Raw genomic sequence first — 72,089 nt, forward strand, 5'->3', positions numbered from 1 at the left:
CAGGATGTCAAGACTTCTGAGAAGAATGAAGTTAACAGTTAGCAATTTTCATTAAAGATGGTCATAGCTTTGCTGTTCCTTTCTTCTCCTCCATATCCTTGGTGCGCTTCATAGGGAATTCCTAATTGTTCTCTTGGATCAAATCTTTTATCTGAATGCAACTGAAAACTCAGCTTCAAGACCCAGTGCCATTAAGGATAAAAAGGCTGTTAGCTGTATAATGTGCTTCCAACTGCTTAGTGCATGTTGAGGGGGAGTACCTGTGCACTTGAAAGAAAATGAAATTCAAATAAATAATCAGTTAAGCTAATAGAAACCAATGCAGCCTAGAATGCTTGGCCTTTGCCCTTTTTGCTGCTTTGGTTAAAACAGAGCCCACTTATGGGGGGGGGAATACAATTCAAAGACTTTCTTCCTCTCTTCTTCCTGCTGTGCTGTGACCAGATTCAATCCAATTCATCTTCCATCCACAAAGCTACTTTTAACACCTCTGTGCTAAGTAGTATCATCTCTCCAGGGCATTCAGCCAGCAGGGTTTCCTCTCTCACTCCTTTAAAAAGGAAACAAATGCTGAGCTGACAGAGTAGGAGGGACACTGATCTAGTTACACAGGGTAAATTCCTCTGCAGGAATTGTTTCCAAACAGCCACAATGATACTGGAAGGTATTTAGCGCCTTCAGTTACTACACTTACAGATGCTTTAGTTTTTCAGGAAAGCATGTCTAGGAGTCCTGGAAGAAAACATTGTGGAGTTCAATGTATATAACTGTAAAGTGATGCATATTTCTTACCACAAATATGAAGAAGGGCTGATTTTTATACCTCACTTTCTCTGCCTTAAGAGGTTTCAAAGCAGCTTACAATTTTCTTCCCTTCTCCCCACAATAGGCACCTTGAAGTAGGTGGGACTGAGAGAGTTTTGAGAGAACTGTGACTGACCCAAGGTCATCCAGCAGGCTTCATGTGGAAGAGTGGGGAATCAAACCAGTATCCTCACATTAGAGTCTGTGGCTCTTGAACACTACACCATGCTTTCTAGTATATGCTGATGTGGCCAAAACTCAGAGAAAACCTTGGGGTTGTAGAGGGTAGCTTGATAAAAATGTCATCCCAGTGTGTAGCACTGATAAAAAAGTCCATGCTGGGAATTATTAAAGAAAGGACTGAAAATAAAATGGCCAGTACTGTAATGATATATAGAGCTATGGTGTGGCCCCCATTGGAATACGGTGCATTGGATCTAGACTAAATTTCTCAGTGGCAAAATAGGACTTTCCTGCTTTCCTCTCTCACTACAGACCACTGATATCTACAAAATGATACTCCTAAGGGGTAAAGACCCCGATGAATGTCTTTAGGGAGTCTATAGCAAGAAGGGGGCAGAATCAGAGGAAATTGTCAATTTAATTTAATTGAGATACCATATCTCAAAAAAGGGTATTGTAGAGCTGGCAAAAGTGCAGAAGAGAGCAACTGAAATGATTAAAGTGTTGGAGTACCTTTTCCATCTAGAAAGTCTAAGGAGTCTGGGACATTTCAGTTTAGAAAAAGAGGCAAGTAAGGAAAGACATGACAAAAGGTTATATATACAATATTATAAAATGGGTGGATAAAGCGCAGGCCAAAACAGAGGGGGGGCCAGTGGGTCCAGTTGGCATGGGCCTACAATTTTGTGGAGGCCTACTCCAAGTGTCATCCTTTAGCTCTGAGAAGGTCTGTGTTTGAGGGCAGATTGTGTATTAACTGGCATTGACAATTTGTTTGCTTGTATTGAGTATTACTTGACTCTTAGCATGTCTTGGTTACATTTACTTGGCTACATTTACGGTATTGTATTGCATTGCCTTGTCCATGAAATTAAGATGTTTTACTTAATTTTTTTAAAATTCAGATTAGTTTTGAAGGACAATGGAAAAAAAATTGAAGTGGTGCAGCAAAGAGAAAGTGTGCCAAATTGCAGAAAGAAGCTGTGAAAAAGTCCAAATCCATTACTGACTTCCTAGCAAGACATCACCATCACCACACTGATCTTGATAACTAGACTGTTGGACCAGGACCATCCTCAGAAGGTAATACTCTCAAAGAAATCAATGATAAACTGATAGTGCAAGCAGTGGAACCACAACTGCCAACTGAAGCTGATAATGATGAAAAAGGGTCTGCAGCTGGAGAAGCCTCCATATCACAAATCTATATTGGACGTATTGATAAGAGGAGTACAATTGACACTGAATCATTTCTAAAAGTTCAGGATTCTGAAGTATCAACTGATGTCCCCAATGATAAGGATAATAATTCATTTCCAACTTGCCCTTTTACAGTAACATTGGTAAACAGAGAGAAATATAAATGAAACTGGTTGTGTTGGAGTCCATTGAAGCAATCATTGTACTGCACACCTTGTTTTCTGTTTACTAAGGGGATGCCTTTTCTAATGTGAGTGTTTCGACCAATAATCCAGGATGAAATATTGAGAAAGGGTGGAGAAAATTTAAGGATCACATTCCAAGCCATGGAAATTCCAACCTCCACAAGGAAAATTATATTGCACGGAAAGAAGCAAGTAAAGCAGCAATGAGCGGTTCTTTGATAGACAATTATGTTGTTGACCAGCTCAAGGTTGAAAGTGATAAATGGAAGAAAATTCTTAATTGTGTTCTTGATATATTTTTGCCAGAGAGGGGGCTTGCTTTGTGTGGTTCATGTGAACAAATTGGGGATAGTCATAATAGATTTTTTTTGGGGGGGGGTCTTGGTGAGCTTCTGAACAAATATGATTCAACACTAGCTGATCACTTTGCAGATGTACAGAATTCACAGGAAAACAACACACTGCTCCAAGTACACTATCTTTCAAATACAATACAAAATGAATTCATTGAAATATGTGGATCATTTGTGCAAAAGAGCATTATTGAAGAGACAAAAGCCATGAAGTATTTTACTATTGTTGTTGATGGGAAACTTGACTGTTCTCATAAAGAACAGTGGTCATTTATTATCAGTTATGTGAAGAGAGAAGAAACCAGTTTTGCAACTGAAGAACACTTTCTTGCATTCCCTGAGTTTTCAAAGACGGGTAAAGAAATTGCCAAGAAAATATTAGATTTCTTAGCAAGTCTCAATCTGAACTTTCAAGACTGTGTGGGTCAAGCATATGACATTGGCTCCAATATTTCAGGAAAGTACAACGGTGTGCAAGCTATCTTAAGAAAAGTGAGAATCTCCAGCTGAATCTTGTTGGTATGGATTGTGCTGAAGTCTACAGTGAAGCTTTGGAATCATAGAAAAAATGTTCAGTATCTTCAGTTCAAGTCCCCAGTGACTGTGTTAGACCACTTGCATGGCATTTGGATAGTGTTAGAAATGTACTAGCAGAGCTGAGTGAAATTACTAATTTGACATCAGAGTGCAAGTCTCTAATCTTTGGGGTATCAAAAAATACTTGGATACTATTGATGTCAGCCACTTGGATTAAAGTTTTCACTATGTTCCATGAGGTCAGCTTAGTAATAGATGCCACATTAGAAGTGAAAAGGGACAAAATCTTCCAGCAAAAGGCATATATCCTAAAATTGAAAGAGAAATTGAATGAAGTACTTGAGGAAGTGTGGCATGTGTTGGCCAAAATTGGTGTGCCAGATAGTTTTGCTACTCACAGGAGGTCTAGGTATCTAGGAAACCCAATTCAAAAGGATGTTGAAAATTTCAGGGTGAATGTGTTCTACAGCACAATTGACTTTGTTATGTTGGCCTTTTATGTCACTTTTCTGCAGTCAAGGACATTTGTGGACTTTTTGATTTTTTGTGGCACTTTAAGCAGTTAGATGAGAACAAGTTGTCACAAAAAGCTAGTCATTGTCAGTTCTGATACCAAAGTCACATTTCAAGTGACATTCTGAGTGATGTACTTCTTAAAAGAATTTTTGATGTGAATTTCAAACTCAGTTGTGTCATTGGAAAAAATTTTTAGTCAGGTATTGAACTTGAGATTGGGCAATATTTTCCAAATATCATAATTGCATTGCACATTTTTCTGTCATTACCAGCAACTGTGACCTCTAATGAGAGGAGCTTTAGTGTTCTAATATGAATTAAGTCATACTTTTGATCCACAATGGTGCAATAACAATTAAATGGTTTAGCTAATTTGAACTTCAACAGTGAGATACAGATCCAGCACATTCTGATATTTCATTCTGATATTTCCTATCACTACCTATATATCAGCTATGACAATCTGATTTGTATTAATAGACTAAGTAGCAGTGCATGTGGGTAGAATATAGGAGGCCATATAGGTTTAGAGAAATAGGCCTTTTAAAGAAAGCATTGGCTAAAGGAATTGAAAGTGCATTTCACAGTTGACAAAGGTGCTGAGGTTTCTAAGCAACTCAATAAAGATGGTATCTTTCCCAGAGCACAGGGCAATTTAGGCTAGCAGTAGCTTGGGAGAAGGGGCCTTCCAGAACCATGGTATTGTTATTATTCTGCTCTCCTAGCAAATTCCAAGAGGAAAGGGCCTGAATTAAGGCTGAGGTCTGGGTGAGAGCATCACCAAATGGCCAGGAAACCAGGATGCTTTATTGCCCCTTCCAGAGCATCAGAGAATCTCTCCTGGATGAGTAAACAAGATCTGATTTCACCAAGTCCACCCCAAATTAAGATCTGCCAATGGAAAGGTGCCAAAACCATGAGGCCTTATTTTGTATCCAATAATTTTTGTTTGAATGTTTAATGTATTCATGCATCACAACTGGTACAAAACTCTCTGCAATCCTTTGTCTCAGCGGACAGCTGGGATGTCCTGAGGTCCTTTTGTGCCTTGTGCGCTCAGATCTCTCCCTACCAGTGCTGGTACATTATTTTCTTATTAATAAAACTTTTTCAGTTATTTCTCTCCTTTCCAGGATCTTTCTGTGTGTTCCTTAATTGGGATGGGGAAACACAACGACCCACAGGTTTCTGTGGAACAACAGTGACAAGCCAAAGTTGCTTGATTTTTCTGATATTATTCATGAATTTCCTTCTCAAAAAAGCATGTAAAGCATTTCTAAATGTGAAGAAGTGATGCTCATTTCTGATCTGAAATTCTCAATACAGTACTGTACTTTTAGTGTCATCTTAGTATTTTGTAATTAATGTGATGTAGTTAGGGAGTGTTTTATCAGTATATGTTATTTCTTTAAGGTTCAGATATGGGATTACAGCTGGCATAGATAATTCCTGAAACCCTTATAATTAGTTTGAACATTGTAAGGATTTACTTATGAATTAATCTTTGTATCTTTGACTCTCTGTTTGTATTTGGGTTTCTTGGATCATATAGTTCTAAGAATAAATTGTGGGCAGCCCAATCCAGACATAAGTGGCAGCCGGCCGCAGCGTAGCTGCCGCACTGATAGTAAACTTCCTGAGGACTTTGGCATGCTGGAGCATGGGGGGAGGAGAGGCGTAGCTTGCTGTGAGGGAGATGATCGCCATGGCAATGCCACTGGCATAGGCACAAGGGAGGCGGGCAGCCGAAGAGGAGGGCCAGCCCACCCCCTCCATTGGCCAGTCCTGGAGCATGCACCGCCGCTCATGAAAGTCAGGGATGGGGAGAGGCGGCCCCAGAGAGGCTGATAGCCATCCCCAACCCGCCCGCAAACAGATAATGGAGCCAATTATGGGCAGACCATCATAAGCAAAGGAGAGATGTCCCACCAACACGGGGAGGGAACAGGAGTGAGGCTGGGCATGCGCACATGAGAAGCCTGACTTGGTGGTGAGGCTGGGGTGGGGGCGAGACAGGGTCGCATGGGACCACGGAGAAGCAGTCAATCCCCTCACACCCTCCTGCTGTCAGAGACTCTGCCAAAGGCAGGCAGACAAGCAGGAAGTACCAAGTGCAGGAGTTCACTGTCATAGACAGCGGCTGGAATGTTTGTCTGGAAGTGAGCAGCCCAGCAGCAGACACCCCCCCACACACCCAGAGACCCCCTGTGTTGCCCTGACACCCCCTGCCATGTGCAGGGAACAACTTCCCCAGGGGCCATGGAACTCAGAGTGCGAGTGCATCAGCCACAGAACTCTGAGTCCACTTCATCAGCCTCCCCTTAGTGCCCTGCGCACAACAGCCCTGTGGGGTCGGGTAAGCTGTCAGCCCGGGCAGGCTGAGGAGCAGTACTCCCCTCCCCTGTCCAGCCATGTGGGGGGGCAGTGTGGCAACTCACAGACCACCCTCCCCAAACCAAGTCTGCCCACCTTCCCAGGCATTCCCTCAGAGAGGCCACTGACAGAGGGGGAGGGGTTGCCCAGGGAACATGCAGCAGATGCCAAGCAGGAGAGACAACAGAGGGCACAGCTCAGACTTTATTTTTCTGAAACAGAGTGCAACAGTCTCCCTGATGCACGCTGGGCAGTCTCGCCATGGATGGGGCTCCATTCCGAGCGGCGGGCAAAAACAGCTGAGGGAGTGGGGGGGCAATGGAGCGACACAAGCAGAAGCCTCTGTGTTGGAGTCCCACCTGCAGAGATCAAGAGCACCTGCAGGGGTGATGGATGGAAGAGCAGGCTGCATTTCAGCTGGGCGTTCTCTTAAAGGGACAGTCTCTGACCCACCTCCCTGCAATGGGGCAGCTGCCACACACACACACCCCATGCCCTGCCAGGGGTTGGGAACGTGGCAGAGAGCAGACCAAGGGAAGGAAGCAAGCAGCAGCACAGGGGAGTGGGGTCAGCAAATGCCTCCTGCTGGAGCCCACTGCCTGGTTCAAGTGCCAGAGACGCTCACACATCAAGCGGTTGAGAGTGAGGGGAGGGGGAGGACAGGGGGGGGCACAGTGGAACTTACCCAACCATGGGCGACAATCCTCTCATGCAGAGCCTCCAAGAGCCCGGAACCTGTGGAGACCTGGAAACAAGAGCAGTTAGCCCCAGGGGAGAGACCTCTCTCTCTCCCCCTTGCAAGTCAAAGATACCATCAAAGCAACTGTGAGGTGCAAAACCTGTCACCAAGGTGCCTGCCTGTCCCTTGGTCTAAGTCTGTATGGCCAGGAACTCACCAGCAGAGCTTCCCGACACGCGCTCTGAGTTGTGCAAGACCGGAGCGGAAGTATTTCTAGGAGGGGGGATACTGCGATTGGGTGCTGGGGAGGGGGCTTGTCAGCCCAAGGTGCAAAGAGATTGGCAAGGCAATCACGCTGCTCCCTAAGGGGTTTGCAAACTTCTGTAGCGGTGGAGGCAACCTTTGTTTTTGGTTTCAACGAGTGCCTATGGGACACGCCGTTGTTTTTTCCGGCTTAAAGTTGTGCCTCTCGGTGGGGGGTGTGTGTCATGGGCCAAACTGCTCAGGAAGCTGCCTAAGCCTGGCCACGCCCCCAACTTCACCCCCTCCTCCACCTGAATGCTGTGCTCTGCCTCACTTCCACCCATGCTCAGGCACAGTCCTCAGGCGCCGCTGCCCTCGGGCAGAGCGACGATCGGGCAGCCCCCACCCATGTAACTCCCCCCTGCTATGGCGGCGCCCTTCCTGCGCCCACGTAGTGGCTCATCTGCTCCCAAAAGACTTTCCGCCCCCCCCCCCCCGCTACTCTGGATTGTACTGTTAATTTCTTGTAAGTCGTTGTGATTTTGTGCCAAATGGCTCAAATGCCATTACAGTTCTATTTATTTTATTCAGTTCTATTACACTACATGTACATGTATATACCTATACATAAATCATATGTATATCGTATTGATTACAAAAGTATTTGAAAAGTACAGTTTGAAATGGGGACTGCAAAATGCCCATCTGGCTCAGGCCTATAGCCAGCTGTATGTGGCCCTGATAAAGCAGATAGAGAGAGTTTATCTTCCTCTCCATAATATTATAACTCAGGGTCAACCAATGATGTTGATGGGGAATAATTTCAGGATACACAAAGGTAATGCTTTACTCAATGAGTAATTGAATTGTTGAATTCACTGCCAGTGGAGGGAGTGATGACCATGAGTTTAGGTATGAAGCATCAGTTAGATTCATGGAGAATCCCACCTATGACTATTAGTGATGGTGAATATACATATATAGAGGCAGCAGACCTATGAATACCAGACCTAAGAGACAACATCATAGGAAGGTCTTGGTCTCTGTTTGTTTGGCCCTACAGGACAACTATTTTGGCTGCTGTGTGAAATCAGAGACTGGACTAGATGAGGAACTCGTCTGATCTCAGGGGTCAAGTAACGGGGGGAGGGGTGGTTAGAAAGTAATATATGGGATAGATAAAAAGAAGTTATTAATGATGCAAGAAATAGATATTGTTACCATATGTTACTAAATAAAATTGTTTTAACAAAAAAAAAAGAACTGGTCTGATCTAGCATGGCACTTCTTATATTCTTATGATGACATCTCAGGTTCCTTGGCATACTTAACTGGAATGTATTATCATATTTCACTGGTATTCAGAAATGAGAGTTATCAAAAGATGTGGCTTTCATTCTGCTCCTATGAATACTTTGAAAACCTATCATGCAGTCCAGAGAAATTTAGAAATGGGAATGTTTACTTTTCAAATAACCATTTTGCATTCATTTTAAAGTATGAATGATTTTGAATTTTTCATCCCTGCTGTTTCCACCTGAAAGCCTACATTTCAGTTTCATTGTCCCATTCTCTGCCTGGACAATAAGAACAAAAGGAATGGTGTCTCTTGCAGGCAGCTGAGATTAGGCTGGCTGGAGCAGATATTTTTTACAGGTGCTGACTAGCAGGGAAATGTCCAGGAATTAGCATGAGATAGGTTGGAGAACTATTGAACCCAAAAAGGTCAGAGTTCAAATGAAGGCTTATATAGAAAACTGATAATCCCACCCCTATCTGCAGCTAGTATTAGTCCTGGGTCCTAAAAAGAATCTAAACAGTGGCATTTTCCTTCTGCATGAGACTAGGGTGTGGAATGCCTTGAGCTTCCAAGCATGTGGTCGTATAGTCCAGGCTCTGGCTATTCTTCTTTTCTTCTGGGGATGCAGGATGGTTGATTGGTAAAATCAGGTATAATCCTGGTCTTCTTGTTCCACTGGCTCTAGATGCAAGCCTGCTGAGGTAGAGAAGGCAAAGGGGTCCTCTTCTGTAGGTTGTGACTTTGTGAGGTATAGAGAACTTCTCTGTTCTTGAGTGATCTTCCTTCCACATCATGACTGGGATCTGTTGAATCCTGATATCCACTTGTCCTCTGCAAAAAGGCAACCCATCAATGGCAACACACATAACACCCCGCTGTCCTTTTCTCTCAGCAGTCCATTGTGCCTACTGAAAAAGCTATGCCATGGTTCTGGAAGCCCACAGAGACACAAAGGCATATGGGAAAGGGGCTGCAGTAAGAAAGGGAAATTAGGTGAAATTGTCCCACCTTTTCTTGGGCTAGCAGAAAGCTGGTAGGATCCAAGCTTGTAGGTAGGATCCAAGCTGGTAGGATCCATGATTTTTATTTTTACACCATTCTGTTTGCCCCCCAAGTCGGAATGAAGAGTTGGACACAGGGAGTTGGTAAAACTAAGGGCCACTTTATTAAACAAACACACAAAACAGCAAGGGCAACACAAACTGAGGCCAGGCCAGGGCCAGGGGTCTCAACAGACCACTCCCCTGCCATTAGTGGGTGAGAGACTCAGCCCCCCCAGCCAGAGCTGTGCGCCACAGCTCCCGTCAGGCAGGCCCAGCAAGGAGGCACGCCCCAAAGGGCCCAGGCACCAGACGCACGTCTCAGTGGAAGGCACCCTCCAATCGAGTCTCCAGGACAGTCTGCATTCTCCCACCTTGGGTCACACTACCCAAAGGTTGATCCTGCAAGACCCCTAACTCTCCAAAAGGGGGAGGCTTTCTGGTCCTCCCCAAGCCACTTAGAACCATAAACCCAGTAAAACCTGCCACAACTAAGGCCAAGTCTCTACTTAGGGCTTAGCACCCACCAGAAGGCCCAGAGCCAACCGCAGCCCTTGCCAAAGATCCCTCAAGAAAAACATATTACCCTTCTCTGAGAGATGCACCCCATCCCCTCTGCAGAGGTCAGGATATTTCGTAGAAATATCCAGATGGGGCAAATAGTGGCCCAACCCTCCCTCCAATGCCTTACAAATCTCCTTATTTGCTCTGTAATGAGCCCTCTCAATCCCTGCTGGATTCCAAGTGCTGTGCCACACCAACCGGGGAATCATGGCCGACCAAATTATAATGGTCCTCGGCCATCTCTTCCTAATATACTTAAAATCATCTTGCGCCTGCAAGATCAAAGCCTTGCCTTTTATCAGCCAGAGATCATTCTCCCCCCCCCCAAGTGAACGATTAAAACCTGAGGGGGAGGGCCCACATTCCCATGAAACAACAGCGATAGCAACCCAGGCCACTGCAGACCCCGGCACCCCCGCCATTCAACCATAACATATTGGCTGAGTCCTAGCTGAGAGCCAACAGAAGTTCTCTGAGCCTGATGTGCAACCCAAAACACATAACTGTGCCTGCAGATGAGAACTTGGCTCTTCTGGCCAGGAACAACAGCATCTAAAAAGAGAAACAGACAAGTTGTAACACATACCAGAACTAACCCAGCTCCAGAAAAAAACAAAGCTAAGAATGGAGCAATGGGCGAACATAAGATTTGAAAGCCCATGACCGCCAATGACCAAGGCGCTGAATGGATGAAGAATATCCCAAGGCAGCGGCCGTAGAGGCCGCACCAATTCTAAAGGAGTGAGTACCAAACCTCACTCCGGACAACCCCAACAGAGCTAAGGCTCTAGACGTCACCACCCAAAACTGATGTTTTGTCAGAGGGCTGCCTCCAAAATGACAAAACAACAACCCCTCGCAGCCTCCCCGCACTGCCAAATAATCAGCCAATGCGGAAACAGGGCAAAGTTCAACCTCTGAACACAGACCAAATTCCACTACAGTCCCAATGCTGCTTTGGTCCGTCTTGAAGCGCCGGATGGTAACAGCCGCCTTACCCTTCGTTAACCTAACATCCCTAAGTGACAAGGCCCTACCAGAAACATCATTCCTGGAACTTGCCACTAACTCACTGATCCTAAATGCCCCAAAAAAGGCCACCAAAGAGGCTGCATGAAACAAAAAAGCCTCAAAGTGAGATGCACAAACCGTAGAAGAAGATATTGGATTTATATCCCGCCCTCCAGTCTGAAGAGTCTCAGAACGGCTCACAATCTCCTTTACCTTCCTTCCCCACAACAAACACCCTGTGAGGTGGGTGGGGCTGGAGAGGACTCTCACAACAGCTGCCCTTTCAAGGACAACCTCTGCCAGAGCTATGGCTGACCTGAGGCAATGCTAGCAGGTGCAAGTGGAGGAGTGGGGAATCCAACCCGATTCTCCCAGATAAGAGTCTGCACACTTAACCACTACACCAAACTGGCTTTCCGAACCCGTACTCCAAACCCCCTTCAAACCCCTAAGAATCCCGGGGGACATAGGGTTCCTGGTGTCAGGATTAGGCCCAACCTCTCTGGACCACCCCTCCAGCAACTTTTGAAGACGAAAGTCTGCTATTTCCTCCTTATACCCTAACACCTTGCTAGCAAAAGCCAGCACAGACAGACATCCTTTGATAGATCACACGGCCAATCCCTTACCTGTTAAGGAAACACAATAATGGAGCAACTGCTCCACCTGGAGGGGTCAAACAATGCGATACCCTAACTCAGCTCTAAAGTCTTTAAACTGCTGCACAGCACGTTCATAAGACTTCTTGGTGCTAGGCACAGTGGCTAGGCCTATCGGTCTGCAGGCCTCGGCTCTCCAATCAGCCATAGCTCCTGGGGCATTGGTGTTGACTCTCGATTGGCTTCTGGGGCCAGCTGACAAAACCTCTTCATCTGTTTATGAGAGAGAGTGTCAGCCACCCCGTTATTCACCCCAGAAACATACTTGGCCAAAAACAAAATGTTAAGCTGCAGACAACGCATAGTGAAGGCCCTCACCAACTTCATAACCCATTGCGATTTGGATGACATGAACTACAGCCATGTTATCGCACCAAAAATGTACCGTGCGATAAGTCATATAATTCCCCCACAGCCAAACCGCAACCAAAATGGGAAAGAACTCTATAAAAGTGCGATCCCGACTCAACCCGGCCTGCACCCATGAATCTGGCAAAACATCCACGCACCAGTGTCCATGGAAATAAACCCCAAAACCTAAAGACCCAGCAGCATCAGACATGACCTGAAGCTCCGCTTCAAGTCTCATGTCCTCCTTCCAGAAGGAAATCCCATTAAAGGACTCCAAAAACTCCTGCCATACCTGCAAATCCTCCCTCATGCTGCTGATAATCCTAGTCCTATGTTGAGGTAAGCGCAGGCCCACCATAGCGTCACAAAACCTGCAAAGAAAAGCCCGTCCAGGGGCAACCACTTTGCAAGCAAAGTTAAGATGCCCAACTAACTGCTGGTCCTCCAGCAGTATAACCTTCCTCTTAAGAAGGAAAGTACTAATCCTATTCCTTAGATTCTCCACCTTCTGAAAAGGTATTCTGGATGATTGCACTAGGGTGTCCAATTCTATTCCCAAAAAGACCAGACTTTGAGCCGGGCCCTCAGTTTTCTCTTCAGCCAATGGAACCCCCAACTTTGCAGCCAGCTCAATAAAGCCAGACAACAACTGAGCGCAGGGCCCAGTCCCTGCAGGACCTACAAAAAGATAGTCATCCAGGTAATGGACAACATCCTGCAAACCCACTTTTTCACGCACAGCCCACTCAAGAAATGTGCTGAAACACTCAAAAGCTGCACATGATACAGAGCAGCCCATAGGCAAAGCCCTGTCTATGTAAAATTGTCCTGCAAAGGAAAAACCTAGAAGCTCAAAATCATCCGGATGGACAGGGAGAAGATGAAATGCAGTTTTGATATCGCATTTAGCCAACTCAGCCCCCTGACCACAGCGTCGAACGACGCCCACGGCTTGATCAAAGCTCATACACCTAACTGAGCATAGTTCCCCCAGAATCCCATCATTCACAGAAGAACCCTTGGGGTAAGAAAGGTGGTGAATCAAACGAAATTCACCAGGTGCATTCTTTCCCCCCAAAGGGGAAACCCTAAGGTTAACCACCGGAGGATTAGAAAAAGGGCCCAAAATCCTACCCTCCGCCAGTTCCTTAGTGATCTTGCCCTCCACCACATGCTCTAAACCATTAACAGAACTAAGGTTCCAAGACCAAGTTGGGACCCGGGAACCCTGAAAAGGAATTCTAAAACCGAATGTAAAACTACTTAACAAATATAAACTATCGGCCCTGCGCAGGTATCTACGTAACCACCGCTCAAGAGGTTCCACCTTTATCGGGCTGGGCCCCTTTTCCAGCTTGGGAAGCACTCCCACTCCTGCCCTGTCTCTTTTGGCCCTTCCATGGCCGAACTCTGGGGCAGTTGCTAAAGGAGTGCGGACCAGCACACATGGGACATTCGTGCTTTCCGGTTGCACACCCCCTGTGAATCGAACTCCCAACAAAGCAAGCGGGGTTGAACCGCCTGCCTTACTGAACTGCGGGAAGATGATGACGTAGCTGAAAAAGAAGTGGAAGCCTTAGCAACCAAATGACTGCTGTCAGAGCGGTCCCCCAAATTAGGCCGAGCCAGTGACATAACTTAGAGCCACAATTGCTGGTAGATATGATCCCAAGGGAGGGAAGGGTACAAAGCGGCCCTCATCCTGAATTCCTCATCATACTGAATCCAGGCCGGGCCACTAAACATCGTGTACCCTTTGTAAATAATGTCCATATACTGTATTAGCGCTGCCGCCCGCCAAGGCTGAGCACGTGCTATCACTCCAGCATACACAAAAAACCCTGGCAGCCAATTAGCCCAGGTCTGATCTACCTTCTGCTTCTTCATCTTCTCCTTCTCCTTGTCATCAAGATCCTCCTTATCTTTTTTTCCAACTCCCTAAACAAAAGGGAGAAAATATGTACATATTATCTCTTAAGGATCTTGTCCTTTGTGGCCAGCAACAAATGGTCACCTAAAGGTAAGGCGACATCACCAAAGGGCATGGCTGTAAAAGGGACTGACCCATAGGGAGATGGGAATCCCCATCCCCCAGTTAAAGAAGGTGCGACCCCCTGCTGCCCCGCCCCAGGCCAACTCCCATATGGGCCAAACTGGCCATGCAGCCACACCCAGTTGTTCTGATGCCCCACACCCAAAGTTGAAGGAGTCCCAGAACCCCCAGAAGCCAAACCAGAACCATTAAGTGTGGCAGGTCCCAGGTCCCCAAGTCCCCCAGGATCAAACAAGCCCAGTATAGGCCAACGCGCTGTCCCCAGACTTACCAGGTACTCCAGCAGGCACCAAGGCTGTACCTGCACCAATGACACCAGAAGATGGGCCAGATCCAGCATCCGAAGTGCCCAGACCCACAGCTCCTCCAGTGGCATTAGCAGCAGACCTGCCTTCTAAAATAGACAATCTGGTCAATATGTCGGCCTGCAAAGCCAATTTGGAAACCTGCCCTTTTTTTGAAACCTGCGAAGGTGGGAACCCGGACGCCTGCTCAAGGGCCCACAGCCTCTGAAGGATAGCTGCATTCACCTCATCCTCCCCCTCCTCATCCGAAGATGAAGGGGGTGGAGGACGCTTCTGCGGAGGCTTAGAGCCTTACGCGCAGGCTGCTTACCCTTTGACTTTCCTGCATCTTTTTGCCCAGACATTCTCCCAATACTGAGGAATGACAAACCAACCGTCGATAACTAAAGCAACACCTAACAATAAAGATCCAACTCTCAGCACATAAAATGGCTGCCTAAGGTCCACACCTAAAATGGCCTCCAAACTAACCCCTAAAATGGCCGCCACCTAAAAAAAATGAAATCAAAATGGCCGCCAAGCCCCACAAGGCGAGGAAGGTGGTGGTGGTGGGGGGGTGGCGAGCGTGAAGGACTATGACATAGGACAGTCCCAAAATGCCCCCTAACACTCCGTCAAATCCCAACCCAGCTATACTCAGCAAAAACTGCCGAGTGGGCCGGCAAAAAGAACTTTGCCGTGCCACAAAACCCCTGAAAAAGTTTTTTTTGATATAACAAACTGAGAGTCCTGCGACGCCATCTCTGCACGACCGATGCTCCGGATCCCCAGGCTGACTGACAGGCCCAGCAAGAGAACCAGTAAGGGCACCCCACGGCCTCAACAAGGCCTAATTCCTCAATGCCGGCTCAGAGCGACACAAGCGCGCTCCTTCTCAGCCAAGCATCCACGAGGGACTGAAGAGAGGCGGAGGCTTGGCCGTTAGAATGCCCAAGCCCCACCGCCATGAAAGCTCGCCTAAACAGGCCCGCAACTTCCACTCTTCCCTCCAGGGCGGCAAATGGATCCCCGGCAGCCGAGCCGCGATGCGGCTGGCTGTCAAAAATTCCTTTTTCACAAATATTCATATTAAATGTATTTATTTTCAGTGTTGATCTATATGTCATTAATTCATTATGCATTATACATGTAACTGTCATATACTGTATATATAAATACTGTATAAATTGCATATTAAACTAAGTAAATATACAATACAAGCAATGCAAAAACCCAATAGTGAAATGGAGAGAACCAGAATAGTTGACAAAAATACCAAATCAATCTGAAATGAAATAAATACAGAACATTCAGTGTAACATGGTAAGGATTGCATATAAAAACATTATTTAATTTAATTCCTGGTAACACAGTAGCTATTATTCATTAAAAAAACCAGGAAGAAAACTTTTAATGGCCTATTGTGTACAGAAGTCCTAAAGAACAACCCTGTAATGACAGCTTAATTGCTCTGTAGAGGATTCTCATAATGTAATGTCACAAAGTCCCTCAGGGACATTAGAAACCCTGATGATTTTTCTCCTTATTAAACATTTAACAGCACTTCAAATATGAAAAAAATCCTCTCATAATTTTTTAGTTTATTCTCACAAGCATCCCATGAGGTAAGTCATCATCAGTTCTATTTTAAAAATGGGAAATTGAGTTTAAGATACAGCAACAGTGTAATCCTAAACAAAGTTACACCCTGCTAAACCCATTGTCTCCAGTGGATTGCCTGTGAATTGTTTAAAGCCCTGAGAAATCTCACTGGGTTCATAGATGACCACTTACTGAAGTGGTAATTTATGTGTGTGATCCCTTGGAAAGTGATTATTTGCACCTTGCTATCAAGTGATATAAGAGCCCCGTTGAACAGAGTGGTAAGCTGCAGTACTGCAGTCCAAGCTCTGCTCACAACCTGAGTTCGATCCTAGCAGAAGCTGGGTTCAGGTAGCCTGCTCAAGGTTGACTCAGCCTTCCATCCTTCCGAGGCTGGTAAAATGAGTACCCAGCTTGCTGGGGGTGAAGTGTAGAGGACTGGGGAAGACAATGGCAAACCACCCCATAAAAAAGTCTTCTGTTAAAACGTGATGTGATGTCACCCCAGAGTCGGAAACGACTGATACTTGCACAGGGGAATACCTTTCCCTTTATCAAGTGATATGTAGAATTGCACCAAAGAGTAGCAGTAGATGGGATGATTGATGGTTGGTTTTATTTTGGATTTTAGGGTAGCTGCTATTGCTGCTATGATGAAATCGCTGTTTTAATTGCCTTTCTATTTTATTGCTATCTTTTACTGTTGTTTCTACTTTTAAAATTAGACTTTATTTAAACACGGTGGCTGAAGCTTCATTAAAGGTTTTATAGAATAAAGGAGACCCGATAGATGTTGTTTACCTTGACTTCCAGAAAGCTTTTGATAAAGTTCCTCATCAAAGGCTCCTTAGAAAGCTTGAGAGTCATGGAGTAAAAGGACAGGTCCTCTTGTGGATCAAAAACTGGCTGAGTAATAGGAAGCAGAGAGTGAGTATAAATGGGCAGTCTTCGCAGTGGAGGACGGTAAGCAGTGGGGTGCCGCAGGGCTCGGTACTGGGTCCCATGCTCTTTAACTTGTTCATAAATGATTTAGAGTTGGGAGTGAGCAGTGAAGTGGCCAAATTTACGGATGACACTAAATTGTTCAGGGTGGTGAGAACCAGAGAGGATTGTGAGGAACTCCAAAGGGATCTGTTGAGGCTGGGTGAGTGGGCGTCAACGTGGCAGATGCGGTTCAATGTGGCCAAGTGCAAAGTAATGCACATTGGGGCCAAGAATCCCAGCTACAAATACAAGTTGATGGGGTGTGAACTGGCAGAGACTGACCAAGAGAGAGATCTTGGGGTCGTGGTAGATAACTCACTGAAAATGTCAAGGCAGTGTGCGTTTGCAATAAAAAAGGCCAATGCCATGCTGGGAATCATTAGGAAGGGAATTGAAAACAAATCAGCCAGTATCATAATGCCCCTGTATAAATCGATGGTGCGGTCTCATTTGGAGTACTGTGTGCAGTTCTGGTCGCCGCACCTCAAAAAGGATATTATAGCATTGGAGAAAGTTCAGAAAAGGGCAACTAGAATGATTAAAGGGCTGGAATACCTTCCTTATGAAGAAAGGTTGAAACGTTTAGGGCTCTTTAGCTTGGAGAAACGTCGACTGAGGGGTGACATGATAGAGGTTTACAAGATAATGCATGGGATGGAGAATGTAGAGAAAGAAGTACTTTTCTCCCTTTCTCACAATACGAGAACTCGTGGGCATTCGATGAAATTGCTGAGCAGACAGGTTAAAACGGATAAAAGGAAGTACTTCTTCACCCAAAGGGTGATTAACATGTGGAATTCACTGCCACAGGAGGTGGTGGCGGCCACAAGCATGGCCACCTTCAAGAGGGGGTTAGATAAAAATATGGAGCAGAGGTCCATCAGTGGCTATTAGCCACAGTGTGTATGTGTGTGTGTGTATATGTATATATATATATATATATATATATATATATATATATATATTTGGCCGCTGTGTGACACAGAATGTTGGACTGGATGGGCCATTGGCCTGATCTAACATGGCTTCTCTTATGTTCTTATGTTCTTATGATCTCAATTCTATTTTATTATGCTCTATGTTGGGAGCTGCCTTGGATATTTTAATGGAAAGGGCTTTAAAATAACACAAATGTAACAAAAATAGGGTATCACATACAGGCTTTCCAAGGAGCTAGAGTTGCCAGAAATAAGAGCCCACTTTGAAAATATTTATTTGTACTTCATGCTTGCTGCAAAAGAGGAAACCACTCCTGTTTGAACATTTGCTCCTAGCCAAAAAAAGACTGGGTTCAAGACAGACATGTTTAAAAATATTTTTTTTAAAAAAAGTGCAAAACACAAATGGAGCATATGCAAATGGAGCTATGATCTAGCAAGCAAAGTTACTCCATGAATGGATCTTCATGCTAAAGAGAGTTGTGCATATTGAATTTCTGCATAGCTGCTCATCAGTTAAAGGCAGATAAGACCAGGCACAAAAAGGTGGCAGGTTACAAGGAGGGGGGGGGGGAGAAATCATGAGAAACCCCTGTTCTAAATCCTAGTAACTGTAAGTTCTATTTAGGAATTTTAAATAGTAAGAGAGTTGCTTTACATATGGGTTAGTAGTTACACCTTCCTCTCAACAGATAGCCAAGCCAAAGGTTGTGATCACATTGCAGCTATCACCAGGCCTCCTGTTTTGCTTTGTTGTTTCAGTGGAACATTCTATATTTTGGAACATGCTTGAGTTGTATAGTCCTACACAGAACAGACAATGCCATCCCATAATAGTACCTTATTTATGTAATGTGATACACACTTGCTACTACCCCAACTGATCCAACCTGAAGGGGTGTGAGAATGCTTTGCACAGCTGAACTCTTGGAAAAAGAAGGATTTGTCAAAGCCATGGTAAGGTAACAGCATCTATTTTTAATCTCATTTAAAATAACTCCAGCTGAAAATAGAATAAATCTTACCTCACTTTTCAATGCCTTTAGCTTTTTTGCACTGTCAAAGGAATTCTATCTCTGTGCAGTCTTTCTCTGCATTTTGGGGACTCTCTAAAGAACAGAAACTTTTAATCTAATAATTAATTTCTAATACATTCCCTACTAATACTTCTCTTCCATCTGCATGCAGTCTTGAGCTGTCTATCCTCCATGTTGTAATGAAGTTTACAAGCTGTTCTTTAAGCCTACAGGGCACATTGTGACCTTTATTTCATGGAGTGGGAGAGAGGGCTGGGCCAAGGAGGCCTAGATTTATGACCCTCTAACTCTGCAAAACATATCCATTAGCACTGATGCAGCTGTTTATCTGAAGTTTATCTCTGAAGATCTACAGGCTATATGCTGTTTACACAGGAGGGGGACCAAATCTTATTTACCATCTCTGAAGGTACTGAGTGTAAATAAGAAAACTGAGACACCCAATCCCAAAGATGAGTGAGCTAAATAAATATCTCAGAATGCATGAAGAAGATGCTATTCCTATTTGCAGCTGCTCTCCCAGTTGAAAATCAGTGAGGCCGCATCTTTGGTGTAAACAAGGTACATGTTGTACAATGCTTAGAATGGGAAGACACAGCAGATTTACTATTTTGGGATCACAGCTTGGCCCATCATATAAGTTAACCTCTTCTAACTCACTTTGATATAATAAACTCATTTTCAGGATGAGCCAGTGTGGTGTAGTGGTTAAGTGTGCGGACTCTTATCTGGGAGAACCGGGTTGGATTCCCCACTCCTTCTCTTGCACCTGCTAGCATGGCCTTGGGTCAGCCATAGCTCTGGCAGAGGTTGTCCTTGAAAGGGCAGCTGTTGTGAGAGCCCTCTCCAGTCCTACCCACCTAACAGGGTGTCTGTTGTGGGGAAGGAAGGTAAAGGAGATTGTGAGCCGCTCTGACACTCTTCGGAGTGGAGGGCAGGATATAAATCCAATATCTTCTTCATCCCTTGTTGAGAATCACCACAGAACTCTCAGTCATTAAACTAGGAAAATCTTTAGTAGAATAAGAATATTGTTCCACAGCATCTGCAAAGGTGCATCACTTTGCTTAAGGTCCCTCAGAGTCACCATGTTGTTTTACACTGACTTCTGTTGTATTTATTTCAGTACAGTAGAACTTCCATGGACCATTAATAAGTGAAATCACGAGTCAGGGATCTGTAAATGGCAGGAGGTATTTTCCCTACATGTAGCCCATACTATCTTTGCCTCCTGTGTTCCTTTCTCTGTTCTTTTCCCCATTCAACTGTCAACATTTAGAGGGTATGTTCCTTAGGACATGGACCTGTTCTTTGTGCTTGTTCTTCTATAAAGTGCCATACACACTGATGATGCTCTATAAAGACTAACCGCTGTGAAATAATACTGGAAATGCAGAACTAGTAAATTGGTTGGACCATTCATTGTCATAATTATTAATGATTTATTAAGGCATTGCTGCACTCCACTCACCTTGTCTCAAATTCAATATTTAAAGGATGCCAGTGTTTGAAGCCTCAGAATAGCTTCATCAGAATATACTCAAACACATGTTTAATTTTAAATAATTGTGGCTTGCATCTTAAGCCTTGTTTCCATTTCTGCTTAAGAAGGAAGTGGAGAAGAGTAATTTAAATGAAGAAGAACCTATGGAAAAGTTTTATAAACTAATGGGTAAAACAAAAAAAGGATTAGTGGGCATCCTATACAGGAGTATGAATTCAGGCAACGAAGGAGCAATAAGCTACCTTCCACGCTCATGGAGTCTAGAAGGCCAAATAACGAAACGAACAGGGGAGAAAATAATGGAAGGTTTAAAAAAAGTTAAGATATATAAGGTTAGAGAAATGGAATTGAAATTTTTCACCAAATGGTATAGAACTCCGGCCACTTTAGCCAATATGTTTCCTGGGTTGAGCCCTAAGTGTTGGCACTGTAAGAAAGAGAAAGGATGGTATTCCCACACGTGGTGGGAGTGTCCTGAGGCCAAGAAACTATGGGATATAGTAGTGGAAATGATAAAGAAATTCTTTCAGGTAGAGCCGAGAATTAACTTTGAACTAATGCAGATGAGTTTATTAGGGAATGAAAAAATAGGGAAGAACAATCAAGATTTACTAAAAACAATGATATCAGCGGGTAAAGCAGTAATAGCGGCAGGATGGAAGGATAAAAGTAAATGGAAGGAAAGAACTTGGCATAACTACCTCTTTGATTTTGTCCAGTCAGATATAGCTGCTATAATGTCACAAGAAGAATCATGGGAAGAAAGGAGATCAAGAATTAAAGAAAAGTGGCGGACCTATCTGAAATGGGCGAAGGAAGAAAGGAGAGTGGACATTCAGTGGAAGCTTAAAGCCCTTTGCCCCTGGCTGGAAGAAGAAAAGGATGTATAGACTAAGGGGGGTGGGTTAGGGGAAAATGTATTATGGATATCAGAAACCATGAAAAGAAACGGATAATGTATAATAACAATACATTTCTGCTGACCCCATCAATTGTATAATAACAATCCATTTCTGCTGACCCCATCCATTGTGGGTCTTCTTCTGGCACTAGACTCTTTTGGAGTCATTTAAATACACTCATATTGCATGAGCAGAAGTATCTGGCAATGGAGGGATATGCTTCTCAGCAGAAGTCTGCCCCCACAATGGAAAAGTTCTGCAGCACAAGTGGAAACAAGGCTTAAGGTCTGTTACATTCATTTTGCACTAGAGAGTTCAAGGGGTAAAAATGGAAGATCTTTGCTTTATTAACTTACATAGCAGAACAGCAGCTTTTAGGTCTGATTCAGTTCAGCACTATTGCTTTGGGTGGAAAGGGCTTAACTCTTTCTCTCATACCTTTTTTCAATATGTATTCTGCCTGCATTCCATCCTCCCCTTCAAGGGTAGACTTCAAGGGCAGGGTTATGATTGTGAATATGCTTCAGGGAAAAGGGTTAAACTCCTGATCAGCCTTTAATGGTACTTACTCCACCAGACATCTGTAACTGCTCTTCAAAGTAAAACAAAAAATAGAGCATCTGTTCATGGATTTGCTGCTGTAATGTCTAGTTTATGCTTTTTACACAACTACAATATTTACTTGGAGCAATACTCTTTGGAATAACCTGTCATACATTAGTTGAGTGGAGATGTTCAGTGCTTTTGTTGTTATTATTGAATTTTTTTACTGTTTTAATTGTCCTCAGCTCCTCCTCAGATGTAGACATGACAACCATAGTTGGGTTTAACTTGCTTATTTGATGGATGCTTTAAGTGGTTGGATTTATTCACATATTTAAGGAAATGATGCATTAGGCAGTTCATCAGCTACAATCTTTGGGACAACTCCACCCTGGCTCCAAAATTGGCCAGTAATTTTGCTGGCATTGTTTATCTTCACCTGCACATGTACTGTGCTACATAAGAACATAAGAGAAGCCATGTTGGATCAGGCCAATGGCCCATCCAGTCCAACACTCTGTATCACACAGTGGCCAAAAATGTGTATATATACACACACACACACATATATATATACACACTGTGGCTAATAGCCACTGATGGACCTCTGCTCCATATTTTTATCTAACCCCCTCTTGAAGCTGGCTATGCTTGTAGCCGCCACCGCCTCCTGTGGCAGTGAATTCCACATGTTAATCACCCTCTGGGTGAAGAAGTGAAGGAGGATGCTGTGGTGCCAAGTATCCTCCTCACACAGTGTGCCTCACAGACAACTAACAGTTTAGCTGATGGTACTTTTCTCCAAGGGTATTCTCTCCCAGCCCACCAAGTCTATTTCAGGAAAATGACAGTCTTGCCTTATGGCACATTAAAGGTTAACAGTAAATGTACTGGGAAATAAACTCTATGGGCCAGATAAGTCTAATAAAACAGCCTCCGGACTATGAAAAATTATTACTAATTCTTGTGAGTTTTTAATATTACACAGGATTTTTTGTGGGGTTTGTTATGATTGTGTCCCTACCCTCCAAGAAACTCATTTGTATTTTATGCTTCAAACACATAGATGATGATGATGATGATGATGATGATGATGATGATGATGATGATGATGATGAAGGCCTGCCTTTCTTATTGAGACACAAGGCAAATTACAAATTACAAAAACCAATTCAATTCAAACAGCAAATTCCTTCAATGAGATTAGCCAAGTAGGGACTTGCCCAAAGTTATCCAGTGAACTTCATGGGTGAATAGTGCTTTGGACTTAGGTGGACCCAAGTATAGGAATGGGCACAAACTAGCTCATGAATTAAAGTATGTGATGAATTTTAGCTGGTTCATGGTTCACAAACTGAAGTTTGTGACAACATCATTCATGAAGTTTTAGCACTGTTCATCGTTGTTAGTGGCAGTTCATGAACAGAGACAGATTGGTGCCAGTAAATTAAACTGTTTACAAAAGTCCAAGGCAACAAAGGGGATGGAATTCTCTGGATTTGGAAATGCTGATAGGAGCCCTCCAAACCTTAACAGGCATTGCCTTTTGGCATCAGAAGGCTATATTCATCAGCTCTACTTCCACTCTCTTCTTTGTTGGCTGGTGAATAGAGTGAGAATCACAGAACTAGCAGAGCAGTTATTGGTTTGCTTTTGACCTGTGATCTGCTCTCTGCTGCTGGGATTCATTGCTTTCTGCTTGTGATTTGCTCTCTGTTACTGGGGTCTAGGTGTGGAGTAGAGTGGACTCAGGGCTCTAAGCCACAGTCTCTGAGCTCATTCTTAGCTTGGATGCCTCCCTAGAGGGCCCACATTTGTATACCCCCACTCCTCTTGCTTGTGAACTGCTCTCTGCTGCTGGAGTTTGGGTGTGCAATGGACTCATGGATCTGAGCCACAAAGTCTATGTGCTTATGCTGAACCATGGCTGGTGGATGGGAGTAAGCAAGGTAGGTGGCTGCCTCAGGTGCCACCTTGCCATAGGGAAACATTTGGGAACCCTCTCCTACTGCTCGGTAGGGCTGGACGGTTGGCCAGTGTGTGCTCTCCTCCAAGCCCAGTAAAATGTACTGGGTTCGAAGCATGAGGACTCCAGGAGATAGCGAATTCAGCTCTTTATTCAGTGATTCAGCATAGAAAGGTGAAAACAGAACTCGCTTGCAAATAACCCCACCCAAAAACCCATTACAAACAACTATAGGCTGACAACTGGCCCAACGATCCCTGATAGGCCTCCTTCCTGCATCCAGGTGGCTATTGTTCTGGCATCTAAAGCTCAGCCAAGTCTCTGCTGGCCCTAAGGCCAACTTCAGTCCCAATACATAATACTCCTCCCACCAAAGTTTCCCAACACTTAACAAACATAGTCTTTGAGATGTGCTGCTTTCCGGCACTCTCAGTTGGACTTGCAAAGCACACCAGGAGCAGCCAAGGAGTCAGGTTCCCTTGTTGGGGTTGCTGGTGCTGTGCTAGTGGAAGGCTGTGGCAATGGAGTGGTTGAAGGGTCCCCAATGTCAGAGGTGCCCGGTGGGGTTTCCTCCGATTCCTGGTGGTCTGGCTGGCCGCTAACTCCTGCTGGCTCCTGCAGCGACGTTGAGTGGTGTTGCTCCATGGCATCCACCGTAATGTCTGGCTCAGCAGGGAGCATGTGGCGGTGGAGTTGATCCACAAGTCTGTGCAGGACTTGGCCCCCGTCGGTAGATACTTCGTATGAAACCGGGCCTATGACTCGAATGACTCAGGCGGGAATCCAGGCGGGGCCACTGCCGAAGTTCCAGGCATACATGGAGTCTCCCGGAAAAAATCCTCAGGGCGCCTCCTGGCACTCTGGTGACAACCGAGGTTCTGGGGCTCTATCTGGGTGGAGACAGTCCTGTCTGGTCTTCAGGCGGCGGCCCATGAGGAGCTCTGCTGGGCTGCAACCTGTGGTAGCCCTGGGGGTCATTTGATGGCCGAAAAGGAACACAGCTAAGCGGTGGTCCCAGTCCCCATGAATTAGTCACGGGAGAGACTCTTTCGCACCATTCTTTCCACCTATCCACTGGTGGCCGGGTGAAACAAGGCAGAGCGGAGGTGCCTGATGAGGTAGTGGCCCAGGAACTCTTGGAACTCTTCTGAAGTGAAGGCCATTCCATTGTCTGTGACCACCATGTCTGGGATGCCGTGTGTGCAGAAAATCCTACGGAGCGCTCGGATTGCTGCTTGGGAAGAGGTGGCAGTGACTGGGACTACCTCCAACCACTTGGTGCATGAGTCTGCCAAAATAAAGAATATTTGCCCCTGGAATGGACCCGCAAAGTCCAAGTGCAGCCAGGACCATGGGTTGTGGGTGGACTCCCAGTGTTGCACAGGGGCACAGGGTGGATCTGGCCGGGTTTCCTGGCAGGCCTGGCATCACTTGACCCAGGCTTCAATCTCACTGTCCATCCCCGGCCACCACACATAGCTCCGGGTGAGCACTTTAATTTTAACGATGCCTGGGTGTGTCTCATGCAGGGCTTCCAAAACTCATTGGTGCAAAGGAGCGGGAACCATCACCCAGCTGCCCCAGAGTAGGCATCCCTTCTGGGAAGAAAGTTCATCTTGTTACGAGGAAAAGGCTGTAAATTTTGGGCCTACCCGGTCAGTATGCCACCCCCTCCCCACCCAGTTAAGGACATGGGATAAGATGTGGTCCTTACCTGAGTGGCGGGCGATGTTGGCAGTTTGCAAGAGCTGGTCGGGGAGGTCCTCTATGAGTAGGATCTGGTGGGCCGGTGCTGGGTCCAGGTCTTGGACTGGTAATGGCAGGTGACTGAGGGTGTCGGCGCGCCCCATTCCTTTTGCCAGTCTGTGCTACAGGGAGTATTGGTAGCCTGTGAGAAAAATAGACCAGCACAGGACCCTGGGGGAGAGCATCTGGGGGGTTCGCTGGTCAGGAGCGAGTACACCCAGCAAGGGCTTGTGGTCCATGGCAATGCTGTACTGTTGCCTGTAGAGATAGTTGTGGAACTTTTTTCCTCCCGCAATGATGGCCAGCGCCTCTTTGTCGATTTGCACATAGTTGCATTCGGCCAAATTCAGGGTGCAGGAGGCGATGGCCAAGGACCGCCCCGACACCATACGGGGATGTGTTGCAGGCGAGGATGACCGGCAAGGATTCAACAAAGTGCGCCAGGACCTTGTTGGAGGTCAGTAGGTCTTTGATGGCCCGCAATGCGGAGGCTTGCTTCTTACCCCAGACCCATGGAGCATTCTTGTCAAGGAGACAGTGAAGAGGTTCCGTGAATGTGGCTTTGAGGGGCGGGAAGGAATGATAAAAGTTCAGGAGCCCTCAAAATGCTTGTAGCTCCTGATTAGATTTGGGTTCCAGGGTGTCGACTATGGCACTGATTTTGCTGGGAGCCAGATGGATGCCCTCTGCATCAACTAAGAATCCCAAAAACTCGACCTGCGGAACTTCCAGGAGGCACTTTTCCCGCTTTACTTTTAGCCCAGCTGAGTCAAAACGTTGTAGGACGGCGCGGAGACAGGTGACGAAGTCCTCTTACATTGGGGCAGTGATCAGAACATCATCAAAGAAGGGCTGAACCCTGGGGATGCCTTTTAAGACAGAGTCCATCAGGTTTTGAAAGATCCCCAGGTCTACACTGACTCCAAACTGCATTCTCTTAACCATAAATGCCCCCTTGTGGGTAACAATCATTTGCACCTCAGCGGTGGCTTCCTCGACTGGCAATTGTTGGTATGTTTGTGGCAGATCCAATTTGCCGAAGATTTTCATACCCGCGAGGGAAGCTAAAACATGGCTGACCACTGGCACTGGGTAGGCGTGGTCTTGTAGCACCTTGTTCAGCATACACTTGTAGTCCACACAGATGCGGATGTCTTCATTAGGCTTAATGGGGGTGACAATAGGGGTTTCCCAGGTTGCATTGGGCACTGGTTCTAACACCCCTTGGGCCACTAGGCAATCTAGTTCCGCCTCAATTTTTGGTTTGAGCGTGAATGGGACGCTCCTGGCCTTCATTCTAATCGGCCGCACTTGGGGGTCTAGATCTAAAGACGCTGGTGGCCCAAGGTACCGTCAAAGACAGACGGGAAATCATCGCAAACCCTTCCCAAGTCTTTAGGAGTTAAGCTATGCACTCCTGTGATGGCAAACCCCAAAGGATCGAACCATGCCAGACCCAGCAAACTAGTGTGTCGGCCTCCCACCACCATCAAGTCCAAAAGTCCATCAAAATTCCTGTACTGCACCCGGAACTTTCCCCACCCCCTTATTTCCACATCATTCTGTGAAATGTCTCTGAGGATGAACCCCATGGGCTGGAGGTGCAGCCGTCCATTGGGGCAGATTTCAATGAGGGTCTCCTCCGAAATAATTGAAATGGAGGATCCTGTGTCCAATTCCATAAGGCAAGGGGCCCCCTCTAACTTAACAGTCACCTTGATTTTATCTGAGGAGTCTAATGGCAGATGCAGTACCTGTAGTGGTTGGAGTGATGTGGTGTGGAGCTGCATCTTGTGCGTTGACTCTTGGTGCGTGGTTTGTTGCTGCCGGGTCGCTTTGGATCGGCAGACTTGAGCGATGTGGCCAACCTTTCCACAGTTCTGGCACTGGGCATTTTGGAACCAGCAGGTCCTCTGCTCGTGGAGCTCTCTGCAGCTGGTGCAGGAAGTTGCGATGGCAGCCTGAGGTGGCATGGTGGTCAGGCGTGAAGTGCGACGAGTAGGTCAGGGCAGCTGTAGGACCTCTTCTGCTTCATCAGCTGATTCCACATGGGGGCTGTGGTGGCGGGTCTCCTGGAAACTCGTGGGCTTGGCGGCAGACGGACCTTCACGGTAAACTGGTCCACTGCTTCGGCGGTTAGGGCCTATTCCATTGCAACCTGGAATGTGGGGTCATTCTTGGCTAGGAACCTCCGTTGTATTCTTTCATCCCGGAGGCCACACACTAGCCAGTCCCAGAGGGCTTCCTCCAGATTGCTGAAGTTGCAATGACAGGCCGCCCTTCGGAGAGCCGTAATGAATGCCATAATCGACTCCCCCACTGCCTGGTTCCTTCTGTAGAACGCGTGGCGGGCGACTATGATGGAGGGTTTGGGCGCAAAGTGCTCTTGAAGCCAGTCCAAGATGGTCCAGTACAGCGTGTCTTTGAGGTTGGCCAGCACCAGCAGTGAACAGGTGATCTCGAATGTTTAGCGACTGCAGGCATGGAAGAAAGTGACCCGCTTCTTCACATTGTTCGTGTTGTCTGCAGACTCCAGGAAGAAAGCGAAGCGGGAGGCGTAGAATTCCCAATCCTCAGTGGTGGCATCGAACTCATTGAAGTGTCCTGGAGTGGCACCATGTCATCTGGTGGTGGCAATGCGATGTGCAGTGCTGGATGCAAGGTTCAGCAATGTGTGGTGCGGTGCCGATGACCCAAACTCATCGCCAGTAAAATGTACTGGGTTCGAAGCATGAGGACGCCAGGAGATAGTGAATTCAGCTCTTTATTCAGTGATTCAACATAGTAAGGTAAAAACAGAACTTGCTTGCAGGGCCGACGGTCCTGCTTATATGCATGCAAATAACCCCACTTAAAAATCCGTTACAAACAACTATAGGCTAATAGCTGGCCCAGCGATTCCTGATAGGCCTCTTTCCTGCATCCAGGTAGCTATTGTTCTGGGGTCTTAAGCTCAGCCAAGTCTCTGCTGGCCCTAAGGCCAACTGCAGTCCCGATACATAACACCCAGCTTTCTAGCTGGGCGTAGAGGAGAATGGCCTCGCTCTGAGACTGCCTCCTCTTGCAAGGGAGGCAGCCTTGGAGCAATGCACAGCAGCCCTGCAGCCCCTTTTGCCCACCTGGTCCCCGGGCAGACAAAGGAGGCCATGTGGCCTCACTCCTGGCTGCCTCCCCTGCAAGAGGAGGCAGCCTCAGAGTGAGGCACAGCAGCCCCGCGGTCCCTTTCGCCTGCCCAGGTGCTGGGCAGATGAAAGAGGCCATGTGACTTCGCTCCCAGCTGCCCCCCCCCCTGCAAGGGGAGAGTCTTGGAGTATGGCACAGCAGCTCTAAGGCCCCTTTTGCTTGCCTGGCACCCAGGTGGATGAAAGAGATGCTGCTGCCTCACTCTGACTCCCATCGAGGGGCGCAGGTGTCAGAGTGGCCTGGGGCAGCAAAAAACCCCAAAACCTTTGCTGAGCACTGGGGATTAGCTACTGGTTGCATCCCCAGAAGAGTATAATTTATATACCCCACCCCTTCCGCTTGTGATTTGCTCTCTGCTGCAGAGATTTGAGTGTAGAATGGACTCAAGGATCTTAGACACACTCTTTCTCTGCTCCAACTGAGCACAGGGCCTTTGATGAAGGCCCACAATTTATATCCATCGTCCTGACTGATTGTGAACAACATGATAGTGAATGTGGGTGGAAGGGGTGCTCATTGTTGGGCGAAAGAGCCTTCAATATACCATAGGCCCCTGTCCTTGGGCACCCACTCCCAGAGTCCCACCTCAGCAGGGCATGATCAGGACTCCTGGAGCTTTTTTCTTCTGCTCTGTCTTTGGGATTCCCCCAAGAGGAAACAGAGATTTCGGTAATGTCCAAATGCCAGCAGTCACTGAAAGTCTTTGGAGAGGACTCTACAGCAGTGGTTCAGAGACTGATGAGGAAGCATCCTCCCTTTCCATATCCCAACTACTTGCTACTTCCGCTGCCCTAAGTACTCCTCTCTCTGGTGCTTCTCAACCCAGTGACAGAAAGCAGTTGAGCCTAGCCCCACCTACTCCAATCATTTCCAGGCCCCTCTGTGGAAATATTTTCCATACCCTCCCCAGTGACCCCTGTGTGGCCGAAGGAGAAGACCACAGATTTATACCCCACCCTTCTCTCTGAATCAGAGTCTCATAGTGGCTTACAAATTCCTTTACCTTCTTCCCCCACAACAGACACCCTGTGAGGCAGGTGGGGCTGAGAGAGCTCTCACAGAAGCTGCCCTTTCAAGGAGAACTCTTGTGAGGGCTATGGCTGACCCAAGGCCATTCCAGCAGCTGCAAGTGGAGGAGGGGGGAGTCAAATCTGGTTCTCCCAGATAAGAGTCCGCACACTTAACCACTATACCAAACTGGCTCTGTGCCAGGTGTGCCATGCCCATATCTGCAGCGTCACCTGTCTTCCTCAGTTCTCTGCAGGCACCTGCAAAATGTGCACCTCATTTTGTTGCCACCAGAGGAAGAAGTGGTGGGCAGTGGGAGGAGAAAGAGACCGATACCATGCTAGGGCCACATGATGGCTGAGGCAGCTCTCACCCTGGAAGCCTGCAACCTCCCACAGGCCCACAGTGGGTGAAGAGCCTCCTGAGTCAGATCTGATGCCTGGACACCTCATTCATTGGGATAGTGTCAGCTCGTGCAGGAGGGGCATGGCAGGATGTCAGAGAGAGCGTAAAGCTGGAGGTGATGATGGAAAGCAGCGGTAGTTGGGGAATGGGGTTGAAACAACAGCCTCCTCCCCAAGGGTCCCTGACATTATTGCCCAAGTGTGGAAGGCCCTGAAGAGGTCCTCATTCAGGAACAGGGACAGGCACACTGGTCCATAACAGCTTGGAGACATTCCAGGCTGTTCTCTCCAGAGAGCCATGGATGAGGCCCTACCTCCATCTACCGCACAGGGTGAGGCATTGCTGGGTTTGGGGCAGGCTCATCCAACACTAAAAGTAGGAGGGTACTGCTGTAAGAAGGAGGAGGGACTCAGATAGGTTGTGGGAAATTTAAAAGGAGGCTCCTTACAGCAGTCCATGGAGGAAAAATCTGGAGCCTCCAAACTGTGCAAGGGATTCTTCAGGAAGAGAGGAGAAGAAATAGGCTGACAGCACCCCCTTCTCTCCTGTTCTGAGGTCTGTGCAGTGTCTCTCCAGGTAGCAGTTATGACAGCAGAAGATGGCATAAACCCAGGGGTGCGGCCAAGATGTGACAAAGTGGTGAAGTATTCAGGTACTGCCCCTGCTGTAAACTGGCTCCTATCCCACTTACAGATTCCAGTGGGTTTGATCAGTAGTCACCCTGTGTTTGGCACATCAATATTAACCACTCTACCCTGGCAGAGAGGATCTGAAGTTGCAATGGAGGACTGAGAGGCATAGAAGATGGAAGAATCAGCGGCAGAAAAATAATAACCTTTGCCTAGTTCAGCCAGTAGTTGGCAGAGCACCAGGTGCAGCTGTTGTTGGAGGTAACCCAGTGCCAGCAGGAAATCCAGGCAGCCCTCACTCAGGACTTCTGCCAAGCACTCAAGGCTACCCAACCAGCTCAGAACTCCTCCCAAGAGGGATGGGACCACTCGCTGGCCCTAAGCGAGGCACATAGCTCCTCTTTACCAAGCTGGAACTGGATGATGCCTTCTTGGAGACATTTGAACAGATAGTAGAAGCCACCTGGTGGCCCAAAGAACAGTGGCCCTTTATCCTAGGCCCATATCTCTCCAGTAAAGCTCAGGCTATGTGAAGAGCTTTGGGGAAGAGTGACTATGAGAAGCTAAACGCTGCCATCCTCAGTTGCCACAGGGTTACCCCAGAATTTACTGGCAAAAGTTCCAGACCATGTCATACCCGTAAACAGGGCATCCCCACAGCCTCTAACTGATGATGGGAAACACATCACCAATCAAATCATTTTAGAACAGCAGTAGCAGGACTGCCCTCATGGGGCCTGTACTGAATCACCTGCTGGGTTGAAATAAGCCACAGACTTGCTGAGGCATAGGAACTCCCTCGAGATGGTTCCAAGGAAGGAAAAGGACCCTCCTAAGGCCTTGGTGGGTGTTATGTGGGCTAGGGCTTTGAGCCAGCCTCTCACTTGCTCCATTGTCAAGATGATTGCTGTGCATGGCCAACCCTTCCTGGGAATAGGACCTTAGCAGCAGGTTTGAGCCACCCCATTCCAATTTTGGTCTGCTCTTTCCTGTTGGGCATTGGGTGTTAAATGGACTAGGGCTTTGAGCAAGCTTCTCACTCACCCCATTGTCAAGGTGATCACTGTACACAGCCAATGCTTATCAGTGCTGTGAGCCACCACATCAACAGTTGTCATGGGACATTGTGAGGTTGGGCTAATCACTGATGGTTTGGGGTCTTTGAGCCGCCACACGTGTTGTCACTAGTTTTTGCATTTGGGTCTCCTATAGTTCCAATGTTGTCAGGTTGGGTCTCCTATATATTGGGGCCTTGAACCACCTCCACATCTTCTTTCAGTTTTCAATGCTCAGGCCTGGGTCTTCATTGTGTCAGGGTCCAGTGGAGAAGGGAGGCTGGCCATACCCAAAAATCATCTTGTCCACAGACAGTGAATGGGAGCCAGGGATGTGGCTACATGCAATGGTGCCAGTGACTTTTGTGGGGAGGAGGGTGGTTGTCCATATCAAGCAATCACCTTGCATACAGAGAGCAAATGGGGTACAGGGATGCAGCCACCCACCACAGTACTGGGCCCAGAGGGGGTGGGGTTGGCTATACTTAGCAATCATCTTGTCTGCAGACAATATATGGGGCCCAGGGATGCAGACACCCACAAATGTGGGTGACTTCTGGACCTGGGGGAGAGCAGTCAGCCATACTCAGCAATCATGTAACACATGTGGTGGGTGACTGCTTCCTGGGTCTTCCTGGAGGATGGCCCAACATCAGTGGTGTCCTAGAAGGGCTTGAGAACATGCACCATTAGGGAGAAGATCAGCCTTGGCTGATGTCCTCTTCTCCATGCAGTATGGTCATTGTGGAGGTGATGACATCCTGCTGTGTCCTCTTCTGCTCCACTAAGTAAGGAAATGTTCCCTTTAAATTGCTTTTGCAAGCCTTGCCACTCCCAAGTGAAGTCTTAAGCAGCAAGTTCAATCTGAACGTTCCCTTTAAATGGTTTTGCAAGATCTTCTTCCCCTTCCATTCTGCTGGCCTTGGGGAGCCTCTGCCAGCAGAAAGGAGGGAGGGCAGCAGAAGGGAGGGGGGGGAGATCTCCCTTTCCAAGAGATCTTCCTGCCCTCTTTTCTGCTGGTGGTGGCTCCCTGAGGGCAGCAAAGTGGAAGGGAGAGGGAAATATAACATCTTCTATTCCTCCTTTCTGCTGGCAGCTGTTGGGGAGCTGACATGGAGGCAAGCCATTTCATTCCTCTCACTTCACACGCACACACACACACACACACATCCCACTTCCAACCACAAACCCCATGAACCTCTAAAACCACATGGAGGATCGTGGATAGGGATGAACACAAACCTCCAATTCATGAATCATGAACTGGTGATGTTCATCATGAAATTAGTGTCCATGCCCCTCCCTACTCAGGACTATGCCTAAAAAACATGCACCACTGTTTCTATTGCTGAAGGGTTGCCCACCATACAGGTAGTGAAGTCTTCCAATGGCAGGAACATATAAAAACAAACAGAAATAGAGGTGCATTTGCACATCACTAATGTTAATGTGGTTTGTAGCTCTACTGAGTGAAGGACTGAGCTGCGCAACTGTGTCTTATTTAAAGAAGCTCAGATCACAAATTTTTGAGCAGTCCAACTGACTTTGGAATAATTGCTTTCATGGCTGCAGCTTTAGTGTCTTGCAAATATACTTGCCAGGAAGCATCTATAGAGCTTTAAATATACAGATTGAGGCACAAGCTCCTTTCACCCTTGCTAACAAATCATGAAACAATCCCCTTTATGCCTTTGTTTTGCCTCTTTGCAGTAGGTCACAAAGGTTATTGCAGATTGCACAGAGTGACAGCATTTCTCCTGTTCTGCCTCATCTCTGCAAAAAGAATATATCATGCAGTTATGAATTGGAGACACTGTTTCATTACCAAAGAAAGCAAACAATTCCTGGGGTTTGAATAAGAAGAGAATATGAAGATGTTGCTACTGACAAGTGAAAGAAAATAACCTGCAAATATTATGCCCAAGTGGCCTGATTTGCAAAAATGTAAACACCCGCTTCAGTCACTAGAATCTGCAGGTGCTCCATATCTCTGGAATTCAGGCCAATCTTGACTGACAGTTTTAAACTTCCTTTTTAAAATTTAGATTCACTTTCCCTCTCTTAACAAAAATATGCATCACTGTAAAAAGGAAAGGAAATATCTGAAATTCAAGCAGATTAGAAGATATAGTATTTTGGACAGTCTGTAAAATTTAGAAAATGCCGATGAACTCATGACCCATTTAATGTGCAATTAAAATCTCTCTTTAATGGTATTATATCTAAACAGGCTATAGCTCCCACAGAAGCAGATGAAAATCTTACCCTTTCTGCCAGTGCTAGTCAGTGGATTCATTGTGTAAACAATGGAGGGAAAATATGAATGAATTTTAAAGGTTTAGTACAGAGTATCTCTTATAAAATACTAAGAATAAAGGCCTGCTGTTGAAATAAATAAAATGGGCTCTAGAAAGATGCTGTGGTTGACAGACGTGGAATTGGTAGTCAGTGTAAACATATAGTAAAGAGGTAAAGGTAGTTCCCTGTGCAAGCACCAGTAGTAGCATAGCACAATAACAACAACCAATGTGGATGGGAAGCGCAGCATACCTTGTGTCAGCAGAGAGCCACCATTATACCCGCATACAGCAATGTGCAGGATGATCATGTGAGAACTTTGTAATCAGTTTGCGGTGGGCTGGCACAGAGTGAGGGAGGGGGGAGGGAGCTGAAAGTGTGGAGTGTTGTAGAGTGGGAAAAGAAAGTGGTCATTGCTGGGCCTCGCCAAGGCTTGGCGGCATCTAATGTGGATAGGAGGCCAGCCATTGGCGGCTATTAGCAGTGAAGGAGAGCAAAGCAGCATCTACTGGGCCCCACACTGTCTCTCTCCTGGGAGAAGAGAACAGTTTGAGGGCCAGTGGCTCACCTTAGCAGGCAGTCAGCCGTGGAGGAGCCAAGCAGGAGAAGCAGTGGTGGTAGAAGGCTGTTCCTGAGAGACAGGTGGTTCAGTAGGCAGCCAGACTCGAAGGAGTGAAAAAGGGCAGTAGAAGGTGTGTTCACACTACACTGAATAATGTGTTTTGCAACTGGATTTTTACCATATAAGAGTAGCAAAAATCCAGTTACAAATTGCATTATTTAATGTAGTGTGAAGTGAACACATATGAAATGTCTTCCTCAGGAGAGACATCTGTTTTGGTGGTTTATTCAGACAGGGAAGATGTGGCTGGGAGAGAAGAGCAGACCCAGCCACTGGAATGTGAGTACAATTGAGGAGTGATTGATGGTCCAATGGCTGATGAGTGAGCAGCACAGCCAATGGAAGAGCCAGAAAGTGCCAATACACCTGAACTTTTATATATAAAATATTACTGGAATAATATGGAAGCCTTACAGTGCAATTCTCAGTCAGCAAAGTTACACCCTTCTAGTCCCATTGACTCCAGTGGACTTAGAAGGGTGTGACTCTATTTAGGATTGCTCTTTATAAGCCTCATCACTTTAAAGTGAACCTGATAAATGGGAGCAATTCAAGCAGACTAAATAGCCATTCATATGAAGACCAAAGCTCTGTCTCTTCCAGCATCTTTTTCCAACAGTGGCCAGTTGTTGTGTATGTGCTTAGAATTGTATCTATAAGCTGGAGTTCTTGCCTGGCTCACTGGGGCCTGAAGGATAGAGCTTGGGGATTGCCAGTAGAAGGGCAGATTGCCAGCCCCTGGGACTGTCACAGGTGTTTTGGGTTTGAATTGCCGGGGGGGGGGAGGGGGGGTTGCCACCCTCTGGGACTGGACTGAAAGGAGACAGGGCAGAATGCCAGCCTCTGGGACTGGATTGCAGGGTGGCTGAGATGATTACTACCCTCTGGGACTGGATTGGCAGGGAAAACATTAGATTACCAGGCCCTGGGACTGGATTGCCAGGAGAAAAGTTAGATTCCCACATCACAATCATTCTGCATTGAACCTTTTACATAAGGAAATGAGTATAGGAGCTTTACATGCCATATTTGGCAGACTATTCCAAAGTGTGAGTACAGCCACTGACAATGAGTGTGCATGGGATGTACCTGAACAGACCTCGAAACAGAGCGAACCCTCAGAAGTTAGACCCTTGATGACCTAGCTGGTACATGGAATCAAATGGGGAAAATACTGCACATGCTGCTCAAACAAGTACATTCAGTGTCATTAGATATGCAAGAATACGCACAGACTTGGATGTTCATGTAAAAAGGCTATAAAGGGCAGTGGTGAAACTTTCCCTCCACCTCTTTATCTAGCTGGGAGAAGCTCCTTCACTGTATATTACTAGGAACACGTTCAGAGGAGTGCGGCTAGAATGTTATGTTTGATGAATCTCAGAGGTGCATACAGAGCATGGCTGAATACATCAGTTCTTGAAGGCAATGTCTGTCATCATACCCTGCAACACAACAATTTACCCAGGGTGGTTGACAGGCAGTAGGTAACATAATTATCTACAAATCTGCCCCAATAAAATGTAAAGATGCGTGTGAAAAGGATGGCTTTTATTTTGGGAGTAAACTGGGTGCCCTACTAGGACAATAATGTTTTTCTTGCCCACACTTTACTGTTTTGTATTCTATTCCCTTCCACTGTTTTGCTTCACAGCTAAATACTTATACTTAAAAAGAAGCTAGCAGAGAGAAAAAGACTGGGGAGGTAAGTGATAGACAATGGTAGAATTCTGCTTTCCTCACGCTCATTTTTTGTTTTTTTTTGGCTCTAAAAAGTGATCCAGTCCAATGTGGTCAAATAAAAATGTTAATCAAATAGTTTTGCTGATGCCAAATGTATTTTGAGTTGGAAAAGGTTTTTCAATACATATTATTGATGAGTAAATGAATTATAGTGTGAGAGGGCACACACTCACAGCACTCTGAAACACAGTTGTTACGCAAACTAGAACCAAAGAAGGGGAAATTAGCTTTAAAGTGTATTCCAAAAAGGAATAATGTGTGATCTTGTAACCTATGTACACCAGAGTGGATCTTGGTGAGGATATCCCAAAATAAAGTTATAAAGAAAGAGAGGGAGAGTAATTGTAAACACAAACAAATTTATTGTATACAAAATAAAATAAAAAGAATAAAACTGTAAAAAGCCTGCAGAAGGCACCTGAGAACTGATTCCCTAAGCAATCACATACACCAGCAAGATGGTGCACTTATGGAAGGAAGGAAATTGGGAAGTTTTAGGGAAGGGACATACAACCTTAAATCTGGGAGGCAGAATTTTGAGGAGGAAAAGGGGAGAAGAAGCAGAATGCAGCAAAGTTTCTCAGAAGGAAACCGGAGTTCTGACTAGGGCTGGCTTGCCCATTAGGCAAACTAGGCAATTGCCTAGGGCACCGGGAGGGGGGTGGCAAATTGGGCTCTCCCCTCTTCCCCATGCTCAAAGCAAATGCCAAGTTTACCCCCCACACAGACTGCTGCCTCCTCCTCCCTCCCCCTTTCCCTTATGCATTGCTGGGAATGGGCAGTGGAGCACCGCTTCCTGGCGTCTTTAAAGCCCCCCCACCGATCAGCTGATCAGTGGTAAAATACTGCTGCCACTGCTGCAGTCCCCTCCCTTCCCTTCTGCGGTGATGCCATGATCCACCCACACGCTCAGAGGAGTGTGGCTAGAATCTGCCCTACCCTTAGACTCGGTTCAGGCCTCTCAGCATTCTCCTCCCATCAGAAGTGAGAGCACTGTGAGGCCCAGGCTGAGTCTAAGTGTAGGGCCAATTCTAGCCTTGTGTGCGGTGGAGTGCAGCACCGCGGAAGAGGAGGGGAGGGGATGGGATGGAGAGATGGGGGCAGCAGCAGTGTTTTACATACCTATCAGCTGATTGGTGGGGGGCATGGCAGGTGGCAAGTCTGCCTGGGGTGCCATGCACCCTAGGGCCAGTCCTGGTTCTAATCGGCAGAAATCTGGACTGGAGACCTAAGAACAATTTGCTAGAGCATGAGGTCTTTCTTTTATGGACAGAAGATCCCCAGGGTAGGTGGGGGTTGTCCATCCTGGCTTTGGAATGGGTCAATATAAAAAGTTTGAATCAAGTTAATTGCTGTCAATTCACTGGGAAAAAAATGGGGGAAAATACCTTGATTAGGTTATTGAGAATCAAATCTACATGGACCGAAGAGCCTAGGTTAACATAACTAACATACTTTACTTAGGCTGAAGTGAGCCAGATCTGCATGAACAAAAAAGTTTGGGTGAGGCCAAATAACTCCTGAAACAGGATGGAGGACAAATTAATCACATACTGCCCTTCTTGATTGAGTAAAAAAGGAAAAAGTGGAATTAGGAATTGGTTAATGAAACAGCAACAACACCTCTGGGATATTGCAGGATATTGGGTGATGTCTCCAATGTTGAAAATATTAGTTTAGCAGAGTGCACTAAAAGGCTACACACAGGAGAGCCTCTTCTGTATGCGCTAGCAAAGTTACACAGTTATGTAGAGCCACTTTTCAGTTTCAAAACTAATAAAGAGTTCTTTATTTAATGAACTGCATTCTATATTGGATAGATGAGAAATAGAAATAGAATCTAACTAAACTATGATGGGTGCAGATGCAGATATGCAGGTCCCACATCCACATTTTTCTTTGTGTGTGTGGGCAGGAGGAGGGGAGAACTGAAGGAAGGAAACAATTCCCTGAGACTATCAGTCTACATATCAAAGGGACAGAGGCAGAAAAGTAAACAGGAAGGAAACTTGTCTTTCTCTTCAACAGAAAACTTTTTCATTGTTGAGAATGATATGCCATTGTCCTAGGGGAGACTGTACTTGTCCTGCTTTCCTTGCAGAAACACTCTTCTACTTCATTCCTGGTAATTTCCAGTGTCATGGCTGAACCCAAGTGTCTGTATGAAACTCTCCAAGTTTCATCCCCTGGGCACTTAGGTTGTAAAAGGGGGTGCCTATTAAAACATCTAAGTTCAAAATAAGAAGGAAACTCTACTATCTAAGGCATCTCAGCTGGAGGAGGAGGAGGTAGGGTCCTCAGACAGTCCCTCCCTTTCATAAATTAGACTAGTAATAAGACCTTAGCCCTGAGCTAGATAGCCTGAACACATCAGATTTTGGAAGCTAAGCAGGGTCAGCTCGGGTTAGTATTTGAGTTGGGAGACTTCCAAGGAATACCAAGGTCATGACTCAGAGGCGGGCAATGGCAAACCACCTCTGAGCATCTCTTGCTTTGAAAACCATACAGAGTTGACATAAATCAGCTGTAACTTGACAGCAAACAACAACAATAAAAACACCAATATAATGGAAAGGATTTTATTGTATATTTGTTTTTAATATTTGATGTTGTTTTTATTTGTTGGTGGCTGCCCTGAGCCTGTCAGGGGAGGACGGGATATAAATTTGATATATTATTATTATTATTATTATTATTATTATTATTATTATTATTATTATTATTATTATTATTATTATTATTATTATTATTATTATGAAGATCTCAAAGGGCCCAAAGAAAACTGAAATATGCTAGCAAAGAAAACTGAAATATGCTAGCACAATCTACTAGCAGTTGAAATAACAATCTAGACCTGAATGTGTGCATTCTGACACAGCTGTCCTGCTTCCCCAGTATTTCACAGAAAAAAATTACAGAGGTGCTTTCCTTAATTATCTTGAGCCTACTAGGGGAGGGCTGCAAGGATGGCCTTTCTATTATTCCAGTCTTGTTACTTTTGCCCATCTCAGTTCCTCTGTTAATCTATTTTTCTAACTCTGAAGCATCACTGCATATATTTTCTTAATTCTCATAATCCTTTGCACATGGCATCACTGGTTAGGGCTACCAGACCTACTACTATGGCAGAAGACCTCCTTCCAGCAACCTTGATGTATGCTGTAACATCATGTTGGTCTAGAAACTTCTGGAAACTTTATGGCTTAACCATACAGTGTCTGGTATTTCCTAGAGTGACATAACACCATAGTACTGGTTCTGTCCAGTACTAATATCATGGAGCATATGATGCCACAAGCCATGCCCCTGCCCCATAAGCTCCTGTCAGTTGCTTGGCAACCCAATCATTGGTCAAAGGTGCCCCTGTTTCTCTAGCTTTGGTTCTGTCCAAGCACAGACTTAGACCCCCTCCCCAGGAACACTTGCCAGGGAAGCTAATCTCACAGTTGGACACTCCAGGGACCATGCTGGAGAGATGTGGGGGGAGGTGCAGAATAGGCACAGCCAACATGTTCCTCAAGTGACTTTGACCCACCCAGAGGGTGGACAGGTACCAAGGTCATTGGAGGCATGGGGTAGAATAGGCCTGGGTCCACATGAAGCTCATGGAGTCCCAGGGTGGGCCCAAAGAAGCCCTGCATCTGGGGGGCATTGATGGGTTGGAAATATGCCAAGGAAATTTCCTGCGTGCAGGCTACAGTTTCAGAGTCAGTTTGGAGTAGTGGTTAAGTGTGTGGACTCTTAGCTGGGAAACTGGGTTTGATTTCCCACTCTTTCACATGCAACTGCTGGAGTGTCCTTGGGTCAGTCATAACACTGTCAGAGACTGTTCTGGAAAGAGCAGTTTCTGTCAGAGTTCTCAGCCACACCTACCTCACAGGGTGTCTGTTGTAGGGAGGGGAAGGGAAAGGAGATTGTAAACTGCTCTGAGACTCCTTTGGGTAGTGAAGGGAGGGGTATAAATCCAATAGCTGCTGCTGCTTCTTCTTCTTCTGCTACAGGAGTAGAGATGGGACTTAAAAGGGAACAAGGGGAACAGCCAATAGGAGAGGGCAAACATGGGAAGAATAGGTTAGGGAGCCAATTATAAGCAAAAAGAGGTGGAACTGGGGAAAGGAAAGAAGGGTAAAGAGGGACAGATCTGGTGGTCAGGGAGGAGAAGTCTCGGACCAGTGTGTGTGTGTGAGAGAGAATGCTCCAACAGGGAGGAAGTGGAGTAAGGTGCTGGAACTTCCACCTTTCCCCATTCTGAGACCTCCAGGGGACCTTGGAAGTCCAAGGGTGCAGCAGCCTTAGGGTCCATGCCCAGCCCCAACAGGCTCACCCCTACAAGTAGCAGATATGGAGCCCAGATTTTAATGAGAAACAGATGCTGTGCCTATTATACCTGCTCATTGGCACTGCACATGTATTCTTATGTTCTCTCCCCTTCGTTTTTTATAAGCCATATTTTCTGTTCTTCCTCTCTCTTGTCCATCCTACACAATTCCCTAGATTAATTCCTTCATCTCTTTTTGTCCTCTTTTCCAGTGGTCCTCAACCATTTTGGTACCAAGGATTGTCCGCAGGGCTGGCTGGCCCACCGCAGCCCCAGGGCTGGCAGGGTGGGGGCACCAAATTTGGCTGCCGCCCTCCACAGCGCCATGAAGCCTCGCTGCCCTGCCGCTACCCCCCCCCCCCCATGGCACCTCCTCCTCCTCCCTGTATTTTCTGAATGTTAAGGCTGGGGAAGGGGCCATGAAGCACCTTCTGGGCTCTGTAAAGGCCGACCCCCCCATGCCAATCACCTGATCAGTGGGGAAACCAGAAAAACCATGGCAGCAGTGGCCCACTGAAAAAGCCGCGCTGCCCTTGCCTCCTTCCCTCTTCCTTCCCGCGAAGAGGCTGCACAGCCCGGTTACTAATGGGCCACAGCCTGGTACTGGTCCGCAGCCCGGGAGTTGAGGACTCCTGCTCTACTCCATCAGACATAGTTTTCAAACTTTTGTTTTCTAGTGTCAGTCTGTCCATACAAGGGACCCAACTGGCAACCAAAAGCATTAATCAGAAAATGTATAAACTTTGACCAAAGTATCTCAGAATACTGGGAAATATTGCAGGTGATGGTAAATGCCTTAGGATGGTAGAGGTCTTAGGGAAGTAAATGTCTTAGAATGTTATCTAAGGACAGAAGTCAGCTTCCCCAGTTTCTGAAGAAAGACTGACCAATTTTACACTCAGCACTTGCCTCGCTTTTGCCATGTGGTTGTTTGATGCAGTTGGTCTTGCCAGATTTCCCATTTGTGAATTTGCTGTGCACCTGCTCTTGTGCTGATAGTTGTCGCATTAGAATATTGAGCATTCTGCACCGCTTCTAATTCCCAGCATTCCAGCATTGTGGACATGTCCCCACTTCAACACTTCCTCTCTTCCCCGCCCTTTGCTCCTTTTTTTGTTTTAGGCATGTGTGGTCAAGTTTCAAAGCAAGCATGAAAAAAATTGAGAACACCCCTCTTTAATACCCCTCCCATCACTTCCTCCCCCCCACTCCTTTCATTTTTTTAAAGGCCTGAGTGGTCACGTTACAATGTGAGCACAAATAAACAAAAATTGAGGACTTCCCTCTCTCAGTCAAATGCATGTAACCCCTAACAGCATCAGCCAAATAACCACAACTTCCCCAAATGTAGTGGAGTGAAAATAAGGGTAACAGATGTGAGTGTGAGATCCACCCAATAAATGGATGTTGTCACAGGAATCTGATCCTATACCCACTCTGAACCCTGGCCGGCACCATTACAGATAACCCCTAAATTCCAGTCACAAAATGGATGAGACTAGCACAATGTGAAGTGTTATGAAGATCTACAACACCTTCTAGAATTAACACCAAACAAAAGATGTCCTCATCATAGGGGACTGGAATGCCAAAGCAGGAAGTCAAAAGGTAACCGAAACAACTGAGAAGTTTGGCCTTGGAGAACAAAATGAAGCCAGGCAAAGGCTAATAGAGTTTTGTCAAGAGAACAAGCTGGTCATAGTGAACACTCTCTTCCAACAGCCTAAAGGTGACTCTACACATGGACATCACCTGATGGGCAACACAGAAATCATATTGATTATATACTCTGCAGTCAAAGATGGAGAAGCTTCTTATAGTCAGCAAAAACAAGACCTGGTGTTGACTGCGGCTCAGATCATGAGCTACTCATTGCAAAATTCAGGCTTAAACTGAAGAAAACTGGGGAAGCCATTAGGCCATTCAGGCTTGACATTGATCACATCCCTTATGAATATAAAGTGGAGGTGAAGAATAGGTTTAAGGAACTAGAGTTGATAGACAGAGTGCCTGAAGAACTATGGACGGAGGTTCGTGACATTGTACAGAAGGCAGCAATCAGCACCATCCCAAAGAAAAAGAAATGCAAGAAAGCAAAGTAGCTGTCTGATGAGGCTTTACAAATAGCTGAGAAAAGAAGGAAAGCAAAAGACAAAGGTGAAAAGGAAAAATTCACGCAACTGAATGCAGATTTTCAGAGAACGGCAAGGAGAGGTAAAGAGGCCTTCCTGAAGGAACAATGCAAAGCAATAGAGGAAAATAATAGAATGGGAAGGACAAGAGATCTCTTCAAGAAAATTGGAGAAATCAAGGGAAAGTTTCGTGCAAAGATAGCCATGATAAAGGACAAAAATGGTAGGGACCTAACAGATGCAGAAGAGATTAGGCAGAGGTGGCAAGAATGCATAGACAAATTATACAAGAAGGATCTCAATGTCCTTGACAACCATGACAGTGAAATCGTTGACCTTGAGCCAGACATCCTGAAATGTGAAGTAAAATGGGCCTTAAAAAGCATTACTAACAGCAAAGCGAGTGGAGATGACGGTATCCCAGTTGAGCTATTCAAAGTCCTAAAAGATGATGCTGTTAAAGTGATACACACATTATGTCAACACATTTGGAAAAAGCAACAGTGGCCACAGGATTGGAAAAGGTCAGTTTATATTCCAATCCCAAAGAAGGGTGATGCCAAGAAATGTTCAAACTATCGCACCATTGCACTCATTTCACATGCCAGCAAGGTCATGTTAAAGATCTTACAAGCTAGGCTTCAGCAGCAGATCTTACAAGTTAGGCTTCAGCAGCAGATCTTACAAGCTAGGCTTCAGCAGGAACTACCAGAAGTTCAAGCTGGGTTTCGGAGAGGGAGAGGAACTAGAGATCAAATTGCCATCATTCTATGAATTATGGCGAAAGCACGAGAGAAACAGAAAAACGTCTATTTCTATTTCATTATGCTAAAGCCTTTGATTGTGTGGATCACAACAAACTGTGACAAGTCCTTAAAGAGATGGGAGTACCAGCCCACCTCACATGTCTCCTGAGAAACCTGTATAAGAGTCAAGAAGCAACTGTCAGAATGGGATATTGTGAGCAAGAGACCCCTAATTTTAGTTATATACAGACATCGTAATCACCCGTTTGGTTGTCAGGGTGCCTGGAGATTCAACTCACACACATCTGCTGTGAAACATGGGTTTTATCTACCATTTTTTAAGAGACTTATATGAATACTAACAGCCTCAGCGTTACAACAGCACTCTATATCTCTGGAAGAGTGCTAGCCAGAAGTACAGATGGGTTTCCAGCCGCTCCGTGCATGCACCATCTCAGCTGTTACAGTGGAAGAAGTTGCACCACCAGGAACTGTCTGGGCAAGCGGTTTCCAGCCTTGACCATGAAAGCCATTTTGGTAGGCTAACATCATCAGTGACCATCTTCCTGCAGTGCCAGACTCCATGACGGCGAAGCAAGAGGCTCACATACTCAACAGCTGTTACTTCTGCATAAGGCAATCAAGCTTATCTTAGGCGTAGATCCTGCCAGACTGCCTAAGCTTTTGTCCAATGGAACCCAAGACAAAAGATGGTGCCAGCAGAGGAGAAAAGAAGAGGAAGAAGAGCTTGCCCTAGAGCCAGAGTTCTTTGTCTAAATCGGGTGTCACCTTAGGTACCAATTATAACCTCTGATCCAACTCCCCAACTCTGACAGTACTACATATTCCACTGTTAGATACGCCCCCGATACCTGATCAGTTGAGGTTCCATTCCACATCTCCTTTTTCATCGCCATTGGAGCCTTCCTCAAAGACTACGATAGGTAATTATTACCCTGATTGTCCATCCTTGTGTTTACCCCTGTCGATTTCTACCCTATTTTTTTAGGACTGTATGTGTGTTGTGTGACTTTATACCCTTGTATGTTTGCCTTTATTTTATAATAAACCCCTTTTATTATCATATTATATTGTCTCGTTATCGGCTAACTTCTGAAGCAGACACCTTCTGTATAAATAGTTTTTTGATTTCGCTAAAAGGCAGATTGCCCTCCACTCTAAATTCCCCCAAATCCTATTTTTAGGGCAATTTGCTTAACAATATGGAACAACTGATTGGTTTAGAATAGGAAAGGAGTTCGACAAAGATGTATATTGTCATCCTGCTTATTTAATTTATATGCAGAGTACATCATGCGGAATGCTGGCCTGGATAAAGCACAAACCGGAATTAAGATTGCTGGGAAAAACATCAGCAACCTCAGATATGCAGATGATACCACTCTAATGGCAGAAAGTGAGGAGGATCTAAAGAACCTCTTGTTGAGGGTGAAAGCGGAGAACACAAAAGTAGGCTTGAAACTCAACATCAAAAAAACTAAGATCATGGCATCCGGCCCCATCACACTGTGGCAAATAGAAGGGGAAGACATGGAAGTAGTGACAGACTTCACATTTCTAGGATCCAAGATCGCTGCAGATGGTGACTGTAGCCAGGAAATTAAAAGACGTTTGCTCCTTGGGAGCACAGCTATGGTAAACCTGGGCAGTATAATAAAAAGTAGAGACAGCACCCTGCCAACAGAAGTCCGTATAGTCAAAGCAATGGTATTCCCAGTAGTAATGTATGGCTGTGAGAGCTGGACCATAAGGAAGGCAGAAGAATAGATGCTTTTTAGATATGGTGCTAAAGAAGAATCTTGAGAGTCCCTTGGACTGCAAGAAGATCAAATCAGTCAGTCCTAAGGGAAATCAACCCTGACTGTTCCATGGAAGGTCAGATGCTGAAGCTAAAGCTCAAATACTTTGGCCACCAAATGAGAAAGGAGCACTCACTGGAGTAGGCCCTGATGCTGGGAAAGACAGAAGGCAAAAGAAGAAGGGGATGGCAAAAGATGAGATAGCTGGACTGCGTTACTGATGTAACTAACACAAATTTGAGCAGACTTCGGAAGATGGTGGAAGACAGGAGGACCTGGCATGACTTTGTCCTTGGGGTTGCAAAGAGTCAGACTCGACTGTGCAACTGAACAACAACAACATCAAGCACAATGTGTGATAGCAGGGATGGCAATAGCATCAGCCAAATAACTGCAACTTTCCTAATGTAATGGAGTGCAAACAAAGGGCAGCGATGCAAAGCACAACAGGCTGGACCAAAATAAAAAGTGACGTTCCCTATTATAAAAACAGAAGGGGGAACTCCTCCCATATGATGCTTCTAAAGTGATGGGTATGGGGGTAAGGAATGAAAAGACAGAGCTGGGTAAGATTGCGCTGACTTGTAATTACACACACACACACCTTTATTGGCATTTTAAAAGGATTATTTTTTAAAAAAATTGGCTAAAAATATATGGCTGCTCAATTGCCATGATCAGCAGCAAGTAAGCCGGCAATTCAGTGTTGGGAAGAAGAGAGAGGTGGGGAGTGGGGGAGTGATGTGAGGAGAGAGGTGGAGAGTGGGCAGAGGTGGGAATTGTAATCTTACACCCTCAATCGAGATGAGTTTCACACATGAAATAACAGGCTTGAACCCGATGCAAAGGGAAACTTCTGGCAAAAAAAAAAAGATCCATAAGACACTAAGCAAAAATGAGCAAGCTGCAGGTCAACCCTTCGGCCCACAGCAACAGATGGGAAATAGACAAGAAGGGCCATGAAATCGGTCAGAGTTTCTACTACATGGGCAACTGAGAACTAAACAATAAAAGCCCGCTGAATCTTATAAAATCAGGCCCTTTCTGGTCTTCTGTATAATATCGAAGATGAGACCAAGGTCTATAATATGTAATGACTATTCTGAGTGCAAACACATTTATTTTTGCTAAAGGTTAATTGCCAAAACCCCTTTATATTTTAAAAGTTCAAGGTGTAATAGTTAGTTAGCTATTATTGGTTAGAAAAGTTACATAATGCTGGAGTTCTTCCATTAAAGGATGAATGTAAAAGACTTGGCACCATCAACCAGAAAATGTGTGTATATGGATTTTGATCTGGGCTTTCTGCAATGAAGGAAAAATGATTCATCAGGGAATGACTAGCCACAGAAGGAGGAAAAGAAAGAAAACATATTTCTTTTTGTCATCTAATGCCTAATTCTCAATGCAAAACATTTTTGGATCTTGTTATGTGCTGTTATTACTTCTTTGAGCTTTTAATAGTTCTGTGATTTACATATAATTGGTTTTTCCCTACTGTTGTTATATAAGCATTCCATATTATATTTCCTCTTATCCTCCTTTGCTACCTGCTTACATAGGTAGATTCAGGACTGAATTAGTAAACCACTAAAAGCCTCATTGACACAAAGTTCAATGGGAACTATTTATAAGGACACATGCATACTTCTGTTGAGAGGCTTCAAAGGGAAAAGTGTGCCCCCAGGTGCCACAATGAGGCTTTATGTACCTGGCTGAGATGTGCCATACTTACCTCTGCCATTTTAAAGTGAGCAGCAGCATTTTCTTTCTAGAGCAGCAGAGGAATTTAGCAGAAAGTAGTTGTACTATCAAAATAGCTCAGGATTCCATTACTCTTTTTTTTTTTTTGTAAAATACAGACCTTCATTAGTCAATTACATTAAATAAATAATGAATATGAAATTGGGTTTGGGGCAAGAATATAGGACTGCTAACATTTGCAAGGAAATTAATTTCTTCATCCTCTTTGTATCTTCAACACATATAGATTCCTTTTAAGGAGTAGTGAGGGTTTATGGAAGCTCCTCGACACCTTTACATTTGTAATTCTATGTGCAGCCACTCCAAACCCAATGGGTTTAGATTTAAGAATATAAGAAAAACCATGCTGGATCAGGCTTTAGATTTAAGAATTAAGGTTTAGATTTAAGAATATAAGAAAAACCAGGCTGGATCAGGCTGTGGTGAAACAGTTCTGCTATGGCCTGCAGGGCCTGTTCCACTCTGCCTTCTTGGGTTTTCCTAACACCTGGAGGGGCTTTTCGCTCTCTCTGTTCAACCACCACCTGACTTTTGTAATGGAGTTGGGGCGGGGGTGGGGAGGAAGACTTCCAGCTTCCCTTCCAAACAGTGTTCCCTCTAAGCTGAGTGAGCTAGCTGACAGTTTTTTAGCCTCCAGCTCATACATTTTTGTCATAGCTCAGGAGGAATGGCCCCAGAGCAAACTAATTTATACAGTAGCCAAGTCACTCGCTCACAACTTTAATGCCAGTAGGTTGTGAAGTAGAATTTTTGCTCACAAGACTCCACAGCTTAGAGGGATCATTGCTTCCAATTCCTCTGTGTCTTTGACTACCCAGTGTCTGGTTATTATGGACACAGCTTACTGCCTTGCGCAGCACTGGGAGAGTAACCACTTGCCAACAGACTGCCCTCCCCTTCTTTCTGATGCTCCTTTTAAAATAGTGTGTCCAAGACAGCGGAGGTCTGTCTGGTACAGAAAAACACTACTAGGATCAAAAGTTACAAAGTATTTATTTAAGAAAATGTTCACAAGCATATTCTTAGCAATAGGCAGAGCAAAGGATTCAAAATAAATGAGTAAATTGCAATTGTCAGGCAGGCAATATTATTTGTCACTGTCTCAGTGGCCAATCCTAATCTATTTTCCTTTAGAGTAGTTACAAGCTACCTCCTCATCTCTTAGGGATGACCCATCCCAAACTAGAGATATATCTTATCTGCTTTCTCCTAGTATCTCTTGAGTATCTCCAGTGTTTAACTTATCGAATATTCCTGGCTTCCTCAAAGTTCCTTGGATGATTTTTCAGCTCAGTTTTTGATGAAATCTGGTACCTATCCTGGCAGAGGCGTCACTAGGGTGGGTTGCACCCTGGGGTGTAACTGATTCAAGTCACCCCCCCCCTCCTCGCCCTGCACCCAGGGGGCACCGACTCACCCAGGTAGCGCACCCACGTGTCCCTGTACAGATCAGCAGCAGGAGGCTTCCCAACGGGAGACCCCATCGCTGGCCAGCCTCGATTGAGCCGATCGCAGCTGCCGCCACTGGGCCAGAAGCGGCGCCCGCGAAGCTAAAGCAGGCCCGGCAGCCTGGGTCTCCCCCAAGCGGGCAGCCAATGGAACAGGCTGAGACTGAGCCGGGCCGTCCGAGCCGCCTTCCCACTGCCGCCTCCTTAATAGAAGGGCGGGGAGAGCCCGCAGGAGGCCCAGCGCCGAAACTTCCTCTCCGAGTCCTGCAGCAGCAGAAACTCAATGTTGCGAGGATTTCTAGAGGCTGCTAGCTTGGGGCTGCGCTAAGCCCTATGGTGAAATGCATGGCCTGCGGAAGAGTTTTCCTGGCAGCGGTTGTTAAAAGTCGTAAATATAGAAAGTTGCCAGACCTGTGCTGCATGCCTGTAAGAGACGCTAATCAGACAGCCGTTCAAGAGGTGCCGTTGTTCCTGATGCTCGCACTCGCAGGCAGCAACGGGAACAAACAGCTGTACCAGGGCCAGCCCCTTCCTGTTGTGGGGGGCCATCGGTCAGTGCCTCAGTGCCTGGGGCCAATGAGAATGCTCTGGGGGAGGGCCAATGGCCCCCTTGGCCCCGCCCTAGTGACGCCGCTTTATCCTGGGGTCTTGAGAAGTGAAGGGGCTTCTTGCTATGTAAGTGACTAAAAATGCTTGGGTTGCACATTAAATCAACAGATTTGTGGAAAATTTTGTGTGGAGCTCTATGTAAGGCCTTGCTTGAGTATCAGAGTCACTGAACTGGGGTTAGTAGAATGCAAGTGAATTCTAAAAAACAGCAAGAGTTTAACCAGTACCAAAATGTGAACTGGACACTAAGTCAGATAATATATAGGAAGGAAGGATGCGTAGTTGTATTGTCATATCTGAATCTAAGGATTCCGTACTGGAAACTTTTTCTTTAAGCAACAGATGTCAAGACCAAACTATCTGGGATATCATGAATGGCTTATTCATGATATCAGACAAATATCAGACAAATAACATAAATGTCTGCTTATTTCTCCTAGTGGGGAAAAAAAAAGCTTTGGGGAATTCAGGGCTGTAACCAGGATTTTTTTGGGAGGGGGCAGCAGGGCAGCAGGGTGGGCCCTCATTGAATTAAACTGAAATAACTGAATTAAGTTTACATTAAATTACCACTCCACATTGAATTGTACTCCACCTTACCTCTGCCAATGCAAAATGGAGAGTGCCCCATGTCTGCTGCTGGGCCCACCCTGGGAATAGGAGAAGAAATGGCAGCAACCTCTGGCTCTTAGCTCTCCTTCTCCCTCCCCTCTCATCTGACTGATTCCCTGTCTCAGAAGAGGACCCAGGCAGGCAGGTCACTGCTGGGGTCGAGACTGGAGACTGAAGGAAAGCCAGGTGGACAAGGTGAAGATTTCCACCCCAGCAGAGGATGAATGGAACTGAGAGAGCTTTCTCCCCCAAAGAGTCTGCCTGCCCCCTCATTTGGTCTGGAATGTGAGGCATTCATTGGGGGCCCCATCAGTGGAAGGAAGGCCATGCAACCACTTCCTTCCTCCTCTCCATCTGCCAGTGTAGCAGCAAGGGAGTTTAAACTTCTTCTCTGCAGCCATTCTGTAGCTGCCATGTGATTCCATAGAGGGGTTTTTAAGTTTAAAGCCCCTTTCTGCTCTGCTGGCAGGCAGGGGGAAGATAGTGGAGAAATGTAGTTGCCCCAGACTTCCTTGCCCTCAGTGGAGGGGGACCAGCAGATTGCGGGTACGGGCACCCCTCATTCAGGAGGGGGCACTGCCCCTAATGCCCCACCACTGGCTATGGCTCTGGGGGTTGGGAAAATGGGAAACAAGCTTGCTTCAACCTGTGATGCACAGCCCAGATATGGATCACCCTGACTTCATGGCTACTAGTTACCAGTGAAGGGGATGCTCAAGAGAGCCATCTGCATATCTTATTTGATCTTCATTTTCTTGGCATTCAGGGGATTCTGCTCCCTTCCCAGAAGCATGCCCAAAAACCAGGGAAATTGTTTTTGAATGATGATTGCCAATCATGGCACAATTCAATCCCACTTGCACCCTATTATAAGGGTCAATTTTCTCCTATAAGTAACTTTAATGATGGTCTGTGGTAGATTTCAAGAACATATTCCAACCACTGATTGTACATATCTATCAAATGTAGTTTACTCAGAAATTAGGCCTTTGACCAAAAACATAGTAACTTTGCTTAAATTTTGATGAGTCAACAGGTCCTCCAGAAAGGCTATATTGATTTCAGCAGTTCTATTGATTCCTCTCATATAAAATCTGAGCTGCTAGCAAATTCACAGGTCAGTGATGTATTCCTCAATTGATCTATTCTGGGCTGGATTAAAAAATTGTTAAGAAGTGTTTGCAGTAACATCTGGTTAAGTCTTTTTTAAAATCCACTTAAAAATTCATTCAGAATATCTTGAATTTCTTTAGAGCTATTATAAAAGGTTATTCATCTCCTTAATCCCAAGGGCAGATGTAGACAGCATTAATTTAGGAAACCAAAGGTGTTTAAATTATTCTCATTCCTATAACAGAGGCGGATACACTTTCCTTGGGAAAGGAAGCAGTTAACCTTGCACACATGCAAATCCTATTTGGGTAATTTTATAGCTAATTGCATTTTCCCAGTCCTAAATAGTTGATTTCTGCACAAATTTTGTTTGTTGCAATGCACTTCTGTTCCTTCAATATGATGAACTGTTCATTGTAGTTAAAGTCCTGGGTTATTTTTAGTATTCCCAGAGGGAACCCCCATTTTTTGCAGGCTCTTGCTCTAATGGGGGAAATCCCACCTCAGCTGACCTTTTTGAGTCTACTTCTGGTTGAGGATGAGGCTCTGGTTTTGGGGCAAAACTCTATGGTTTGTAGCTGAATTTCTCATAGATTTTTGCCCCCAAACAAGAGTGTTATCTCCAACTAGAAGTAGACCCAAACCTGGAGTAAGCCCCAAAATGCCTAACATCACAACTGGTTTCCTGGAAAGACATTGAAGATCCTCGGCCAGGTAAATTGACCTGGCAACCTTAGTTATTTTCTTCATGTCTGTTTTATCCACAGAGCACTTATTATAATTCTTTGAGAAGATGAGAACAAAGGTTAATTACATAGTAAAGAGTCCAGTAGCACTTTTAACACTAACACATTTTATTGTAGCAAAAGCTGTCCAGAAACACAATTTTTTTTGTCAGATGCACCTTGCATCTTACGAAGAGAACTGTGTTTCTGTTGAAAATATATATCTGTTCTGTATGTCCTTTGCAATGTTCTAAAGTTCCAGTCATTATAGGGTTAGCACTGTGCATGATTCCCTATTGTCTGCATGACCTAGGAAGAAGACACTGACTGCTGTCAATCAAGGTCTAGAAGCGGGAAGACCTGTTTTGTCTGTTTGGTCAGTTAGTCAGATGACTTCCTTTGTTCAGGCAGAGAAGTCAAGAAGAAGGAGGAAGTAGCTTCCATTAAGCACATGATCTTCTAGTGTAAGCATGTAGTTCTTTAGCATTTTTTTTTATTTTCACCTCCTTTCCCTGTAGAAATAAATATGTTTTTGCTTTTTCATGTTAAATGCCTCTCAATGATTATTTCATCCAGTGATCTATTGCACTGTTTGAGATAAAGAAATAGAATTTCAAACAGAATTCCCTAACAGTTTCTTGAAAGCTCATGCTACAATAATGTCTGTTAGTCTTAAAGGTGCTACAGGACTCTTTACTATTTTGCAACAACAGATTAACGTGGCTAATTCTTCTGGATCTATGACATAATTACAAATACTTTTTAAAAAGAGAAATGGCATAATGCTTTCTTATATAAACCTGACCAAAATTGATTCATGAGCTGGTATGCCAACTCCATCCTTTCCACCAAATTTGGTTCATGCCAGTTGGGTTACATCAACATTGATCGATGCTTTGTTGTTCAGTCACACAGTCGAGTCCAACCGTTTGTGACCTCATGGACAAAGTCATGCCAGGCCCTCCTGTCTTCCACCATCCTCCGAAGTCTGCCCAAATTTGTGTTTGTTACATCAGTAACGCTGTCCAGCCATCTCATCTTTTGCTGTCCCCTTCTTCTTTAGCCTTCTGTCTTTCCCAGCATCAGGGTCTTCAGTGAGTGCTCCCTTCTCATTTGGTGACCAAAGTATTTGAGCTTCAGCATCTGACCTTCCAGGAACAGTTAGGGTTCATTTCCCTAACGACTGACTGATTTGATCTTCTTGCAGTCCAAGGGACTCTCAAGATTCTTCTCCAGCACCACATCTCAAAAGCATCTATTTTTCTGCACTCAGCCTTCCTTAGGGTCCAGCTCTCACAGCCATACATTACTACTGGGAATACCATCACTTTGACTTTTGTTGGCAGGCTGAAGTCTCTATTTTTTATTATACTGCCCAGGTTTACCATAGCTGTCCTTCCAAGGAGCAAACGTCTTTTAATTTCATGGCTACAGTCACCATCTGCAGTGATCTTGGACCAGCTTGAACTACTGGTAGTTCCCGATCTACATACTGCTGAAGCCTAGTTTGTAGGATCTTTAACACGACCTTGTTGGCATGTGAAATGAGTGCAATGGTGCAATAGTTTGAACATTCTTGGCATTACCCTTCTTTGGGACTGGAATATAAACTGACCTTTTCCAATCCTGTGGCCACTGTTGCATTTTCCAAATTTGTTGACATAATGTGTGCATCACATTAACAGCATCATCTTTTAGGACTTTGAATAGCTCAACTGGGATACCGTCATCGCCACTCTTTTTGTTGTTAGTAATGCTTTCTAAGGCCCATTTTACTTCACACTCCAGGATGTCTGGCTCAAGGTCAGTGATTTCACTGTCATGATTGTCAAGTACATTGAGATCCTTCTTGTATAATTCTTCTGTGTATTCTTGCCACCTCTTCCTGATCTCTTCTCCTTCTGTTAGGTCCCTACCGTTTTTGTCCTTTATCATGGCCATCTTTGCATGAAACATTCCCTTGATTTCTCCAATTTTCTTGAAGAGATCTCTTGTCCTTCCTGTTCTATTATTTTCCTCTATAGCTTTGCATTTTTCTGTGGTGGTTCTACTATTTTGAGTAGACTGCCATTTGAATCAGGGTGCCTGGCACCCAGCAGGAGCTTGGAACATGGGGATATCAGAAGTACACAATGTTGTGTGCACCATAATGTCACATGTGGGAAGACTCAGAAGTGATGTCATGTCATTCTAGGAATTGCCAGATAAAACCACAGATTTCGTTGCAATCCCTAGAGCTATGTGATGTCAGATTTTTTTTTAAAAAAAAATATCTTGCCACTGCTCAGAACAGTGGTAGGAAACAAGGGTTTCAAGAAGGAGGCATCATACCATAGTGGAGCCTTGTCAATTTTAAAGTGAAGCGAGGGCTATATCTTTAGTTTTCTTTAGGAGAGGCAATATTATTTTGCAGGGTATTCCATTTATTCTTGGATTTATTGTAGGTTATCCTGGTGTCATTGGGTTTATGGATATAGAGATATAATTTATTAATATTGATCTGTAATAAATTTAAATATGTTTTGGATTTAGTTGCATTTTCCATTCATGGAATGGCAGTTTAGAAATCTTCCTTTTCCTTTCTTTATACCCAGTAAAATATTCTATAAAGTACACTGGCTTGTTAGATGTTTCCAACCCATTCACCCAATAAATAAATATTGGAAGTATCCATTTGCTTCTGGCTCCAGCATGGATCTCGGTGTGGCATGGCTGTTCCCACACCACTAGTGATAACGTCTGAAGGAAATTGCTTAATGAACATCAACATGGTAACTTCCCTGTGAACCTTGGAGGTTGGTTTTCATGATCTGAGAAAGGGATCATGTCACCAACTCTGCTTCCTGTGATCTCAGTCACTGAAATTCCTGGGCTGCTGTCACACACACAAAATAATCCACTTTCAATCTACTTCCAATGCACTTTCCAACTGGATTTTGCTCATTCACACAGTAAAATCCAGTTCAAAAGTGAAGTATTTAGCATGTGTGACTGCAACCCTGCAGTAGTATTCAGAGAAATTTGACAATGCTGTTGGTCAGATTGCCCCATTCAGATATGTAATCATAAATTTATGTAGCATGCATTCATGATAAAACACAAATGTTTTTATTGGGGTGCAGGAATAGAAACAGTTCAAGCACTACAGTCATTGACCAAATACTACTTTTTACTACTTGTTACTACTTTTTACTACTTGTTACAGTTTTGCATCCGTGTAAGACTACTGAGACTAAGGAAATTCCCAAAGGAAAATGCATCTCCTATGTATACATTCCTTGTCTATATTTCTCACATATGCAGAAGATGTAAATCGCATGTCAGATTTACCAAGGTTAGAGATAAAGGAAGGAATTTTGTCCAAAACTATGGCATTTCAGTGCACTAATCTTTTTTGGTTTTTTTATCACTGAGCCCTTATCTAATAATCTCTCCCTATTTACTATAATCTAATTTCATTCAGTTTTAGCAGTCACTACTTTTCCGTTAAAGTGATCTGATTAGACCTTTAAATATTTCCATTTTTCAGCATATGGTAGATCTCTTTCAAGTCTCCATACTAGATATTCAGGTGAAATTTGATTAAACTGGACAATTTATTTATGATGCATGGCCCATTTAAGATCCTGAAGCAGGCAGGAAGGCGCCGGCACAATTCTGATCCAGTTAGCCTCTCTTTATCTCTATTATATATCCTTGATAAATAATAAAGGTTTTAGCCTACTGCAGAATTACCTCATATTTTCCTTGTATAAGAGCAAGCCTATACGCCTAAACAGTGATCAATAGCTAAATATTTTTCTCCTTTCTACTCTCAAGAAATGTACATTTTTCCTTGTGTATCTAGACTAGATTAGAGCCCAGGCCTCACTCATTGCATGTGCAATGAAGCTAGCAAATGCAAAGATTTTATGTCTTGTAATGTTGTTCATTGACAAAGTTTAATGGTTCAGGGATGTAGCTAATTTCCTCCCTATACCACAAAACACAACAACAACAAAAGTCTTCTCAGTGGTTGAGGACAGAATGGCTGCAAACAAATTGTTCCACATTGATGTTTGTAAAGAAGGTGATTCCTTAATGAAGAAATGTCCCTTAAAAACATGGTGAGTGGACAGTAAACATATGAACACAATGATAACAAGAAACTTAATTACTCTCTTTCATCCATTACACAGAATATATGGATGGCTACAATATGCATTTGCTAGCTTGTTAAATAATGGCTAAACATATATTCTGTAGCATGTCACCACATTATTTGTTTTCCTACATATGATTGTGGCTATGGACCATGAACAATATAATTAGTAATGGGAAAGCCAAGTCCTCACCAGCTGCTGCTGGGGGACTTTTTTTTGCATGCACAATGTGATGATGTCACTCAGAAGTGATGTCATTATGTCAGGCACATCATGCAGGGATGCTCTAGCAATTGGGGAAAACTCTATGGTTTTGAATAGGGATGCTCTAGCAATTTTGGGGGGGAACTCTATGGTACCATAGATTTCTCCCCCAAAATTGCTAGAGCATTCCCATGCAAAACTATAGAATTTCCCCCAAAATTTCTAGAGTGTCTCTGTGCAATGTGCCTGGCCTGATGATGTCACTTCCTGGTGATGTCATTGCCATGCATGACCGAGCTCCTTGAAAAAGAAGAAGAGGAGGAGGAGGAGGAGAAAGAAGATGATATTGGATTTATATCCCGCCCTCCACTCAGAATCTCAGAGTGGCTCATAATCTCCTTTATCTTCCTTCCCCACAACAGACACCCTGTGAGGTGATTGGGGCTGAGAGGACTCTCACAGCAGCTGCCCTTTCAAGGACAACCTCTGCCAGAGCTATGGCTGACCCAAGGCCATTCCAGCAGCTGCAAGTAGAGGAGTGGGGAATCAAACCCAGTTCTCCCAGATAAGAGTCCGCACACTTAACCACTACACCAAACTGGGGGCAGGGATCTCTCTGGCAGCCAGCTTCATACTGGCAGGTTGGGGGCCCCAAAACCAGGGGAACCCCCACCCCCAATGGGAGCTTGGAAAGTCTACCCTGCCATCAGTCTGTCTTCCTTCACAAGACTTGATTCCTACTTTTTCATAAGTCTTCATGGATCCCCCACTTTGTAATCAGCAATTGTTGAACAACATAAAAGTTACCAATTTATTAACAGTGTGCATAAAACAGTCCAAGGCCGGAGAATTGGGAAAAAAAATTCTCTTCTGCCCCTCTACCTAATCAAAATATAAATGCCATTAGTGGTTGATGGCATCCATTCTGTTTTCATATGCTCTCGGCAAAACACTAACTAATACCTATACAGAGATACAATCCTAGCAGTGGCATGATTCACTTTAGCATCATGGGCATTGATTTCCCACAGGTTCTTCCACCATTCCAGTACCCACTGGCCAATTCCACACTAGATCTTTAATCCTGGTTCAGCCCTGTCCACAAACTGATTTTCTGCAGTTGAATCATTCACTGTTACCGCTTATCAACACTCACACTTAGAGTTCTGAGGACAAATGTGTGATGGACAGAACCAAGCCCATTGCATTTTTCACATCCACTGATTCTCCTTTGTAACCTGATCGTTTGAAGGGAAAAGCAGCTATGGACAATTAGGGCCCTCAGGAACTTCGGAGAGTGAAGGGAGGGAGAGATGCAGAGGGACAAAGAACTGTTAAACAGATGTGTATGGAAATGGTGTTAGGCAGCTCTTTGGAGTGAGCCAGAAATCTGGCACAAACCTTTAAGTAGCCACAGCTGTGAGCAATAAACTCTGGGATTTTAAGTAGTAGCAAGCAAGACAGCAAAACACACAAGGAAAAGCACGCCCCTTTCCCCTCTTCTTTCTTTCGGAGAAGTCTGTTGGCGGGGGAGTGAGAGGAGACAGCAATTTTCATTCCTCGGACATTTGTTGACTGTTTGTGAGTTCCGCACGCTCCTGTTTGTTTCTGTTTGCTCCGGGGGCATTGTCCCGGCAGCCCGACTTAGCAAGAGACTTTGATTTTAATGAGTGCCTCTCCCTAATCACCATTTGCTGTGGAGTTTTAGCAACCAGACTATTTGCTTATAGGACTGGCCATCCATTGCAATGAGAGTTTTGTTTTTGTTTAAATATTATCTTCTTTGCAATAAATTGCTCTTGGATCTTAAGTGAAGACCCTGGTGTGGAACAGCATTATTTCCCAGTATGCCTTCCCCCTGGAATCGAACCCTAAATCAGAAAGGCATGACCTTGAAGGAGCAACCCCTTTGTAGTTAAAACAGACTGAATTTTGACTGCCTGGAATGCTGAGCAGCCTTAATTACTAGTGGGGGAGACTCTGAACTTGTACATGGTGGCATTGAAGCAGGAGTTTCCAGGAGATTTGTATAATATTTGCTGTATCCAGTTTTGAAGTCAAACAGTGAAGAAAGCTGCTTATGCTTTTTAAGTTAATATGAGTTTAAACCAAAGAGTTTTGTTATCTGGTAATGTGCCTAGCCAAATGATTTATGAAGCAGAGCTTGCTGTGCCGTTTATCTGCACTAGAAAAACTTCATCTGAGTCATCAGTGCAGCTACATTCTCATAATGAAGATTATCTACAGAATCCTGAAATGGACCAATCAAATCATAATGAATCATCTAGTGATTGCAAGATATAGGCACTGTATCTAGGAAAGGATCCATGCCTATGGCAAAAGGAATTACAATGTTGTTCAAAGGAAGAATATCCCGATGGCCTACCCCAAAGACTACAACCCTCAGACACTGCTCAGCCAATAGGCAATAGACCAACTCCTGTTGTAAATACTCAGCCAATGATCTCAACATATTCTGCAAACTCTCATGATCAGCAATCATCATCAACATCCTCAGTGGGACCAATGAGCCAGTTATGCACTCTGCTGACCCAGCTATTAGGACAAAATGGTCAACAGATAAATTTTCTTCAAAACCATCTTGTCCAAAATCAGAATGATAGATGGCCCAAGTTAAAGTTCCCAGAACTGAGGCATGGTGAAGATGTTGCCACTTTTTTTGTATTGTTTGAATCATCTGCACAAGATTACCATCTTCCTGAGACAGAGTATATGGGGGTAATCAGACGGTGTGTGCATGGGGAAGTTGCTGAATTATTATCTCAATTAGCCCCAGATCAAACTAAAGATTATCATTACTTTAAAAGTTTAGCACTTCAGCAATTTGGGCCTTCTGTAGAACAATTGAGAAGATGCTTTTGTGATGCCAGGGTGAGACCAGAAGAATCTTACAGTGCATTTGTAAGCAGGGACTCTGCATGAGATGGGTGGAGGATGCTCAAGTGCATACTTTCTATGATTTGGAATTAATAGTGAAAGAACAAATTTTTCAAGTCATCCCCCAAGAATTTGCATTTTTAGTCCACGCTCAAAGGCCCAGGAATATACACGTATTTGCAGAAATGTTAGATGAAATTGCTGTTGCAAATCAGTCTTCACAATCAAAGTGGTTTGGGCATGCCAAGCCGATGGGGGACAGATTACATCTGCATCCACAACAGCCATGGGATGAGCAGTACCAACAAAAGCCACCAGTTCCAACTCTTGGACAGCATCCCCCAGTTCAAGCAGGGATTCGTGCTCAAGATCGCAGGGGATCAAGTAATTCCACACCAGTGGTAGTGACCTGTTATTATTGCAAGCAACGGGGTCACATTCGGGCTCAATGCCCCTGGCTGATGGGGAAGAATACATCACAACAACCAAATATTCAACTGATTACAGGCCAAGCATCAACATTGGCAGTAGATAAAGATCAACAGGAAATGCAGTCTCAAGATAGTGTATTGACTGCCCCTACTGAAGAAGTATCTTGGACTCAGATGGTATGTATACAAAAGCCTGGGCGGATTATTAATCGACCTGCTAGAGAAGTACTGTTAAAAAAGGAACAGTCGAATCAGCCAGTGGGAGATGGAGTTTGGATGAACTGTATTAATTTGACTAATATTCCCAAAAGACCTATTTCATATATTAGCCAAGAACAAATTGATTGGTGTTCTCAAAAGAGAATAGTTTATGTGAAGGTACAGGAGGGCACTCATCTTAAGGCAATATGGGATAGTGGGGCTGACATGTCATCTATTTGTGAAACTTAGGCTTCCCAATCCCCCCGCTTTTCCGGGAGGCTCCTGGGTTCCCAGCTTCATCCCCCGGTCTCCAGAAATCAGGAAGCGGGGGGGTGGGGGGTGGAGGGGGGGGGGGAGAACATACCTGAAGCGTTCATGTTGGTGTAGAGCTCCTGAGTCCTGAGCAGTTTGTAAAATTTCTGCCCCTTTAAGGCTGGGCAGGAAGGAGGAAACAGGAAGGGCTTCGGAGAACGGCCCCGCCCTTTCTTTGCTTTCGTTTTCAGAGCAGGCAGAGGGAAGAAGACCAAGTGCGGTAAGTGTTTGTTTGTGTGTGTGAGAGAGGGAGGGGGCAGGGAGGGGGGAATTCCCTGGTATGGAGGCCCTCCCCCTTCCTTTAGAAAGCGTGGGGGGGGAGGGAAATGTCTACTAGGCACTCTATTATTCCCTATGGAGAACAATTCCCATAGGGAATAATAGGGAATTGATCCGTGGGTATTGAGGGCTCTGGGGGGGCTATTTTTTGAGGTAGAGGCACCAAATTTTTAGTATAGCATCTAGTGCCTCTCCCCAAAATACCCCCCAAGTTTCAAAACGATTGGACCAGAGGGTCCAATTCTATGAGCCCCAAAAGATGGTGCCCCTATCCTTAATTATTTCCTATGGAAGAAAGGCATTTAAAAAGGTGAGCTGTCCCTTTAAATGTGATGGCCAGAACTCCCTTGGAGTTCAATTATGCTTGTCACATCCTTGTTCCTGGCTCCACCCCCAAGGTCTCCTGGCTCCACCCCCAAAGTCTCCTGGCTCCGCCCCCAAAGTCCCCAGATTTTTCTTTAATTGGACTTGGCAACCCTAGTGAAACTACCTTTAATAAATTAGGGTTACAGCCAAATGGGAAGGTAGATATTTGGACATATGATGCCCAGCCCAAAGAACAACCGGTTACCTATGCTAAGGTTACTGTAGGAAATTGGTCTGACACCATCCCATTACTAGTGCATCAAGGGGATGAGCCTGTCTTTTTGCTTGGGATGGATGTCTATTTTAGAATGTCAAAAGCAAAAGACTATATCAGTCAGTTTCCAGTAACTACCAGAAGTAAAACCAGAGCTGCAGAAATATTACAACCAGTTCTGCAGGAAGAGAGCCCTGTATTTGAGCTTCAACAGGAAAGAGGAAGGGATCAAGAAAAGAGTGAAGACACCCTGCAATCCTTAGGTTATGGTAATCAGCCTGCATTTACAATTGATAGCAGTGTTCCATCCATGAAATTTGACCCAAAAATCTTTAGTCACCTGTTAAAGACATCTCCAGGTTTGCAATCCTGTTGTGAGGCTGCTGAGAAAACCGATGGCCTGTTGATTAAACCTGGAAATAGTAAGATTTATTGGCACAATGATCTTTTATATAGAGAATACCTATCTAAAGGAAAGGGAGCAATGTCACAACCAGAAAAGCAGTTAGTAGTCCCTGAACTCTTCAGAAGAGAAGTTCTAAGGTTTGCCCATGACCTTTCATTGTCTGGACATTTGGGTTTTAAAAGAACTCTTGCTAAGGTCACTGCAGCATTCTATTGGCCTGGAGTGAGCAAAGATACTACAGAGTACGTCAATTCTTGTGAAGTATGCCAAAAGGTAGGGCATTCTTATGATCATATTAAGGTACCACTGGGGAAGATTCCAATAGTGCAAGTACCATTCTCTGAAATACAAATTGATGATCAGGGCCCTTTCCCCCCTATCAAATCAGGAAAAAGATTTATTCTTGTCATTATAGACCGGGCAACTTGCTTTCCTGCAGCTGTTTCATTAAGAACTGTCACCACAACAACTGTTGCCAAAGCATTGTTAGAGTTTTTCGCTAATTTTGGATTTCCAAAAGTCATTGTTAGTGATAGATCATCAGTGTTTATAAGTAATTTAATGCAAAACTCTATGACTTGACAGGGGTGACTCAGCAACTTAGTGTAGCCTATCACCCACAGTCTCATGGACAAATAGAGAAACGGGGATGAACGCTGACACAAATGTTAAAAGCCTTTTGCCTAGAACACCATGGTAACTGGGATGAGGCTATTCCTCTTTTGGTTAGTGCATATTGAGATGCTGTGCATTCATCCCTTAGAGGCTTTTCACCCAATGAGTTAGTCTTCAGCAGAAAGCTGCCAGGAATTCTGGAATTATTGAAGGCAAATTGGGAAGGAGTCTGGGCTCCTGAATTACCACAGTCTGCATCAGAATATGTGGCTAATTTACAAGACACTTTGCAAAATATACAGCAGGTTGCTCATCAAGGCCTTATAGAGGCTAGAGAAAAACAAAAAATATACTTTGATAAAACAGCTAAACCAAGAACCCTACAAGTTGGAGATCAGGCCTTACTTTTGAGCCCTGGATGGGGTAGGAAAAGCTATATATACATTGGACTGGATTCTTTGAGGTTACACAGAACTTTGGAGATGGAAACTATGAGATCAGAAGCCCAGAGAGAGGGTCTTCATATTAATTGTTTAAAAGGATTTGTCCCTTGTCAAATTCAGCAAATGTCAATTGAAATCTGGCTAGAGGAGGACTTTGATATCCCAGACCTTCTTGAAGAGGCTGAAAGGCCCTCTGAGATATCTGAGATCCCTGTAAATGAGGCTCTGTCATGTGAACAGCAACAACAACCTGTTGCAAGAATTAAAAAAAGTATTTACTAATTGCCCTGGAAGAACCACTCTGATTACCCATGATATAGATACAGAAGATCATCCACCAGTTAGGTCCAACCCTTATCCTGTGCGTGGGCTTATGAGGGAAATAATTAAAACAGAAAGTGAAAAGATGCTACAAATGGAGGTGATAGAGCCATGCACGTCTGAGTGGTCTAGTAATCTTGTTGTTGTTACTAAAAAGAAACTGAATGAAGATGACCCAACTCAATATCATTTGTGTGTAGATTATAGAAAATTGAACAGGATAACTAAAATGGACCAGCACCCCTCTCCATACATTGAGGAAGTGATAGAAAGACTGGCAAAGGCAACATACATTTCCACCTTTGATCCCACCTCTGGGTATTAGCAGGTGTCACTTGCAGAGAGGGCCAAAGATCTTCCTTCTCCTGTTTCATGGGACAGTATCTGTCAAGTCTGATGTTTCAATAACGAGACCTTCTTGATAAAAAAGTTTCTAGTTTATTGTAACATGTTGCAAGACTGTAGAAGCAGATTGAGAGACTGGCGAGCATGCACAAAGAGCAAACATTTAAGGTATACATCAAAGGGATTCCTGAGGGAGGGGCACTCTATGCAGGGCACATTCACACATTGTTATTGTTTTATCGTTCTCAAGCACCGGCTGGCCTTGGGCGCTTTCTTAGCACCGGCCTTGGGCGCTTTCTTAGCACTGGCTATCTCTGAGAAGGCACCACAATCTTGTTCCCATATTCCCATTTCCAAACATTGCTACATAACAAAGGAGGGGAGGGGGGGAAGGAGAGTTTGAGCTAGCAGCATCTGAATACAGAGTGGTTTTACCCAGGATCCTTTTCCTGAACCAAAGTTTGGCACTAAACTACTCAGACATTATAGCAGACTTGACAGTATCGTTTCAATGTACTCCCATTTGGTGTTAAGTCAGCCACCAAAGTGTTTCAGAGATTGATGGACAAAGTACTCCAAGGATTAGATTATGCAGTAGCATATCAGGATGATATAGCTGTAATCAGCTTAATCTGGCAGGAACATCTGCAACATTTGAGTACAGTGCTTCAAAGAATCCAAAAAGCAGGGCCGACTATAAAACCATCTAAATGCCAGGTTGCCAACTCTTCAGTTATATATTGGGTCACCAGATTGGGGGTGGAAAAATCCTACCACATGCAGTGAAAGTAGATGCAATTGTCAACTGGCCAACTCCCATGACAAAACCCCCCTCATATTTTGGGTTTTCTAGGGGCATGTGGGTTTTACAGAAGATTTATCCCTAACTTCAGTGACTTAGCATCAGTTCTAACTGATCTTTGTAAAAAAATGTTCCTACTAGGGTACCATGGTCACCAGAGTGCCAGCGGGCTTTTGAACTTCTTAAAGAAAAACTTGCCCAAGCTCCAATTCTTCAGCCACCTGATTACACCAAACCTTTTTTAGTTCAAACTGATGCAAGTAGAACGGGCATAGGTGCTGTCTTGATGCAAGAAGATCCCAGGGTGTCTCCATCCTATTGTGTATTTGAGCTGCAAGTTATTCCCCAGAGAACAAAAATATAGAGCAAGAGGCTTTGGGGTAGTTTGGAGGCTAAGCAAATTGAAAACCTATCTTAGAGGAATACATTTCTATCTGGAAAAAGATCATAGCCCTTTAACATTCATTCACAGAATGAAAGAAACTAATTCCAGAATCCTGAGGTGGGCATTGTCTCTGCAAGACATGTCCTTTGAAGTTAGTCACATCAAAGGAAAAGATAATATTCTAGCAGATTCCCTTTCAAGGCCCTGTAGATCTAAGGTGTTGTCCCATAGGGACATTCTCCACCTGTCTAGAAAGTCTAGATTTATGCTCTAGTACCCAGGCCTTAACTGGTCTTGTAGTAGATCCCACATATTTTTTTTCTGGCAAACACAAATTGCTAAATAAATTACATTGGAAGTTTTACAGCTTGCAAAAAAATTTGCCTGTAGTCCTAAAGAGCTCATTGATTCAAAATTCATTAACTCATTAACTCAAGCCAGCTGCAGTGGGGTGTATGTGTGTGTGGAGTCAGTTGGGAAGGAGCTTGAGTGCCCCCTCAAAAATCCCAAGGCCCCCTGACTCCCCAAATCCTGCCTGCAGCCCTGACCTTGCCAGGCCGGGCTGGGTTGGGTCATGTGTGTACCTATTTAAGATTAAGTAGTAGAGTTTTAAACTATATAAAGGACACATTCAAACATAAAGTTTTTTAAAATAAAATAAAATAAAATAAAATATGCTTAAATATTTGGTCTTAAAGGTGTTTTCTTTGTATTTCTTCTGTGGAATCCAGGGAACTGGGCAAAGGAAGCTCTGGCTCTTTCCCTCCCTCCCCAGGGGACCAGGAGGGAGAGGAAGAGAAGCTTGCCTCCTAGCTCTCCTGTGCAATTAAGAGAGCCTAGCAAAGCAACCTCTGTTTTCCCACCTTCCTCCCCAAAGGAGGAGCCTCAGTCGATGGAGAAAATAAAAATTTTGCTCTGTAGTTTCTGTGCAATTGAGCAAGTCTGGCAAAGCAAGCAGTTATGAGGAAAAAAGCAAGAGAGAGGGAGAAGGAAACAGATGGCAGCCAGTTGTTTGGGAGCCTTATAGGAGCCCTCTGAGGGCCTAATTCAGCAACTGGATCACATGTTTGACACCCTGACTTAAAGCATTTTAGTGCCCACTCCTGCCACTGCAACTTGTCACAAGAAATTTTACACCTAGGGAAATAATGGAATCTATCTCTTTGTTTTCAGAGAGGAGAACATGAAACATGAAGAATGGTGCTAAGAAATGCTGGTGTAGATGTGTACATAAGAATATGTACATCTAATGCTTACAAGACTAGTGTCATATACATCGATTTATACTTACTTGTTTCAATGTATTTATTTCAATTTATTGTTTAAATTTTCCCTGACTGAAACCAGCATTACAAGAATTTGGGAAAAAAAGCCTGCTCTTTTCAAGTTTCAAATTTCTATGCATCTGCTCCAGAAGTTATTACTTTGTGCCTGTTAGCAATTTATTGAAGCCCCATTTCCTTTTTTGCTTTCATATTCTCTATTGGAAATTCTGGAATATTATCAGGACTGTGCTCCAATTGTCCTTAAATCAGTGGGGAAAATCCCATTCATATGAATGATCTCCATTAGGAACCATGACTCACAAAAGGCTCAGAGGTCTAAACTGCATAAGAATGAGAACTTTGACTGAACAAAGGGTAGGAATGGAGAGCTTTTGACCTCTGCTCACTCTTAACTCAGGGAATAGAAAGAGATGATCCAAACTCATCAGTGCTCCAGTTGAATTAAGACCTGAAGAGGCTGAAGGGAGGCTGGTTGCCAGGAGCAAAAAGTTGCCAGAATGGAAATGATTTACCTAAGGAGAGAACAGAGCTGCATCGTGCTTTGGGAATTTCAAAGGAATATAAGGAAAATAATGGTTCAGTCTTTAAACAAGTAACAGGTCTGGTCAAAGGACGATGAAGAAGCTGCTCAACTTCTCACTACAAGCAGCAATAATTCTTTGATAAATTTTCAGGAGAAATATGAAGCCAACCTCCTAAATTAAGGCAGAATAATTGTATTGGGCTATTAATACCATTAAAATTGATTGCCTGAAGATTTGTTGTTGTGCTGTTAGATTAAAAGATATATCAATGTCAGTTTTGCACTGAAGAGCCTCCCCCTTCAAATCAATCAGTGCCTAAATTACATGTCTTTTCCTCTTCAGTCTTTATTATTATTCTTTTCTTTAAAAAAACCTAGTTATCCATTGCCTAGTGCTCCTAAATTATATCTTTTTCTACCAGGTTAATATTTAGCAATATGACTGGGGATGATGTGGAAGAAAAGAACTGTGGAATCTTACTGTAGGTGCACAAAGCTGAAATGGAGATGGTTGTTGTGAGGGTGAAATGGAACAGGAGAACAATAGAAGTCACTTCTGGTCCTCACTGGAGAGAAAGGCAAGATATAAATGAAGTAAAATAAATAAATGGATAATGCCAGACAACAGCAAGGCCAGATACACAATATCACAAGTATGTGTTCCACATTAATCAAGAATAGCTGCAAGAATTACTACTATCAGAAGTGTCTAGTTCCCATATGACATTGGATTTCCCTCCCCCTTTTCTGCATGTGTTTTGCTTCCTCTAGTGGTTGCTTTAATATTTCATCATTTGAACCCATATGCTTCCATCAGGAATTGAACAAGAGAATGTGTGGAAGCCAGAATGGGGGAAGTGCCTTATTAAGTCCAGTTCATAGAAGATAGGAATGGCCATTTCTGTCAGGTTTCCTTCCCCTATGCAGGATTTTCTGCAGCTGCTGAACCACCTAAGCTCACCTGAATAATACAAGATTACTGGGTTGGCTTTCAGATCATATAGAAATCTGGGGCATTTCTAGGGTTGCCAGGCCTCCTGGTATGATGTGGTGCTGATTATCTCTGTTGCCTGCCACCACAGGAGAAAAAAATGCTGACAATCTCTGTGCTAGCATGTGACTTGCAGGTACAACCCAGAAGTGATAATGGGCAGCTCTAGGAATCAGTGGGAGCTTTATAGTTTTACCATGTAGTTTCTGATAATTCTTAGAGCTACCCATTAACACTTCCAGGTACAATGTAGAAGCAATGCAATGATGTCAGTAGAGTTGTCTCTGTTCCCCAACATCTTCCTCAAACTGAGGCCTGGTCAGGGCTAGGAGTCCCAACAGACCGCTCCCCTGCCATTCGCAGGTGAGAGAACCAGCCCCCAGCCAGAGCTTTGTGACACAGCTTCCGCCAGGCCAGCCCACCAGGGAGGCATGCCCCAGAGGGTCCAAACACCAGATGCACATCTCAATGGAAGGCACCGTCTAGCAGAGCCTCCAGGACAGTCTGCATTCTTTCCATCCCGGGTCATCAAACCCCAAGGTTGATCATGCCAGACCCCTAATTCTCCAAAAGGGGGATGCTTCATGGTCATCCCCTAGCTGCATAGTACCCTAAACCTAGGGAAACCTGCTAACTAAGGTGACCGCCTACTTAACAGCACCTCCCGATAGCCAAATCCACAATTTGCTGCTTGGCTATGTAGGGTAGGCAAAAAACATACCCCAGCATTTGCCAATCAGATGGGGAGTAAAAAATTCCTACCCGGCCCCCCAAAAATGGGATGACCAGCAATCACCTACATAACAAACAGGGTGGGTGGGAGGGCCGATCTCCACGAGGACTGCACAGGGAGTGGAGGTCTGGCCATTACAACAGCCTGGCCCTGCCCCCTAGATTGTGCTCCCAAATGGGCTGACTCTCCTCCCTTCCCTCCCAGGGGGGCAAAGCCTGCTTCTGCAGCCTAGCAGCTTCGCTGCAGGCTGCAAGCACTAATTGCCCCCCAAGTCGGAATGAAGAGTCGGACACAAATGCATTGGTATAAATAAGGGGGCATTTTATTAATCACCATAATAAATGGCAAGGGCACCCAAACTGCAGCCTGGACAGGGCTAGGGGTCTCAACAGACCGCTCCCCTGCCATTCACGGGCGAGAGACCCAGCCCCCAGCCGGAGCTGTGTGACACAGCTCCCGCCAGGCTGGCCCACCAGGGAGGCATGCCCCAGAGGGTCCAAACACCAGATTCACATCTCAATGGAAGGCACCATCTAGTCGAGCCTCCAGGACAGTATGCATTCTCCCACCCCGGGTCATCAAACCCCAAGGTTGATCATGCCAGACCCCTAATTCCTCCAAAGGGGGATGCTTTATGGTCCTCCCCTAGCCGCATAGTACCCTAAACCCAGGAAAACCTGCCACCACTAAGGCCAAGTCTCTACTTAGGGCTTAGCACCCATCGGCAAGCCCAAAGCTACCCGCAGCCCTTGCCGAAGATCCCTCAAGAAAAGCATATTACCCTTTTCTGAGAGATGCACCTCATCCCCTCTGTAGAGGTCCAGAAATTTCGTAGAAATATCTGGATGGGGCAGATAGTGACCCAACCCCCCTTCCAATGCCTTCCTAATTTCCTTGTTAGCTTTGTATCAGGCCCTCTCAATAGCAGCAGGGCCCCAAGCACTGCGACAAACAAGGCGGGGAACCATGGCTGACCAAATTATCGTGGTCCCAGGCCATCACTCCCTAATATACTGAAAATCCTCCTGGGCCTGCCAGACTAAAGCCTTGCCTTTAATTAACCCGAGATCATTACCTCCAAGGTGAACAATTAAAACCTGAGGAGGAGGACCCACACTACCTTGGAATAACAAAGACAGCAGGCCCCACCACTGAAGGCCCCGGCGCTCCTGCCACTCAATACAAACATATTGGCTGAGTCCCAGCTGAGAGCCGACCGAAGTTCTCTGCGCCTGATGAGCGGCCCAAAACACGTGGCTATGGCCACAGACGAGAACTCGGCTCCTCTGGCCAGGAACAACAGCATCTAAAAAGAAAAAAACAGTCAAACAAGAACATAACCAATAACATTTCAATCAACAAGCAAACCTAGGGACTGAGCAAAGGTCAAACGTAAGACTTGTAAGCCGATGAGCGCCAACGGCCCAAGCGTTGAATGGAGGAGGAAGGATACCCCAGGGCGGCAGCAGTCGAGGCTGCCCAATTCTAAAGGAATGGGTCCCAAACCGCACCCCAGACAACCCCAGCTCACTTAAAGCCCGTGACGTCACAGCCCAAAACTGATGCTTCGTCAACGGGCTACCATTATTGTAGCAAAACAAAACCCCCTCCTTGGGCCCCCGGACTGCCAGATAAGCCGCCAAAGCAGAAACTGGGCACAGCTCAAGCTCTGAACATTTACCCAGCTCAAGCGTGGTACTTTTTTGAAACTGGTTCCTCTTAGAGCGACGGACAGTAATCACCACATGACCCTCCAATAACCTCACATCACATAGCAGCAGAGCCTTACCAGAAACATCGTTTCTGGACCGTGCCACCAGCTCACTGACTCTAAGGGCCCCGAAAAAAGCAACTAAAGATGCGGCATGAAACAAAAATGCTTCAAAAGAAGAAGCACACACCGTGCCCCAAACCCCCTTCAGGCCCCTAAGAATCAAAGGAGACATAGGTTTCCGAGCATCCATCCTAGGTCCTGCTTCTCTGGCCCACCCCTCCAGCATCTTTCGAAGACGAAAATCAGCGGTTTCTTCCTTATAACCCAGCGCCTTACTGGAAAAAGCCAATGCAGACAGGCGCCCCCTAATGGATCACATGGCGAATCCCTTACCTCTAAGCGAAACACAGTAATGGAGCAACTGCTCCACCAGGAGGGCCAAACGATGTGATACTAAATTTACAAGCCACAACTAAATGCAGAGAAATAAAGCAATAAATGTAGCAATAAGGAGCAGGAAAACATTAACACGCAGAAGCAAAACAACCAGCCGGCGCGACCCCCCTCTTCACCGCGCAGGATCTGCGCGGATTTCGCACTAAATGCCGCGGAGCAGCCTTTTGCGCCGGAAACTCCCGGCGCAAAAGCCACTCAAACGCCAAACTGCTTTTTGGCGATTTACGTTTGAGCGGCTTTTGCGACAGGAGTTTCCGGCGCAAAAGGCTGCTCCGCGGCATTTAGTGCGAAATCTGCGCAGATCCTGCGCGGTGAAGAGGGGGGTCGCGCCGGCTGGAGGTGAGTGCGAAAACGACCCATGACTCTTGAGCTTACTGAGGATTCTTTGATGAAGAACTTTATCAAAAGCTTGCTGGAAGTCAAGATAAACAACATCTATTGGGTCCCCTTTGTCCACATGTTAGTTCACCCCCTCAAAGAACTCTAACAGGTTAATGAGACAAGATCTTCCCTTACAGAACCCATGCTGAGTCTTCCTCAATATCTTTGATTCATCAATGTGCCTCCTAATTCTCTCTTTGATAATGGTTTCCACCAACTTTCCCGGTATTGAAGTCAGACTGACTGGCCTATAATTTTCTGGATCTCCTCTGGAACCCTTTTTAAAGATGGTGGTAACATTTGCTACCTTCCAGTCCTCAGGAATGGAGGCAGATTTCAATGAAAGATTATATAGTTTTGTCAGGAGATCCGCAAGTTCACTTTTGAGTTCTTTTAGAACTCTTGGATGTATGCCATCCAGGCCTGATGACATATTTGTCTTTCAGTTGTAGAACCTCCTCTCTTGTCACCTCAATCTCTCAGGCCTTTCAACACCTCTTCCAAAATTAGTGGTTCTGGAGTGGGCAAAGACTTCTCATCTTCCACAGTGAAGACAGAGGCAAAAAATGCATTCAGCTTCTCAACCATTTCCCTATCGTCCTTCAATAATCCTTTTACTCCTTCGTCATCCAAGGGCCCCACTGCCTCCCTGGGTGGTTTCCTGGTTCTAATGTATTGAAAGACATTTTTATTGTTGGTGTTTATGTTTTTTGCAATATGCTCCTCATAGTTCCTTTTTGCCTGCCTGATCACAGTCTTGCATTTGATTTGCCACAGCTTGTGTTCTGTTTTATTAACCTCACTTGGACTAGCTTTTCACCACTTAAAGCAGTGGCCCCCAACCTTTTTTGCACCAGGGACCAGTTTTGTGGAATAAAATTTTTCCATGGACCGAGGTGGGGGGGGGGGCGCTGGGGTTTTTGCAACATCCCTGCCCTTCAGGCCAGCCCATGCAACATCCCTGCCTCACATGTCTTTAAATTGGGGGAGAGACTGGAGCTGTTTCTGCCTCCCTCTCCCATTTAAAGACCCCCGTTGATCAGCTGATTGATCTCTCGGCTTGGCTTCGCGAACGAAGATTTAAGAAGGGTGCAATAGTCCACGTTTGCTGCAGGCTCGCTGGTGGCTGACAAGACCAATGCGGGACAGGCAGGTCCGGCCACAGTGGCTGCAGGGAAAAGTCTGATTTGGGGTTGGTGCTGTAGCAGTGCGATTCTTCCTCAATCTCCTTTTGTCCTCAAGACCAGCTATGCGTGCGTTCTCAAAGGAAGAGACAGCCTGGTGGATGGTGTGCCTCCATGCTTTGCGATCTGAGGCTAGGTCAGACCACTGGTGATGGTTGATGTGACAGGTGCTAAGGGATTTCTTCAAGGAGTCCTTGTACCTCTTCTTTGGTGCCCCTCTATTTCGATGGCCGGTGGAGAGTTCGCCATACAGGGCAATCTTGGGAAGGCGGTGGTTTTCCATCCTAGAAATATGCCCTGCCCAGCGCAGCTGCGTCTTCAACAGCAGTGCCTCGATGCTGGTAACCTCTGCCCGCTTGAGGACTTCAGTGTTGGTCACAAAGTCACTCCAGTGGATGTTGAGGATGGTGCGAAGGCAGCGCTGATGAAAGCGCTCAAGGAGTCGCAGGTGATGACGGTATAAAACCCACGATTCGGAGCCATAGATGAGGGTTGTCATCACAACCGCTTTGTAAACATTGATCTTTGTGCCTTTTTTCAGATGCTTGTTGCTCCACACTCTTTTGTGCAATCGGCCAAATGCACGGTTTGCCTTTGCCAGCCTGTTGTCAATCTCCTTGTCGATCTTGGCATCTGAGGAGATGATGCACCCCAGGTAGCTGAACTGCTG

This window comes from Heteronotia binoei, chromosome 1, assembly GCF_032191835.1.
Source record: "Heteronotia binoei isolate CCM8104 ecotype False Entrance Well chromosome 1, APGP_CSIRO_Hbin_v1, whole genome shotgun sequence".
NCBI lineage: Eukaryota > Metazoa > Chordata > Lepidosauria > Squamata > Gekkonidae > Heteronotia > Heteronotia binoei.